The sequence below is a fragment of the Bidens hawaiensis genome, unplaced genomic scaffold, assembly GCF_021521415.1.
Source record: "Bidens hawaiensis isolate Kalapana, Puna unplaced genomic scaffold, B.hawaiensis_p1.1 tig00020911_1, whole genome shotgun sequence".
NCBI classification, from domain to species: Eukaryota; Viridiplantae; Streptophyta; class Magnoliopsida; order Asterales; family Asteraceae; genus Bidens; species Bidens hawaiensis.
In genome coordinates, this window is record NW_027493227.1 from 357,885 (window position 1) to 429,973 (window position 72,089).

Sequence of the window (72,089 nt, forward strand, 5' to 3'; positions counted from 1 at the left end):
TGGTAGAAGCCGCCAAGGTAGAGACCATCGGAGGTGAACTCACTGGAGGTGAACTCACAACCGTGGCCGCCGCTGCGGAGGAGCCCGCAGAAAAAATCACCGCCGGCTCATGAAGGATGCAGTGAAGATGGCACTGACAGCCGGCGGAGATGACGTCACAATTAGAACAGTTGACTCAACGGGATGAGCAACTGAACCAACACTGGAAACAGGCGCAGCCGCCTGGGTCATCGCCTCGGATAGGTTGATCAAACCTACCGTCGTGGGTCCAGAACTGCTTCTTCCCGCACCACTTTGGAATGAGGTTACATCCACTCCTGCATGAAAACAAAATATTAGAAACAACGGCGGAAAGAAATGCGGGAAAGGTAAATAAAATTACACTTACGGGTTTTCTTAATCTTGAAAGTTCTGACGGGCACCACTTTGGAATGCGGTTGCATCCACTCCTGCATGAAAACAAAATATTAGAAACAACGGCGGAAAGAAATGCGGGAAAGGTAAATAAAATTACACTTACGGGTTTTCTTAATCTTGAAAGTTCTGACGGGCGGGGATGAACCCGATGGAACTGGCCTCTTCACGCCAGTCACCGTCGTAGAACTTGGTTGCTCGGAGGTGACAGCTGTCTCAACCTCCGAGACAATTGTCTCACCACCACCAGGGTTCCCCGCCGCCTCCTCGCTTTCAGTCTCGGAGTCAGACTGATTTCCTAGGTCGACGGCGGATGTAACCTTCGCCTTGCCCTTCACGGCGGCAGCTTTCTTCTTCCTCACGAAGAAAGGCCCATCTGCGAATTCCTCATCAGAAGATGACAAAATTAGAGGAACTCCAGCAGAAGTCTGAGCATGCAGAGGGCGAGGATTAAAGAATTCCTTACCTGGCCGCGTGGCGCTCAAAATCTCGTGGCCCGGCGGGTAGACCTCCACGAATCCGTCCGCCGTCTGCTCCAAGATGGGCAACTCGTTCTCGTCAAGATCACGAGTACCCAGCCGGGCGGGACCACCAGCCTCCCGCGGATGCAGGAGCGATTGTAAGTCATTCCCCTCTGAAATAAAAAGAAAAACAGTTAGAAGAAAAACCCTAAATCCGCACATAAGACGGAGCATACCGTAAGGAGTAGAGTTCAAACCGTATTCGAGGATGATGGGTACTTGCGGAGTCTCAGAACCGGCATCCTTCCATACCCGGCTCATCCCAAGCATCACCATCCTAGACTCCGCAAAGCGGTAAACCGGAGTCTGGATCTGGGAGATCTTGGCGAACCATTCCGCCTCTTGGTAATTGGAGGCGTGAAGGTTAGGGAGCGCCCTCCCGTTCTTGAACATCATCGCAATGGGGACGACGCGAGCGGAGATGTAGAAAAACTCCCGCTTCCAAGACCGAAGACTGCGCTCGGTAGCGCAGATCTTCAAACCCTTGATCCGAGTGACCAAGGTATACCAGCCCTGGATGCACCTCCAGGAGTAGAAGGTCATCAGGCGGTCGACGCGGGGCTCAACGCCCAGAATGTGGCACACCCATTCAAAGTGGCGAACCTTAGCGATCGCCATCGGGTGCACCTCCGTCAAATGTACACCGTGTTTCTCCAGAACACGGTATACGAACTTCGTTAATGGGAATCTGAGATTCCCATATATGAAGAATGAGGCATAAACCCCTATTTTGCCCTTAGGGGCATCATACACCGTCTGGTGAGGCTCTGGAAACTCAGGCTCGTAGGGCTCGAGCATGAACTTCTTGACGATGTAGTGATACAAGTCAACAGAAAGAGTACACTGGCACTCGCCAGCAGTACTCTTATCGTCCTTATCAGACGTGGACGACGGATTCTCGAGGTATACATCGGACTCCTCGGCAGTAACCTCGGGATCATGAGTAGAAGACATTTTTGAGGTATGAAAGAGAACGATTTCAGAAGAATGCTCGACGGAAAAGTTAGAGTATTCGCCGGAAATCGTTTAGAAGAAGAAGAGTGAAGTGAAGGTGTGAATTAAGATGCACCCTCTCCCCCTTTATATACTCATCGCAATGAATGCGATGAATTTAATGCGGAGGAGAGAGAGAGCGCAGGTGCAATGAAACTATGACACGTGGAAAACAGCTATTGAAAGGACGCGTGCCGTAAAATTCGCGCCCACGCGCCCGAAAACTCGCGCCCACGCGCCTGGAAAAGCGTCTGGAATGACCATATACTGTCACGTCGCCATAACTTCCTGCACGTCCTGAAACCGTCAGGAGACGCCAACGTCACTTCACTCGTTTGGACTGTTCTTATCCTTTCACCAACTCTTCGAATTTCAAAAAGATTCAAAAAGATTCAAAGATTCAAAAATAAGAGGGAATATACCCCCTTACCTTGGAAAGCGAGAAACCATAAGACGAGTGCGGGTACAGTGTCAAGGCGAAACCCTTCACATACTTAGCACTTGCAGGGAATCGAAGCTAACAAGATACCTTGGGAAACAAGAAACCGTAAGACAAGTGCGGGTACAGTGTCAAGACGAAACCTTTCACATACTTAGCACTTGCAGGGAATTGAAGCCAAGAAGGATCTTATGGACCATGCTTGCGGAAAGAGAAATAACACCTCCGCGTGACGGGAACGTTGAGAATTAGATTGTTTGAAGCTTCAAGATGGAATTGGTAGTTTAACATAACTGATCAATATGTCCAAAACTACCAAAACCTTGTGAAGAATCTATGCAAGTGAAACTCAACGCTCCCGACGTGCGAAGGGATTAAACACCTACCCGCATCATAACCAATGATCAGGCAGAAAAGTCGGGAATTTCTGCAAGTGACATTAGGAAAACTGCGGGAAGAATCCCCACGGAAAACCTTAAAAAACAAAAACCCTCTTTAAAACCCCTTGCTTAAAGTCCAAAAGTTCACCTCACTTATTAACAACTCATGAGAAGAACAATGGACTGGGGGGACTTGAAGAGGTAGGTCCCAGCAAAGTCCAGTTGGACCGGCAAGACACACCTTGAAAAGGTACGTCTGCGCAAAGACCAACTGGTTCCGCAGGACCCACCATGCTCAGAGAGATGAAGACCTTACACGCAGTAAGCCAGCTGTTCCCGCAGGAAAGCCTCCCTTGGTACAGTACCCTACCTGTTCCCGCAGCTGTGGGTACATACCAAGAAGGAAGGCTACCCGCACTAACGGTAAGGCTACACGCATAAGGCACTAACTCTTACACTTCAGCAATGTCACCTGAGGAAGGAATGAGCAAAGCGGGAATACTCCCGCCCAAATGAGCCAGTCCGTACGCTTCTGGAAGATCTTTTGTACTATACCTGCCAAGGTATGGACAAAATAGACAAGATCTGACCAAAGCAGCCCATGAACCAATCACAGGGTGACAGCTCACCGACAACAGTACGAGGAGGAGCACGCTCTAGTACAAAATGTCACTATCAGCCGCTGCCTACCCACCAACTCCCATCGTGGCACGTACACAGCCCATGGTTGGTGAAAAAGGAATATTATACAGCTGGCCATGTCACTATCAGCCGCTGCCTACTCACCAACTCCCATCGTGGCACGTGCGTAGCCTGTAGTTGGTGGAAAAGGAATATTATACAGCTGGCCGTACCTGCTTGGAAACCTACCTTCGGCTATAAATACTCCAACACCTTGGAACGGTATCATCATCATATATCATCTCATATTATCTTATCTTCTCTAGCTATTTCTCTCAATATACACTTATATTCAGAGCAATCTAGTCTGATTCTCACGCCGGAGGGTGGTCACAAGGAGGAACCCCCCCCCCTTCTCAGTGACGAGCTCACGGTGTCTGTTTTGCAGGTCGAGAAGAATAACCATCTTTGCCGGACCTAACCCTCGTGGGTAACATCTACTTAACCCTAAGATTATCCATAATCTGCCGGGGTCACTTAGTGTTTCTTCAGAGTATGTCTTATTTTTAGTTATAATTTAAATTTTATTTTAGAGTTACATTACATTTTTATGATGTTTTTAGCGCGGTTGGTGTGGAAGAGAAAGGGTGTATTGCATAACGGTTTTATAGGGGTGGGCATGGTTGACATGACCGGTATGTTTTTAAATTTTCTATTGTCGATGCTCTTATAACGTCTTCATATGGGCATATGTGAGATTTATGTGCCTCGTGATAGTGATATCGACTATTTTGAAGATAAAATACGAATTTGTTTATGGTTACATTTGTGTATATACCAAAAAATAGAAACTTTATTCGATAAACAGTGAAAATTCATTAAGAAAACTTTGAAGTGATATGGATATATAGTTGATTTTAAATTTGATATATATATCTTTTTAAATAATAGAAAAAGAAATCAAACATAAATGTTAACCTTTTGAGATTAAATATTGTTAACTAGCTGTTTTAAAATATAAAATTATACTTATGAGAATTTAATTATCTTCTAATTAAGTATAATATTGTAACGTTTTTATAAATAATGTATTATTGGTTATAACGATGTGTACAAATCAGTTGTGTTCAAGTTGTCAAGATCTAACACGTTAATGATGTTTCTAAAATCACTCGTAATTTAATAAACATGTATGCTAGCACCGTAAAATAGACTTATCGCATTACGGGCTAATTTAGTAGGCTATGTAAAATCCATTTTTGGTATATAAACCACCCTCTAGCTTTCTATTTAAACAGATATGATGTTTAAATAGTTATGGTTTCAAAACGAGTCATTCATTATGTATGTGTAACAAATCCCTTAAATTAAGTGGTGTATGAGATAATTGGTAGTTTAAATATTTGTTGTTTTCAATATAACAAGTTTAAGATAAACTCATCAGTCGCATTTTTTTTATATTTTAAATGTTAAATTATAAAATATAAATATTAATATCATAAAAAATAACATATTTTTATGTATTTTTTTCCCATTAAAGTATGTAAACACAATCATGATCAAATACGATATATGAGATGTTCATGGAATGATTGTTCATAAATAAATGGTTTGATTATTAATAAATGGTATTAATGAGGTGGATTTGATTTTGATTAAAATGAAATATTAGAGACTGAAATAGCATGTTTTAAAATTTAAGCTATTTGATTGTTGACAAATCACGTTGACAAAAACCGTAATTTACTCTTTTAAATACTTAAACAAAGACTATATAAATAATAAATTGTTTAAGCTTGTTTAAGATCGAGTCCAAGCTCGTTTATTAAAGAACAAAACTCCATAATAACTCTATGTGACCTTCACTTATCCCGTATGATCTCAAAAGATTGCTAAACAGTGGTGGTGTAATAAGAGTTTTAAAATTTGGCTTGTTTGTTGGTTGGTTTTGGAGGGTGCCACTTGAAGATGACAAAGGCTTTGAGGACTCGCTAGAGCGTAATTAATCTTCGTTTACGTGACATGATGTCATGAAGTGCATAAAAATTGGAAGCTCCAGTCATCCCGTTACTAGAAAACATGTACGATGGATCAAGCAATCGTGTTCAAACATTTGGCAAGTTAATGCCGCAAACAGACAAAAACTTTAATGTCAACGTACACATGCTTCATGACACGTCGTCTTATGCACATTGCATCTAAAGAGAATAAAAACACTCGATTTTATTATATATTTTTTATAAAATAATCCATCCGTCCCTCTACAAGTGTCATAGTTTGAGAAACAAAAAATTTAAAAAAAGTTTAATGATTGCATTTTTTGTTTAACAAATAACTATAATGCCATTGACATATATAAAAGGACAAAATTTAAGAAAGTTTAAATAATTGCATTTGTGTGAAGGTAAACTTGGAAATTAGTTAATAAATGTTAAAAGTTGACATATTTAATGGTACAAAGTAAAAAAGGAAATGTGGACACTTTCAAATGAACGGAGGGAGTAAAAGATAGTTGCATACCGACATTTAAAAAATGATGATAATTCCCATTTTCCCATGCCAGCATAACTACATACCATACCATATTATTATGACTGTCGTGTTTAAGAGAGTAGAGAAAGTTTAATCTGAGATACTTGTGTAACATTAACATGACAATAAGCATAATTTTGTGTTTAAAATAGTATACAGCTGTTTTTAGTGTTGTGATTCAACTAAAACATCCTATAGATATCTATACTAACATATAGAGTTAAAAAAGCGAAAATAAAATAGTGAAAAAATTGCTAGAATTATCCACCAAAGTTTAAAAACAGGGGGCTATCTCGTACCAAAGGTGGAACCTTTTTCGACGAGTCCTGGTATGATAATTTTAACGAATCAAAACCAACTTCGTACCCGCAGGTCATGTAAGACCAGGTCCAAAACCGGGTTTTTCCCCACCTTTAGTAGTCGGTAGGAACCAATATACAAATTAGCGATTTGGGTCAGGTTTGAATATAGGCCCATTTCACTATCATCTTGACTCATCCTTTTATAGGTGCAAAAGCCCTGAATTCAAAATCGGGTTTTTTTACCCAGGTATTTACTACTCGAACCGTACCCGGAACGGATAGGGTGCGCATTCTAGTACCAAAATCCGTATCCGGAACTGAACTCGATTTGTACCCGGTAACCCGAAAATCGAAACCAACTCTATAACCGGGTTTTTCAAATAGTTCGATTTATACCTGAAAAGTACCAAAAAATACCCCAAAAACTAATTTAAAAAAAACCCAAACCCAGAAATAAGATATTCAAATACTGACCATTTTTCAGTACACAGTCATACCCGAACCCGATTTCATTCTCGATTTAAAAAGATCCGACCCATTTATCCGAACAATTCGACTCAGTCAAATGATGATAAAAGAACAGAACACAAGTGTAACACGTTGATGGAGTCACTTGTTGTAACCCACTTGATTTGTAATCATAATCATACCACTTATAATATGATCAAAACCCCACCAATTTCAACCCGTTTTCCTAAGATTCGGGTCAATCGCGACCCGAATTTTGCACTCAATTCCAAGAAATCGGATTTTCAAGGTTAGTAATTAGTAAAAGTAAAACTGTTAATTAATTTGTATAATTTTGTGGGTGAAATTGGAATTGATTGGGTATTTAAATTTGAGGTTGAATTCAATATTATGATTATGCTTATGGGTGCAAAGAGAAAGAGTTACTCGAGCTCGGATCGATAAAAAAGATTAAAAAGATCCGAGCTTTTTCTAATAAAGGTTGTTTTTTTATCAAGCCCGAGCTTGAGCTTTGTATGGGAAGCTCGTTTGGAGTTTATGTATTAGTTTTACACTGTAGAGTCGAGTTCGAGCTGAGCTTAGACCCGTTTAAGGTCTTTCTCAAAATATATAAAAAAATTATAAATTAACTGATAAATAATAAATGAGCCGAGCTCGAGCTTGAAAAAACAACTTATGAGCTGAGCTCGAGCTCTCGTAAAACAAAATGAGCATAGTTGAGCTCTCGTAAGACAAAACGGGTTGGCTTGTTTGCACCCCTAATTTCAAGTTTTTTATTGATTCGAGCTCGAGCAGCTCACAAGTTAAGTTGTCTGTTCAAGCTCGGATCAATAAAAGCTTGAGACGAGCCGAGTTTTTCGAATAAAGTTTGTTTATTTATTGAGCTAGAGCTCGAGCCTTGTATGGGAAGCTCGTTTGTAATTTTAAATTTTACCGCGTTTGGAGTTTTATGTATTAATTTTACACTTCATAGCCGAGTTCGAGCTGAGCTTAGGCTCGTTTGAGGTTTTTCTCAAAATATATAAAAATAAGTAACGACGTATACAAATTAATTGGTTAATATTTAACGAGTCGAGCCTGAGCTTGGAAAAACACTCAACACCTGAGCTTAAGTTTTCATAAGACAAACCGAACCTAATTGAGCTCGGGCACGGATTGGCTTGATTGCATCCCTAATTTCAAGTTTTTGTCGATCCGAGCTCAACCAGCTAACGAGCCAAGCCTTTTCGAATATAGTTTGTTTATTTATCAATCCAGAGCTCGAGCCTTGTATAGGAAGCTTGTTTGTAATTTTTAAGTTTTTCTTCGTTTGGAGTTCTATGTATTAATTTAACATTGCACGGCCAAGGTCGAGCCGAGCTTTGCCTTGTTTAAGGTACTACACGAGCTTGTGCGAAGCTTAGGCTCATTTAAGGTTTTCCGAAAGTTATATAAAAGTAATTTAAAAAGTATATAAATTTGTTAATAGATAATAAACAAGCTGAGCCCGAGCTTGAAAAACAACTTACGAGCCGAGCTCGAGCTCTCGTAAGTCAAAACAAGCCTAGGACTCGAGCGTGGCTCAGCTCCGCTCATTTACACCCCTAAATTTATGTTTATTAATTAATTCCATTTAAACTTCTGTTTGAACTTTGAACTCAATCTTATGATTATGTTTAGGGGTGCAAACAAGCCGAGCGCTTAGCAAGCTGCTCGATCTCGGATCGATAAAAAGCTTGAAACAAGAACTTTTTTTAATAAAGCTCGTTTATTTATCGAGGCCGAGCTCGGTCCTTGTATGGGAAGCTCATTTGTAATGTTTAAGGTTTACCTCGTTTGGACTTCTATGTATCAATTTTTCACTGCATACACGAGCTTTGGTTCATTTAAAATACTACACGAGCTCGAGCCAAGCTTAAGCTCGTTTATGTTTTTTCACAAAATAATTAAAAACGTATATAAAGTAATTAATAAATAATAAACAAGCAGAACCCGAGCTTGGAAAAGCACTCGCAAGCCGAGCTCGAGCTCTCATAAGTCAAAAAAAGCCTAGTCGAGCTCAGGCATGGTTCGGCTCAGCCAAACTCATCTGATAATTTGCCAATCAAATGTTATATGTTTATTATTTGAGATAATATATTAGCTTAGAGGTATGTTGTTATATAATCACTATAGTTAGAAGATATGATTTCTATAAACACTTAGATTAATAATATACAATACTTTAGATTTTCAGGGTTATGCAAAACCTTCTCGCCTTTTGCGAGCCGACGAAGTGAAACCGACGACCGAATCCTCATTAGAGAAACTCGTTACGTCTTTCCAACAAGACACGCTTAAATGTTTATATGAACTCACCATTCACACGAGTAACTATTATGGGTCGGAGCTAACGGACTTAAACTCTGGAATATTGGTTTGTTTGGTCGACGAAAATGGTGATTCGATCTTACAAAGGATTTCGGCAACTGCAAGTAATTTGGTTCAGTTTCGAAGAGGGTCCGTTGATCATTTCACGTTTGAAGGACCCGCGATTGGGAAGCTTCAAGCTCTTTGGATTGGCCTTGACTCGGGTTAGATAATGTGTTTAATATTATTATACAATAGCGCTAATCAGGGGTGTGCATGAAACCAAAATAATCTATCCGTAACTGAAATAACTGAACGCGCAAAACGGGCTGTTTGTTTTTTTATATATTTTCAAAAGACGAACCGAACCCGTAAAAACCAAAAAAAAAAACAAATATTATTATTGAATTTATGGATTTTAGTTTCTTTTTTGTGTTAAGTAAAGAAACTAATAAATGGTGTAGCCAAAATGTAGAATTTTAGACCAATATATGTACACAAACCCAAAAATCGAATTTTTGGTCTGTGGTTCGGTTTGAGCCAAAAATCGACAGGGTTCAAATGAGCCGAGCTCGACTAGTTTCGAGTTCGGCTTGTTTGACTTTCACAGAGCTTGAGCTCGGCTCATTTCTCTATATCCAAAGCTCGATCTTGGCTCGTGAATAGTTTTTCAAGCTCGGGCTCGGTCCGTGTACTATATTTATAATTATTTTTGTATAGTTTTTTTTAAACTATAATTTTATATATAACATAATATGTATTATTTGGTTGTTTTTCCATAACATTGTATAGATTAATTAATTATTATTAAAGATATATAAATATATATTGTAAAAAATTATACTAATGACAGGCTCGTATAGGCTCGCAAGCTGGCTCGAGCTCGATAAGTAAAGCTCGGGATCGGGCTCGTTTATTAAACGAGCTCACTTTTAAGCTCGGTTCAATGGAGATTTTTCACGAGCCGAACTCCAGTAGCTCGGCTCGTTTGCACCCCTAAATTAATTGTTTTCCATTGTTATTTTCAGGTCAATGGAGGCTAGCGGGTACAACCGTTACATGCTGGTCACGACACTCGTCTAACGAAACCGAAAGCCACAACTACGGTATAGTCCAGTACGTTTTCATGGCTGATAACATCTTACTAGGCGACCGAAACGACACTTCCATGGTAGAACTCAGACCGAACATAATAACCGACATTTCAAAAGACGATTTACCCTTAAACCAAAACATTTTAAAACCATCTTCGGTTACAACCAATGAAGAAAGCATGAAAGAGTATGCAGACTTAAAGTTCTCGTTACTACTCTACGACGCGCTTCTTATTATAACCGGTTCAACGATTGCATCGTTCACCGCAGGTGAAAACGCTGCGTTTGCATTCTTGACGGGTGGAATCGGTGGCTTTCTTTATTTATTATTGTTGCAGAGATCAGTTGACGAGCTGCCGTCAACGATTCTGGACCGGACCGGGGGTCTGGACCGGATGTTCGGGCGGTTTAAGGGTCAAGTGACGGTTTTGGTTTTGGCGCTTGCGTTTGCGGTTGTGGTGGTTAAAGTTGGTGCGGGTGATGAGTCGTTGGTGTTGACACCGAGGGATGTTGTGGTTGGTATGATTGGGTTTTTGTCGTCGAAGGTTGCGGTTTTGTTGGCCGCGTTTAAACCGTTGCCGGTTGGTTCAAGACAGAGTTGATAGGAGAGAGTTGTATATAGTTAGAACTTTGTATATACGTATATACAGAACAAATGATGTTACAAATACTTTGAATTCGGTTTCATAAATCAGTAAGATATTTACTCTCAATGGAAAATGACGGTTCGTTTAAAACTCGAAACGAGCCAAGGTTAAAGATAGTTTTAGCTTGAGCATGACTAGGCTTGCGAACCAAGGCTGACCCGGGTTAAGATAGTTCATTATGTTCTTATTTGATTCAAGTAATTTTTCATTTTTCAAACCTTTTTTATTTGCTTATTTTGTTCTTTTAAAACTCAATGTAAATTTTAGAAATTATGTCTCATGAGCAACTATTTGGTGGTAAAAAATACAAAAAAAAAAAAGAATAAAAAAAGGAATTAATAAAGTCTCAATCATTTAACTATGTAAATTGAATCATTTTGTATTGTAATTTTTGTTTCGTTTATTGATATAACAATTATCGTCGTATTAGTGAAATAAAAGTTATATATACGAGCCTAAAACTTTTAGGAACCGGGTAGGGTTGGAACCGGACCGGTTATTACGTAAAAACCGGTTCCACCGATTTTTTTTGAAATTCAAACAATATAGCCGTTAGAAACCGGTTCCAACGGCTATATAGCCGTTTTTGACCGTTGGAACCGGTTTTATTACTATATTTAGCCATTTTTCATTCTATAAATACCAATGTATGAGTGTGTACTTGTTATACCACTTCCAAAACTATAAAACACACTCCAAAACACAATTAAGCTTAAACCGACAACAAATGACAACTAATGACGACGTTGTTATGGTGATCGAAACAACAAGATGCCCCGATGTTTGGGTTCATTACGATTTGTGTCTCATGACCGACTCACAGGAGATGGCACGTTGCAAATATTGCTCGAAGTTTCTTAAAGCAGCGTCCAACTCGACATTACGAAAACATACGAATAAGTATTGTTAAGAGAAAAGAAGTTTGGATGCTAAAAAAGCGGAAGTGGGAGAATCGTCTGACTCTACAACCCAAAAATAAGTATTCCCGAATTAAAACGACGGACTTTGTTTTTTAAGTTTTAGTTGTTATGTTTAGTATCGTTTATGTTTTAATAATGTTTGGCTCTACAACCCAAAAATAAGTATTCCGGAACCGGTTACAATGGCTATACTCTCTCAAAAACCGGTTCCAACGGCTATATTACCGTTGGAACCGGTTACAACGGCTATTTTGTGTCTCAAAAACCGGTTCCAACGGCTAGTTTGACCTGTGTTTGACTTTTTAAAAAAAACCCGCCGGAACCGGTTTTTTCGGGTAGGAAACGAACCGGTTTTTTCGGATAGGAAACGAACCGGTTACAATTAAGAACCGGGTAGGAACCGGGTTGGAACTGATGGGAACATACAAATAGGAGAACCGGGTACGATTTTCGGGTACAAAAATACCCAAAACGGGTATTGGGCCAACCGGGTAGGAACTGGAACCGGTTCCGGTTCGGTTCCACCAGTTAGGTTCCGAAACCGGTTTTTTTGTGCATGTCTAGTTGCGAGCATACACAAAACTATTATTTATAAAAATATAACATTTATTATATATGCAACAACCATGCGTAGTAAAATTTAACCGGTAAGTGCCATTGATAAGTTCTAAAAATATTTATTTAATATAATAAAAATATAATTACGTAACGAATATCATTATATATAATATGCAGATAAAAAAATTAAGCAGTATATATATTTTTTTAACAAAAAGTTATATATATATAATTTTAAAGTAATTATATATGCATGTAAATAGAATAAATTATTGAAAAACTGAGTTCAAAGTAGAATAATATTACAAGTAAATTAGTAATTACATGCATGTTCTTTTAAGTTTTAAGGATCAAAAAATCATAACTTGATCTATAGTTTGTGTAGGAGAAAAAACGAACTCGTCAATGACCATAACCATAACGCGATCCACAAATTAATATGAGGTATTTTTAACTAAATAATGTCAAAAAAATAATCATTATAACAATAAAAAAAAACATGAAAGGAAACAAACATTTAAATGTCTGTCTTTCCTCTACAAAAAAATAAAATAAAATAAAAAATAAAAGAGAAAAAAGAACAATGGAAGATGACCAAATTGATGGTGGTTATGAAGGATCAATGCCTCATTTTCAAAATTCCATATATGCCCTTTTTGGTCTCCTTATTTCCCATGAGCAAAATGCTAGTCCCATGAACACTGCGATGTCAGCATCATAAGAAATAATCCGGTGTCCGACGTGTCACATCGGGCTCTCCCCTCCTTGGAGCTGGTTCAAACTGATATATTCATAAATTATAACCAGTTAAAAGTTAAAACCCTAAACCGTAAACCTGAAATCACCGTGTATCCAAAGAATATGAAGTAACTATCACAACTTCAACTCGCGATAATCATATGCTTCGAGTTTTTTTATTGTTACATAGGGTCCGAATATTAATAATAATTATAATAATTAGGGGTGGCAAATGTGACCCATTGGGTTGTATTAAAAAATATATATAATGGGTCAGAATGGGTCAAACTAAAAAAAAAGTTGATTGAAACGGGTTGACATTTCTCGAGTTTTTTTTATGGAACGAGAAAAACGGAGGAAAATTTTTAGTACTTTTACTTTTTTAGTTATTGATTTATATTTCGAGTTATGATTTTTTAATTATTTTTTTTTTATTTTTTAATGAGTTTTTGAAATGGGTGAAAATGTGTTGAGATTTCAGAAACCCCTCATTAAAATTTCAAAAAAAATAATTAAAAAATTATAACTCGAAATATAAATAAAAAAACTCAAAATGTAAAAATGATAAAATGTTTCCTCCGTTTTTCTCGTTCCATCTTAAAAAAAACAAAAAAACCTCGAGAAACGTCAACCCGTTTTGACCCATTTCAATCATTTTATTTGTTTATTTTGACCCATTCTGACCCATTATATACATTTTAATACAACCCACTCAACCCAATGAGGCAATGATAATAATAATAATGTAGGGGTATGGTATTAAACCCGGTTTACAATCCTAAATTTATTATATTTGGTTTGTTTTATTATATGGGCTAATACATTTGTTATTGGGCTGAGGAGGTTTGTGGAGGTAGCCCTAATTGGGCTAGGCCCATTAGGGTATCATGATGGTGGCCATGAGACTCTATATAAGGAGGTCTTCACCTCCTTATCATGGGGTCATGCTCAGTAGGTGCCACCACCAGTTTTTGTGTCTGTGAACAAGAGATCTTCAAGATCATCTTAGCGGTCACTTCCACACCCCCAAAACGCCACTGCAGATCGCGAGCAGCCGGAGGAGAGGATCAGCAGACCAGGATGCGGTTCATTCATCTCGAAATCCGTGGAAGCTCCGTCATGGGTCAGGTCAGATTCCATTTCGTGCTTCGACAAATAACAATAATAATAATAATAACAACACATGATCTACTAAATGTATCATGTATGTGTGCACATCTATACATACATATACACACATATGCATACAAATATTGTTAAAAGGAGAAAGAGAAACCTGAATGAAAGTGTGGCCCTTGCAGTCATCTACTTCAAGAATCGAAGCCATGTTGCCACAACGGTAACAATAATTAGGCGCGCTAAAGATTGTCACAACTTTTCGTTCCTGTTATAACCAACTCTATAATTAGTAAAAAAAATGTCTTTTAAACCACTAAAAATAAAAAAAGCTAATAAAACTATTACATGTCCCCAGTTGAATCCCTCCATAACGAGTTGATGTGCTCTCGCAGTTAGCTGTAAGCCGTTTGTATGATTATATTGCTCCGATATATCCTGAATTACAATATATAACAAACAAATGTTAGTTACACCATAAAATAAAATACTTATTGCATAAAAGTGACAAACTTTCTTCAAAATGTTACTTTTTTTTATCCAGGTAATAACTAGGCTTGTAAACAAACTGAACGAACACGGCTTTCTTGTTCGTGTTAATTCATTAAGAAAATGAAAGGTTCATGAACGTAAATGAATGAACATAACTGAGCTAAAAGCCTAAAATCATATAAAAGTAAATGTGAACAATAATGTGTTGGCCTAAAACGTTTTTAAAACCAGACTAAATTGTAATGGGCCTAAAAATTGTAAATTGATACATTAACGAACGTAAAAGAATGAACTTAATTAACTAGAGTAACGAATTTAAATGAACAAACATTCACGAACATAAATGAACGAGCAAGATTTGTTTTCATGTTCATTTACTAAATGAACAAAGACTTCTGTTCATGTTCGATCGTTTAGTAAGTAAATGAACTTCCCTCCGAACGATTCACGAACTCGTTCGCATGCCTAGTAATAACTTCCAAGATTTTCGATTTTGGGCAGAAAATATAAAAAAAAGTTTGTACCTTTTTATGAGCAAGAGAATATTAACCTACCCATAAAAGAAATATGAAGATTTTAATCTTTTATTACCTTTTTACGCAATTATTCCTTAAAAACAAAATCAAAAAATTGAATTAATATAGAGAAAGATAAATACTTGACCAAATGTATAACCCGCGCCACGAGGCGAAATACCCCAACCGCAACGGTCATCAGGATCAGACCATAAAAGATCACACATGGGCCCCTCATGTGGCACTTCTTGAACACGGTCAAAGTTTCTGATATTATCGAGTGTTTCAATCGAAGGAGATAACCCACCATGAAGACAAAAGATTTCAGATTCAACCTATAAAACGACCCGTAAAATCAGAAGGGGTAAAATGGTAAAATCACAAGTTTTAAGTGTTACTACTAACCAATGCAGTGAGCGGAAAATAATCAAATAGATCAGTAAATGTCTTCCACACGTTAGCACTACCGTATCTGCAAAAAGTCAACGGTTGACTTATTGACACTCTTTTTGACGGACGGTCAAAACGGTTCATTGACCTACGAATAAGTCAAATATGTAAAGGAAGTTGGAAACTCACTTTCTTAAGCATTCATCATAAAATCCATAGACTTGAGTGATCTGCAGAAATACCATTGCATCTATTATTACCTAAAAAATATCAATATTAATAATAATAGGTTAATTACAACGAACAAGTGTACCTGTCGACTTTCATGGTTTCCTCTTAGAATAGTAAGCCGCTGCGGATAGCGTACTTTAAGGGCGACTAAGAGCTAAATGACAACAAGAATCGCATAACATATAAGTGATTTAAATATTTTCTCTTTCTAAATTTATATATATAAATATATATATATATATATATAATGGTTTTGAAATGGTGATTTAACACTTACAGACACTGTTTCGACCGAGTAATAACCACGATCGACATAATCTCCCATGAATAAATAATTTGTATCCGGGCACTAAATAAAGAATATAAAAACAAGCAACATAATTAGCTCCCAACACGAAAAATGCATTTTTTTAGCTAAAATGATTGCCATTTTCTTTATCAACAACTTAATCATAAAATACATGTAACAGACTAAAACGGGGGCACAAACATGTTACACGCACCTTCCCTCCAATCCGGAAAAGCTCTGCAAGATCATGAAACTGGCCATGAATATCTCCACAGATTGTCACCGGGCTTTTAACAGGCTGAAACAAAATAAATGCAAAAGATTTATAAGACTTTGTTTAACAAAAATAATACATTTTTGTTATGGTATTATTATAAATGATAATGAGGAATATCTACCTGCACATTGCTTTCTTTCATCAGGATCTCTTTCGCCTTATCACATAAAGACTTAACCTACAAACATATTGAGAAACATTTATCAGAAGTCAAAGAAACATTCATCGGAAGTCAAAGAAACATTCATATAACATCAAAATTTGATATAATTTATGCAAGGGCAGCAGCATTAGAACATTCCTGTTTAGTTAATATTGCAGCTATAAGTACTAATATATTAATATCCTTGAATAACTGTTTAGGGGTAGAACAGTTAGTATGAAACCAGCTGCAAAAAAACCGGTTGCGAAAGGAAATTACTTCCCGTATTATCGGTTGTTTTTATTGATTATTTTTCTTAAATAACAAGAATTTATAAAACATTCACATCATCAAAAATGATTTTTTATTTCATCCGATCACAATCTCTGGCACATTTTATACATCTTATAATCAGAATCTTATTATTCAATATCAGAGAACAAGTAACAATCTTTCACCAATATCATATCAATCAAATTTGACCTGAAAACAATCTTTACCAAAAATTTAAAAAAAAACTATCAAAATTTAATCTTTAATAATTTCAAATGAATGTGAACATGGGATGGAGTCCCTAGAAGTAAACAGGTTTCACGGATATCAACTCATTCAAGAAAATTCGATCGCTTGTCCGATAAAAGCTTAACATACAAACATGTACAAAGCCTTCGGTTCGGTTCGTGAACAGAATCTAATTATCCAGTATCACATATTTACTTTTAAATGATTAAATTCATACCTATATTAATCAAATTTCACCAAATATCAATTCAATCAAATTTAACCCAAAAAACAATATTTTCCAAAATTACAAATAATAAAACTATAAAAACACAAGTTTAAATAAAGAGAACAAATAACTGTGAAGATTGGAGTCTCTAAAAGTAATCATATTTCACCAAAAAACAATCTTTCCCAAAATTAAAAAAAATAAAACTATAAAAATATAATCTTTAAATAATTTCAAATGAATGTGAACATGGGATGGAGTCCCTAGAAGTAATCAGGTTTCACCAATATCAATTCATTCAAGAAAATTCGTTAACTCGTCCGATAAAAGCTTAACATACAAACATATGAACAAAGCCTTGTTCGGTTCGGTTCGTTTACAGAATCTAACTATTCAGTATCACATGTTTACTTTTAAGAAAATTTGCTTGCTTGTCCGACAAAAGCTTAACATACAAACATGAACAAAGCCTTGTTCAGTTCGGTTACAGAATCTAATTATTCAGTATCACATATTTACTCTTAAATGATTCAATTCATACACTATTAGATACCTATATTAATCAAATTTCACCAAATATCAATTCAATCAAATTTGATTCAAAAAACAATCTTTTCCAAAATTAAAAACAATAAAACTATAAAAATACAATCCTTAACCAATTTCCAAACAAAAATACATAAAAAGCTAATACTTTTCCAAAATTAAAATAAATAAAACTATAAAAACACAGTCTTTAAACAATTTCCAGACAAAAATACATAAAAAGCTAATATTTTTTCAAAATTAAAATAAATAAAATATAAAAACACAGTATTTAAACAATTTCCAGACAAAAATACATAAAAAGCTAATATTTTTTCAAAATTAAAATAAATAAAATATAAAAACACAGTATTTAAACAATTTCCAGACAAAAATACATAAAAAGCTAATATTTTCCAAAATTAAAATAAATAAAACTATAAAAACACAATTTTTAACCAATTTCCAAACATAAAGACATAAAAAGCTTCGAAATTTATCACAACAGATCTGACCCAAATAGATTTACCAAATCTTTTCAAATTATCAAATCAATAACACAAAAAAAAATCAAGAAATGAAAATGATATGCAATTATTCATCAATTAATAAATGAATTAATTAATTACCTCTGGTTCAGACAAGGGTTTGCACTGCACAAGCTGTGTGATGTGTTCATCAACATTGTGATTCACACGCTGTGTAAGATCCAAGCTCATATTTTTTTGTATTTTTTTTGGGTAATTATTAATTGATTGAATGAATGAATGAATCTATTGATAGTGAAGAACAAGAAGAAGACAGTGGGGAGAAAATGAAAATGAAAATGAAAATGAATAATAATAATAAAAGAAAAAGAAAGATTGAAAATTGTTTAATTTGTTGCTTTGTTTTTGCCTTTTTTTATCTGATTGATTGCCACAATTAACCTTTTTTGGGTTTCTAAAAATTTTGAAATTTGAAAAATAAAAAGACTCACTTGTCTCCTTGTAATAGTTTTTTTTATTTCTATTTTATTATTATATTTATTATTCATCATTTAGGCTTTATGGTTGAAATATCATATTACGTTGTATGACGTTAACTGGACCTAACATTGCATCCATTGTTGTTCGCGTCATCGTTCATTTAAGCCTGTTGTGGTCCGCTAGCCATTCGCGTATCTATCCCTTCACTTTTTGCCTATCGCGACCACTAATCGGTTCGCGTATGTCGTTGAAGTCACTGTTCGCTTGACACCCGCTACGGTGTTCGCAATTGACGTGGATTAATTTATCTGTTGAAGTCATCGTTCACAACACATAGCCTTGGTTTCGGCAACACAGTGTGGTGATGGGAGACTATGCGAGTATGTGACGTTCACTAGTTGGATCCTTAAATCGAACAGGTTTTTACTCACCGCATCGGCATGTCTTCGGCCGAGTTTTCACATGTGTTGGTCTTAGATGAGGTTTTCCCTGATCGAAAGGTGAGTATATCCCGATATGATGAATATAGTTGATAGCCCGTTTAAATGATTCGTTGGCCATTCAAAAAAAATCACTATTAGCTTTCACTTTGATTAGAAGGTTAATCTCACTCCAATTGTCGTATTCAACTCGGTTTTGTTCATAACAAAGGCGTGTTTTCTTATTTTGCTCGTAATCATCTATACGAATGAAATCAAGTCGGAATCAAGTGTATATGTATCGATGATTATGTGAGTGGAAATTATTTTAGCAGTGAAAGCATAAGTTAGCATTATTGAAATTTGAGTTATTTTTTTATTTAAAAGTTTTAGCTTCAAGGAATGTGCTCCTAAATCCTAATAGACTCACATTAATTTCTTTGTGTCTTTGTTTGAATGATAACAACTTTAATACAAATAAATCTACAAAACCAGCACCGATTGCTCTCATCACAAAGAAAGAGACTTTATGTAAAAATCAAACAAAATATAGTTTAAAACGAAAGCAATGTATAAAATGCCGTATTTAGTCTTGGGGTTAGAGGTCCTAGTGAAACAAATAAAATATTTTAAACACCCAAAATTCCTGTTTTTAAGTTTTAAGTACAAAAAATATAAAACATTTGTCTTAAAACACCTAATACGATTTCAAACACCCTCTAACTAACTTACCATCCTTTCTTCACTTTTCAACTATAGTGAATGTCACTTGTACTTGTAGTTTTGTTCTTAGTGACATCCTATTTGTTGTCTTCTTGTTTTGTAGTTTTGAGTTTTCAAGAATATGAATCTTGTTTACTTTTGGTTTACACCATTTATTTTTATTTTTCAGATTTAACTCTTCTAACTTTCTCAAAATCCGTTATTAGAGCACTCTCATCCAAACCTTCGTATTATGTGAGGGTGTGTTATTATAATTTAGAGACTGATTTAGGGTGCTGTGAGTGAAGAGTTTTTATATTTTATAAAACGTAGTGATTTTTCTGTATATTTGAAAAATTATTGTTCACCTCCTATAATTTTTTAATATATTTTGAAAGTGGTTGTGAGTGAAGAAAAGTGAAATGGTAATGATAAAGGTATAAAAAAGTATTATTTAATTGAAAATGAAAAAGAAAATGTAATGTTTTTAAAATCTTAACAATATTAGTTGGTTTAGCAAGTATTAAGTGTCTGAACAGTCACTAAAATGTTTTTTAACAACAAACTAATTTACTCATAAATTATCCTATAAAACACTAAATACGATATTATTTGCTGAAAAAAATTTACTTTTTCTCTTACATTGTTTATTTTTTCAAGTGTTCCAATTTTGAGCAACCATAGGTTGTTATTGAATTTTAATACACTATGATTTAAATTTGTTAATGGTAATTACTTAAATAAAACTAAAATGATTACTAGGTATGTCATATTGTCATGCAGCCATGAGGTTAATCAAATCGGATCCCTTAATAATGGGACTTAATCCATGATCCAACTAAATGAATCTGGATCTTGATCTAGTGGACTTATTATTTGATAATTATGCTCATATATATTTTAATTTTTTCCATAATTAACTAATTACAAAATCAGATTAGCTGATAAGTCTACTTGTTGTGGATATCGGGAGGGTTCAGTAAGCTTAACATCATTTGGGAACACCGCCTCTAGAAGCGCGGCCTCAAAATTTAACTAAAAAATCCATGAGGACAATACATGAGGGGTGATCATAAACATCCAATCATTACGCTAAAAACAATTGCCATACTTGCCTAGCACGACTTAGCGATTTAACTAGCATGCATTTTGTGGAGTCGCCAGCTACATAAATGTCATCAACATACTCCACCAATCCCCTTTATTAAACGACGTTATACACATATTCACACCAAAATATCCATTTTAGGTAAACGGAGTTAAATATAAATGTGATTATTATCTTCCTTATGTGATACACCCTTGTGGTGCTACTATGGCTATATCGTTTTATTTTACCATTAATGATAAATGCATACAATAAAACACAACAACAAAAAAAGCGACATGAAATGATGCCAAACAAGATTTTTTTTTTTGGTTTTAAAAACTAGGTGACACTACTCACTCTTTTCGAATCATGTTTGTGTTAAACAAATGGGATAATACCATAGAAAACCAACCAATTGTTTGTATTTACTTACAAAAGTATTTCCACTTTTTTTTTACATATTAAAGTCCTTATACTTAGCATTTTTAAACAGAAATGTGAAATGACTTGTTATAGCCAGTTTTAGGGCCCACCACAACCTATACTTAATATTTTTTTAACCAACCCTAATTCACAAGCCCCCTCACGTGAGACGCTGTGGTGTATTTGAGGGAAAAAGGATAAAACTGTCCCTCATGTGAGTGGCACATTGAAGGTTTAACGACAGACTTAACGGTGTTAATGGAGTCGGTTTTAATTGCAAGTGAAATTTAACAACGGAGACGAATCACAAATTTGAAACTATGGGACTAAAACCGTATATTTGGACAAACCATAGGAACGAAAACTGCAGTTTACTCTCTCTATCTATATATTATTATTATTAAGAAAAGGATCACCAAAAAATATTAATTTTGTGTTAATTTTAATCATTGCAGGCTTGCAGCAAGCACTTACATTAGTGTTTATGGAGACTAAAAAAAGGTGCTGATTCATTAGAATATTGGTTATGCATGAATGGTTTTCCTGCTACCACTATTCATGGTGATAGATCACACCACGTATATATATTTTATATACTTTATAAAATTTTAATTAGTAATCAGGATTTTTTTAAAAATATTTATGATGATTTTTGGAACGCGAGCAAGCGTTAAAATCGTTTGAGCGGGAACACGCCGATTGGTTGCGACTGATGTAGCAGCGCGTGGTCTCGACATCCCAAACGTGGCCCACGTGGTCCACTTTGACTTACGGAACGACATTGGTGGCGTTTATGGTGGTTCGGGGGGGTATGGTGGTTCGGGTGTTGCTAGTGCTTGGGACTGAGTCTTGTGTTGTTTGAATATTAACTTAGGTTTAGTGAATATGTTTTGACTAGGTTGCACGGAAACGCGACCCACCTGCTGTACCCCCGTCAAGGAAACTCGTCGGGGATGGAAACGCCGACGGGGACGGCAGGAAACGTTTCTTGACCGTTTCCTAATATTTAGGGACGGTCGTTGACCGTTTCGAAAAGCCGGGGACGGTCAACAAACGATTCCGGGACGTATCCGATGAATTCCGGCGCCACATACGCTATTTCGGCGCCGGAAACCGATGGAAGAAGAAGAAGAATGAAGAAGAGGCGGCCAGATTATTTTAAAGTATTTTAGGTAAAGTAATAGGTTTAGGTTTTAACATTAAACCCCTTGATCTTTCAATTATTTGCATCTAGTCCCTAAACTTTCTTAGCATCTACATAAATAGTATTAAATTAGGTTGTATATTTTAACATTTAACCCTCACTATCTAGACTAGTTTATATTTGGTTATCAACTTGTAATTTTATACATAAAATATTTAAATGACATTATTTATAAATAAAAATAATATATTTATTTATTTGTTATTAATAATTAATTACCTATGTAATATATATTTTTATTTTTTTATAATTTTTTTGTCGTACCCGTGCCGTACCCGTTTCTTGATTTTTTGAGTTTTGCCGTTTCCCGTACCAGTTCCCGTGCAACATAGTGTTTTGAGGCTAATATGGGTAGTTTTTTTTCTAATACTAGTAATAGAATTAGGGTTAAGTTTGGTGGTTAACGGGTTGGGGAATCGGGTTGGATATGTATATGCCGATAAATTGCAACCCGAGTCGAGGGTAGATGAATATTTGTTTAAACTATGTATAGTGGTTTAACTAAAAGTGAAAATGTGACTTCCACGTAGCCCGGTAACTATGGGAGCTCTAATTTAATTTGTTTTGTTCATGGAAAAAACGTGTGATAATGTAACTAAAAACAAAACTATTTTTCAATCCTTTTTTTATACAAAATATATGAGGTGATTAAGTTGATTGGTTGGAAAAAAAATTTGGCTTACTATTGCGCCCGTTAACTGTTAACAGGGTAGCGCCTAAGGGGTTTTTTCTTTCTTTTGGCGCCATCTATAATGGTTTGGATGAATTATACGGACCATGAACATGGTGCCGTTAACATGGTGGTGCCTAAGGGGGCTTTCTTTTGAGACCTGTCCATAATGGTTTGGATGAATTTGACGGACCATTAACATGGTGAGATGGTTTGGGGCGTAACCACGCTACACAAAGTCTTATTTTTAATGTTTAGTTTTGACTGGTCAACATGATGTCATCAATGAATATTGACATCATTGATATCGAAGCACGAAATGGAATCTAACCTGACCCATGACGGAGCTTCCACGGATTTCGAGATGAATGAACCGCATCCTGGTCTGCTGATCCTCTCCTCCGGCTGCTCGCGATCTGCAGTGGCGTTTTGGGGGTGTGGAGGTGACCGCTAAGATGATCTTGAAGATCTCTTGTTCATAGACACAAAAACTGGTGGTGGCACCTACTGAGCATGACCCTATGATAAGGAGGTGAAGACCTCCTTATATAGAGTCTCATGGCCATCATCATGATACCCTAATGGGCCTAGCCCAATTAGGGCTACCTCCACAAACCTCCTCAGCCCAATAACAAATGTATTAGCCCATATAATAAAACAAACCAAATATAATAATTTTAGGATTGTAAACCGGGTTTAATACCATACCCCTACAAGCCCCCCCAAGTCCAGCGTTGCTCCTGGGCGCGCAAGCGCTTAGGTGGAGCGTTGGACTTTATAAGGTGTTAGGGCGGTTTTTTCCCTTTTATTCTGCCTTATCTTTATTGTCTTGAGTCTGGGAGATTTTCTCCATGATGGTGACGCGTTGTGATCCTTAAGATAATGGTGGTGTCGAGTTATAAGGATAATAAAGCTTGCGCGCGAGAGGCGTCTTACGAGCTGAGAAATAAAGCCTGCGCGCGAGAGGCGTCTTACAAGCTGGGTAATAAAGCATGCGCGCGAGAGGCGTCTTACAAGCTGAGCAATGAAGCCTGCGCGCGAGTGGAGTCTTACGAGATGAGAATAATAAAGCCTGCGCGCGAGAGGCGTCTTACGAGCTGAAAATAATAAAGCCTGCGCGCGAGAGGCGTCTTACGAGCTGAAAATAATAAAGCCTGCGCGCGAGAGGCGTCTTACGAGCTGAAAATAATAAAGCCTGCGCGCGAGAGGCGTCTTACGAGCTGAAAATAATAAAGCCTGCGCGCGAGATGCGTCTTACGAGCTAAGAGTAATAACTGAGCTGGCGCGTGAGGCGACTTACGAGCTGTAATAATAACTGAGCTGGCGCGTGAGGCGACTTACAAGCTGTAATAATAACAGTAGCCTGCGCGCGAAGCATCTTACGGCTGTAACAATAATGTAAACCTGCGCGCGGGGCGTCTTACGGGCTGTAATAATAATGAAAACCTGCGCGCGAAGCGTCTTACGGGCTGTAATAATAATGTAAACCTGCGCGCGGGGCGTCTTACGGGCTGTAATAATAATGGAAACCTGCGCGCGGGGCGTCTTACGGGCAATGAAAGTAATGATAATAAAAGCTGGCGCGTGGCCGACGGGTTTATGAGGATTCCCAACCTTCAAGTATGGCGGGGAGCCGTATGGGAAATTGAGGATTCCCAACCTTTAAGTATGGCGCGGAGCCGTATGGGAAATTGTGAGGATTCCCAGCCTATGGCGCGGAGCCGTATGGGAAATTGTGAGGATTCCCAGCCTATGGCGCGGAGCCGTATGGGAAATTGTGAGGATTCCCTGTCACACCCGGCCCTGAACGGCGGAAACAGCCGGGCGCGCGCGAGTGGGGGGATTGATAATTAAGCACGGGCCATTGCAAACATTTAAAGTAAGATTTTCATTGCGCATGAAATGTTTAATACAAATACATTACATTGTTTAGAAATTTCATAAAACATCCAAGTATAAAACTTTTGAAGATTTCCACGCCATATCCCCTTGCGCGGCGGGAACAACCACGCGCATCGAAGGGATAGAACTAAAATCTTCCAAAAAGCTAGTTTTAGATGTTCAGCGTGAGGTGCTCTAAGTGTGACTCCATGCGCTACCTAGTTATCTCCTGAAAGACACGTAAAAACATTTGAATCAGTATAAACTGAGTGAGTTCACAAGTTTTAGTAACTTGATAAATCGTATCGCGTCATAGTCTTGATAAAAATCATTCTATACATAATTCTGATAGCATCATTGAAACACATGCTTAGTAAAACATAGTTCTGATAACATAATCTGATAAAATCGTTCCGCGGGTTACGCGCGAACATTTCTGGAAAACGTGCTCGTCCATGCAAAGTGGCGCTGCCACTACGAGCTAAATAATGTAATGCCGTCCCGCGGGTTACGCGTGGACATTTCTGAAAAACCGTGCTCGTCCATGCAAAGAGGCGTTACCCCTACGAGCTAATTAATAATACCGTCCCGCGGGTTACGCGCGGACGTTGTGCCGGAAAACAAGGCGCTCGTCCATGCAAAGAGGCGCGACCCCTACGAGCGGGCTCAATCCCATAGTACTGCCCCATGACCATACTAGGCACTCGTCCATGCAAAGAGGTGCGACCCCTACGAGTGGGTGGATCAAACCAGCAGTCCCTACCCTTAGAGTTCCAATGGTAAAGTGATCACTTACTCGAATTCTAGCGCACATACATCGAAAACCATAGATAACCGTTCGCATTGCTCATCATGAAACATAATTTAAACACATAATCGCTTGCATAGCTTGTAAGTATACCATGATAAAACATTATTTAAGTACGTGTCCCTCGCCCCGAAAACAGTTTGAAAGTAGTGAAAACAGTGAAAATAGGGGCTGTGAGACTCACATGTGGTTCTTGTTAAGGGATTAATCGAGATTCGGGTTTTCTTGGTGTTGGCCTCGGAATTGAAGGTCTAGAATACGATTAAATAACAAGAAGTATATATATTAAGATCAAGAAATAGGAGAATATAAGGGTTGAAAAGTAGATCTCAAGGTTATATTCTCGGCTTACCTAGTAACAGGATCGGAAATGAAAACAACGGATGCTTGGGAGAGGATTAGTGCAAGTTTGCAGTTCTTTGAAGTGTGTTTTGGGTGATAATTTAGGTTACATATTTATAGGCAAACTCAAGGGAACACAATCCCTTGCTTTAGGGGATTGTAATCTTTTCATACCTAGGTGTAATGATGATAAAGTATGGAAATTATTATTATTTATTTAAAAGTGGAGTAGTGGGTAAAAGATTTTGATTTGATTTGGACAGGACATGCAGGTCTGTGGTTGGTGGGAGTAGGGTGGCTGACAGTTGACTTTTCATGTTACAGTGTGCTTTTTCAGGCACTTTTGTCAGTGTACAGTAAAAAGTAGAAGTCTCTGAAACACGCTACTGTTTATTTTTGGGCGGGAATAATCTCCTTACATCTGGAGAATAAACCAAGTGTTCTGCGCGTATTACTTTGTGCGCATAGCTTTCTGCGTGAAGGACATTTCTTTGCTGCGGGTAGGTGCGTAACCTTCTCGCAGTCGGGGACATTGAGTTTCATTTGTAGGTTCTCCAGGTGGTCTTGGTATTTCAACATAGTGATCAGTTATGTTGAAGTCAATTCCATCTTGGAGCTTCAGACAAACTAGCTCTCAATGTTCCCGCCATGCGGGGAGGTTAGTTCCCTTTCCGCACGCGCATAAACGATTTGGGATGCACCCGCCTTAGCATCATGCGAGACGGTCAACCCAATAGACAACATTAAGTTATGGATACATAAAACCAATACACTCGCGCATGGCGCATATAACATATGCCCACGCTGGCTAACATAGCGCGCTCGCGCAGGGCGCACATAACAAATGCACGCGCTGATTAACATAGCGCGCTCGCGCAGGGCGCACATAACAAATGCACGCGCTGATTAACATAGCGCGCTCGCGCAGGGCGCACATAACAAATGCACGCGCTGATTAACATAGCGCGCTCGAGCAGGGCGCACATAACAAATGCACGCGCTGATTAACATAGCGCGCTCGCGCAGGGCGCATATAACATAATTACCTAATATTTAGGTTGATTACTTGGTTTAAGGGATTGGGAATTTACCGGGTGTCACATTCCCAGCCTATGGCGCGGAGCCGTATGGGAAATTGTGAGGATTCCCAGCCTATGGCGCGGAGCCGTATGGGATATTATGAGGGTCCCCAACCCTTAAGTTTGGCGCGTAGCCATACGGGATATTATGAGGATTCCCAACCTTTAAGTTTGAGCTAAATCTCATATTTTTGGGCTAAAGCCCTGACGTTTTAGAGTTAAGACTCGTCAACGCGTTTGAGCTTGGAGCTCACGCATGTATGTTTTACTTCGCTTTCTTTTTAATTTGATGTCAACATAATGTTGTCATATTGCTCAAATTAGTAAAAGGAAGTGCGAAACATGTATGCGAAAACTTGTATGCGGTGGCGCGAATGCAAAACTGCTGTGGCGAAGTAATCGCCGTGAGCGCGCATGCGGAACCCGAAGTTGATACGCGGTGGGACGCGTAATCTAAAGATTTTGAATGCGTGAGCATCTGTGATGTGTGAGCATGCGTTACGCGTGAGCATGTGATATGCGTGAGCGTACTTGATGCTTGAGCATGCTTGATGCTTGAGCATGCTTGCTGCTTGAGCATGCTTGCTGCTTGAGCATGCTTGATGCTTGAGCATGCTTGCTGCTTGAGCATGCTTGATGCTTGGGCATGCTTATTGCTTGAGCATGCTTGATGCTTGAGCATGCTTGCTGTTTGAGCATGCTTATTGCTTGGGCATGTTTATTGCTTGAGCATGCTTGATGCTTGAGCATGCTTGCTGCTTGAGCATGCTTATTGCTTGAGCATGCTTGATGCTTGAGCATGCTTATTGCTTGGGCATGCTTATTGCTTGAGCATGCTTGATGCTTGAGCATGCTTGCTGTTTGAGCATGCTGCTGTTTGAGCATGCTGCGCGCGCGTGACCCGCTGAGGCGCAGAGTAATTGCCTGGGCGCTGCGCGCGACCCGCTGAGGCGCAGAGTGATCGCCTGGGCGCGCGCGCGTGACCCGCTGAGGCGCAGAGTGATCGCCTGGGCGCGCTGCGCGCGACCCGCTGAGGCGCAGAGTGATCGCCTGGGCGCGCGCGCGCGGACCCGCTGAGGCGCAGAGTGATCGCCTGGGCGGCGCTGCGCGCGACCCGCTGAGGCGCAGAGTGATCGCCTGGGCGCGCGCTGTGGCGCAGAGTGATTGCCTGGGCGCTGCGCGCGCGACCCGCTGAGGCGCAGAGTGATCGCCTGTGCGCGCTCGCGCGCGCTGTGGCGCAGAGTGATTGCCTGGGCGCGCGCGCGACCCGCTGAGGCGCAGAGTAATTTTCTGGGCGCGCGCGCGTGACCCGCTGAGGCGCAGAGTGATTTTCTGGGCGCGCGCGCGCGCGCTGTGGCGCAGAGTAATCGCCTGGGCGCGCGCGCGCGACCCGCTGAGGCGCAGAGTAATCGCCTGGGCGCGCGCGCGCGACCTGTGACATCTGCCCCGATCCGACCCGACCCAGGTACCCGTTTCTCTGACCCGATCTCTCTTTTATTATTTAATATTTATACTTGTATTTTATTTTTAATAATAATATATATTTCCTGCCCGCCTCTTTCTCCCTCTCTCTTTCCGCCTTCTCTTCCCTCTTGTCCTTTGGTTCTTTCCGCCTAAGGATGTCTGCAGCTCCACGCGCCAGACTCCTTACATGGAAGCCTGCGTGAAGACATCTTGTTCCTGCGATGCGTGAAGAGAACTCTTCTCGCAGCGCGCTAAGAATGCATGTTCTTCCCGCAATGCGCTAAGAATGTATGTTCTTCCCGCGATGCGCTTAGAATTCTTGTTCTTCACGCAGCACGCTAAGGATTTGTGATTCTTCCCGCAGTGCGCTAAGGATTGTTGTGCCAGCCTTCGCGCTCGCACACTCAGCCTTCCCGCGCTTAACCCTTGTATCTTCTGTTTAAATCTAGCCGTTTGCTTTTGTGTTGTCTTATCTTTTGAGCCGTTGACCTAACCCATCTAATGTCTGAATAGTTACTTTCGGCGCAGCATGCGCACCAACCCCATTGGTTGACAGAAAAAGTGACTGACATTATCTTTTGAGATCTGCTTTTGCCATGCTTGACCAGTACCTTTATCTGAACCGCCCATGCCTTTTTCTGAATCCTGTCAGCCTTTTCCTCTTTTTCCCTGCTACCATATCTTTTGATATCTTTTGCTTTTGGATTCTTATGCTTTTTGATATCTTTTGCTTTTTAAGATCTTTTTCCCTTTTCTAGGGATTATGTCTCCTAGGGTTTTTCTATAAATAATAATAATATTTCATAACACATCACACACAAAACACTTAATCTCTCCTGTTCTCTTGCTCCTTGCTCTCTCTGCCGTCTTCCTCTCTGCCTCCGTCTTCCTCCTTGTTCTTCCTGCTTTTCCGGTAATATATATTATATATAATAGTTTACTTATTAATTATGCTAACTTATAATCAAGACTTAAAACCAATCATTAAAACAATAATCTTGTTTATAGGTTAACTTGTGCTTGTTTAAAGTTGGTTCTTGCTTTATCTATCATCGCATCTTTATCAAGTGAGTAATCTCGTACCTAATCCCTTTTTGCTTTTAAATATTTTGGGATGTTCATGTGTTCATACAAAACTTGAGTCTTAAACTTGTTTATGAACTTTAGTCGCGCAGTATCCCATGTGTTGAGGACGTTTACTTGGCTGTTTATTTGTATGTGTGTATCATTAACCGCTTTGTTCGGCCTATTCCGCAGTTCCGTTGGTACCATTAGTTGAACACGGGAGACCTATCGTTTACGGTTTTCTTTGTTTACACTTGCACAGATGTTTTCTCGTTTTTATGCTCAATTGGGAGCATGGATTGAACTATGATCTATGAACTATCTTAGGCTTGATCACAATCTGATTACACCCTTGTTAAACTCTAGACATACACGTGTTGCGCGCAGATTTACTGTGATTATCTATGATTATCTATTAAACTTGATTTCTCACCAACACGCAAGTGTTTGACGTTTATTTTAACACATGTTCAGGTTTGCAGTAGCTGTTTTGGAGCTTGTGGACACGTAGGACGTTTTTACTTTTGGACCTAGAATTAAAATGTATCAAGACAAGTTAATGTTGTTTGAATGTTATAATTTAAAATATATTGATTTATGTTTGATTTATGTTCTTTATTTTCCCCGCCGCGCGTGCGCGATAAAATGTGTATTAATAAATATTGACACCAATAGTGTCGCGAGTAATGAAGCAATATGTGGCGCCCCGATGTATAATCCGCCTTTGGTCGGGGTGTTACAATCAGCACCTTCTCTTGGCACGCTTATCGAGACACCAATACTTTACGTCACACACTTCGAGTTGATCGTCGGGACGTCGGGATTATAACACCTGCTCCTTTTGAACGTCGTCGGGTGGTGGCACGATTTTCGAGGTACGTCGGTATTTGGGTGCGGATATTGAGGACTTATGGCACGGTTTTCGAGGTGGATCGAGGGTCGGGTTCTCGGGTTTTAGAGATATGTTTAGTGAGAGAGGGGGGGATGACTGATTTTGATGTGAAATTATGAAATCCAGAGGCTGCTATTTATAGACATTTTCTGGAAGCCCGTCGTGGTACGCGACGGCCTCCTTGGCACCCGTCGCGTATCGCGACGTAGCCCAAGCCAGTCACCATATAGGTCTGCCACGTGTCGCCACGTGGCAGACGATGTGCCACGTGTTGACACGTGGCGGACGGCGTGCCACGTGTTGCCACGTGTCAGGACATGTGGTGAGAGGTGTGCCACGTGTGGACACGTGGCAGATCTTGTGCCAGAGGTGTCAGACCACGTCATCGTGACACGCGATGACGTTGGTTCAACAGCGATCGCGTATCGCTGTTGACTTGATGTGGGCCCAAGTATTGAAACCCGGCAATTATGTTTCTAGAGGCCCAAGATCACGCAACAAAGGGTGGCCCACGAAAACGGGCATAACTTGGCCCCGAAGCTCCGTTTCAGGCCCATTACCAGTCAAATCGAAGCTTTAGACGAGGAGCACATTGTGGCAAACTGCCCACAGCGGTTTGGCCCCTGTCTGAAGCCCAGAAACGACTCCTAAATAAAGTTATGGGCCTTTTATTGTTTTTTCAGCACTTTTTATGTTTTTATTTTTGGGTTTGTGTTTGGCCCATGGCCCGTTTTAGGCCCATTTCGTATTAGAACTCTTATTTATAGTTTGGTTATGTAATTCAGAAAGACAGAATTGATTTTGATAATAATTGCTTTTCCTCTTCATTTTTCCTTAGACCTTTGGGTGGGATTTTGGGAGTTTTGTGAAGTTCTTCATGGGTATTCGTAGAATCAACGTGAATCGATCTTCGTTGTCATTTCACCGCTACATCATGACTCCTTCTAGAACCTTTTAACCAAGCCCGTCGCGATACGTGAAGGGCTTGTCCTTTGTCCCGTCGCGTATCCCGATAGGAGAAGAAAACAGAATTTTCATTTTTAACCTTGGAGTTTGGAAATTGGCAGAAATGGTCCCAAGACTTTGATATTTTGATATTTTTGGCTCGAAATTTTCGTGATGTTACATCCTCCCCACATTGAAATAAATCTCGTCCTCGAGATTTCTTCACGAGAATAAGTGGGGGTATTTCTTCTTCATTTCCGATTCGAGTTCCCATATATATTCAGGTCACCTTCGAGAGTCCCATTTTACTTTGACAATTTTCAAGGTTCGTCTTTCGAGTTTCTTTGTTTTCAAATCTTCTATTTGTATTGGTTTTTCGATAAATTTTAAATTTTCATTTATTTCCACATCTTTTAAAGGCATTTCTAAAGTTTCGTCGGCTAAACATTTACACAGATTCGAAACATGAAATACATCGTGTATTCCTTGCATTTCGTCGGGTAGTCGCAATCGGTATGCAACATTACCAATTCGTTCAAGTACTTCGAAGGGTCCAACGAATCGAGGACTTAACTTTCTTTTCTTTCCGAAGCGAACTACACCTTTCCATGGCGAGACTTTTAATAGGACTTTGTCACCAACATTGAACTCTAACGGCTTACGACGGACGTCAGCGTAACTCTTTTGGCGGTCACGTGCCGTCTTAAGTCGTTCACTGATCTGAAGAATTTTGTCGGTGGTTTCTTGAGCTATCTCGGGTCCAGATAATTGATTATCTTCAGTTTCAGACCAGCACAACGGGCGTTCTACATTTTCGACAATATAATGCCCCGAATGGTGCGGCTTGAATACTTGTGTGATAACTATTGTTATACGAGAATTCCATTAGGGGTAAGTGGTCATCCCAACTTCCGCCTAAGTCTATCACGCAAGTGCGGAGCATGTCTTCCAACGTTTGAATTGTCCTTTCGCTTTTCCCATCAGTTTGTAGATGATAGGCAGTTCTAAGGTTTAGCTTGGTTCCTAACGCTTGTTGGAAGCTATTCCAGAAATGAGACGTGAAACGGCTGTTCCGATAAGAGATTATAGATAGCGGTACTCCATGCAAAGCAACGATGTTGTTCACATAGATACGCGCTAATTTATCCGTTGAATATGACTCATTGATGGGTATGAAGTGTGCGGATTTGGTTAATCTATCGACGATAACCCAAATAGAATTATGTTGTCGAGTCGTCTTCGGGAGTTTGGTTATGAAATCCATGGTTACTAACTCCCACTTCTATACGGGAAGTTCGGGTTACTGGAGCAATCCTGAAGGCTTTTGATGTTCAGCCTTGACCTTCAAACAAGTTAAACATTTCGCCACATGCGAAGCGATGTCCTTTTTCATCCCATTCCACCAGTAGTTAGGTTTGAGATTTTGATATATTTTGTCACTACCGGGGTGCATCATGTATTTGGACTTATGGGCTTCATTCATAATCTTTTCACGCAAGTCCCCAATGATTGGTATCCAAATCCGGTTTCCCATTCTAAGGATACCATCGTCACCTTTGACTAGCGAGTCAATGGTGCCGTTACGTTTTTCGTCGGAGATTTGGTTTTCATTGATCGCTTGAGTTTGGGAAGATTTGATTTGTTTGAAAAGATCAACTTGAAGTTCTAGCCTTAACGCTCGGACTCTTTTTTGGCTTTTCATGCTCTTTACGACTCAAAGCGTCAGCCACAACGTTGGCCTTGCCTTCATGATAAATGATCTCATAGTCGTAGTCGTTGAGAGTTTCCATTCAGCGTCTTTGGCGCATGTTAAGCTCTTTTTGATCGAAGATGTGCTTCAAGCTTTTATGCTCAGTGTACACGGTATATCTTACTCCATAGAGATAGTGCCTCCATATCTTTAATGCAAAGATTATGGCGCCTAACTCTAGATCATGAGTTGTATAGTTCTTCTCGTGCACTTTGAGTTGACAAGAGGCATAAGAGATTACTTTCTTTCGTTGCATTAGTACACATCCTAAACCGAAATGAGACGCATCACTAAAGACAACGAAATCTTCAGTACCTTCTGGCAAGGCCAGTATAGGTGCTTGGGTAAACTTTTGTTTGAGTATATCGAATGCCTCTTGTTGTTTTGCTCCCCATTCATACTTGATATTTTTACGAGTCAAAGAAGTTAGGGGAACATCGATTCGGGAAAAGTTTTCAATGAACCTACGGTAATAGCCGGCCAATCCTAAGAAACTTCGTATCTCGGTTGGCGATTTTGGAATCTCCCACCTAGATATAGCTTCAATCTTAGCGGGATCGACTTGAATACCGTTGACGTTGATGATGTGACCAAGAAATTGCACTTCGGGTAACCAAAACTCACATTTTGAGAACTTGGCGTACAACTTCTCGGTTCTAAGAATTTCGAGCAGGGTTCGAAGATGACTTTCATGATCGTCCTTAGACTTAGAATAAATAAGTATGTCGTCGATGAAGACGATAACAAATTTATCCAAGTAAGGCTTACAGATTCAGTTCATCATGTCCATGAACGCAGCTGGCGCATTAGTAAGTCCAAACGGCATGACCGTGAACTCATAATGTTCATACCTTGTTCGGAATGCAGTTTTCGGGGTATCTTCATATTGAACTTTGAGTTGGTGATAACTGGAACGAAGATAGATTTTAGAAAAGAAACTTGCGCCTTGAAGTTGGTCAAAAAGATCATCAATTCGAGGGAGTGGATAACGATTCTTGATTGTGACTTTGTTTAGGGCACGATAGTAGATACACATGCGCATTGATCCATCTTTCTTCTTGACGAAAAGAATTTGCGCTCCCCATGGTGATGAACTCGGTCGTATGAAGCCTTTCTCGAGAAGTTCGTCTAGTTGTTTCTTTAGTTCCTTCATCTCGTTTGGTGCTAGACGATATGGTGCTTTGACGATCGGAGCGGTACCGGGAATGAGATCGATTGTAAATTCTACTACACGATCGGGAGGATTCCGGGAAGTTCGTCGGGAAAAACATCAGCAAAATTGGAAACAACATGAACGTCTTTGATTACTTTGGGTATAGATTCTCTAGTGACGTAGGCCATGAATTCTAAGCATCCTTGATTTAAACATTTGTTAGTCCTTATCATGGAGATTAGGCTAACTTGGCCAGCGTCTTTATCCCCTTCAATTCGAATAGTTCGTTTACCAGGGGCTCGAAGTTCTACGGTCTTGCTATTGCGAAGGATACGAGCATGGTTGTCGGATAACCAATCCATACCCAATACAATATCAAAACCCACAAGATTCATAGGCAATAGTTGGATAGGCAAAACGTAACCGGCTAATAAGATTTTTCTGTTTTCTAGGGCTTCGGAGATTTTAATAATTTCACCACTAGCGGTCTCGACGCTTAGAGTTTTGTTAAGTTTGATTAAAGGTTCATTTAATAGACTAAAAAAGTAATAATTTATAAAACTTAAGTTGGCATCCGAATCAAACAAGACTCTAGCATAAGTGTTGTTAACTAGGAACGTAGCAGTAATGGTTTCCGGCATGTCGGCCGCTTTCTTGGTATCAAGAACAAAGACTCTTGCGTTGCCCTTTTTAGCTTGTCCACTTCCACCCACACCACCCGTCGCGGGTTTGTTTTTAGGGCACTCGAAACTAAGATGGCCCATTTCCTTGCAATTGAAGCAAGTCATCTTCTTTTTCCAACAGTCGGCCGCTACATGGCCGGGTTTTAGACATGAATCACAGACTGCAGCAGTCGGAGCATAATGAAATCGCCCTCTATGATATTTCTTGCAAGTCTTGCATTGGGGAACATTGGATGTGAATCCAGTCTTGTGTTGATCGACACTTTTGACCTTGAAGCGGGCATTTCCTCCTTTCCTCGAGTCATGTGTTGTTATGACCTTTCTATCCTCCTCTTTGTTGCGGATCATTCCGCCCATCAAGTAACCAGCCACCTCCATCGCAGAGTCGGCGGTTTGTGGCAAGTGAAATCTCACCATGTCACGAATCTCCCGTGGTAATCCCCATATATAACGTGTCACTTTTCTGGATTCATGGGTAACCAGCTGGGGAACCAATCGACAGTATTCATGAAATTTTGTGTTGTACTCACGAAGGTTGTTCCAATGACCTTGTGATTTAGGAATTTGGTTTGGATTTGGTCGGTCTCGTGCATCGGATAAAACTTTTCCATCAACATCTCCTTAAACTCATTCCAAGTTAGATTATACATCACTTCCCTTCCTCTACTCAGAATCAGTGTGTTCCACCACTCCAAGGCTTCACCTTTGAACATGAGAGCAGAATATTGAATCTTCTCTTCATCAGAACACTTGCTTTTTATTACAATCGTCTCCATTTCTTCAAGCCACCTCACGGTTGTGATGGCTCCCTTGTCACCATGGAACTCCTTTGGTCCATAATACTTGAAATCCTTAAACGAACACCCACCGATCTTGAGTTTCTTAAATTCTTGTCTAACACCTCCATCGACATTCGACTCGTGAACACTTTCTTTGATATGAGATGGTTTTAGACGGAATTTAACAGATTTTTGAGAAGGGTTAACGGATTGGGAATGTTTGGATTGCCTAGATTGTGATCTAGCTTCGGATTCTACCCTAACCGCATCTTTTATCTTCTTTTGGATTTGATTTAAATATTTATCAGGGATTATTTCATCTTGTTTATTTTCAGGTTCCTTTTCTTTCTCTTTTCTTTTGTCGGCTTCTTTTCGAGAAGCCTCACGATTGTTACTTGATTGAAACATTATCTTTTCAACTTTTTGTCTTTTATCTATAATTTAACAAATTACTTTTCTTCAAATACAAGTTTATTTATTTCACAATATATATCATAACATAATATATATTTTATTTATACAACAACATTATACATATATATATATATATATATATAGCATTTACTTGATATATATATATAGACTTATCCTTATTACACATAGTACACAAAGATTACATAAAACACACACATAACTTCTTTGCAACTCCATTTCTTCATCACTCATTCTTCAATCCTTCATAAATTTCTTCACAACTTTGGTCAAGTTTTTGCATTTTCGAAGAAGCGTCTCTCCTATCTTCTTTTTTTTCTTCCCATCAACAGCTATCTTCTTTCTTAATTCATCCGTCTCATGCAAGGCTCGATCAAGATGCTCCTCCTGTGACTGGGGAATGTCATTGGGATATCCGTAGCGGGGTGGTGGATCACGGTATCCCATCATGACAACATCGAAATGGTTCTTCGGGTCCGGATATGGTGATGCAGTGACATCGGATTGGTAGTTGAAGAAAGCTTTGGCAGCCTCATTCTACTCCAATATTTCATTCGCTTGATCTTCAATTGATGAAATCTTGCCTTAGTATGGTGGGAAGCTTGATGATGCTTTTCCCTGAGTTCTTGTAGAAATTGCATGTAGGGATCAATAGAACCATAACTTAGGGTTTGATGAGAAAATGGTTCTTCTATCAGTGTCGTCACCTCATTCGGATTGTCAGGGTATTCTTCCTCTGAGTCTTGTTTCATTTCCTCTTCTTTCGGGTCCTCTTCCTCCGGGCTCTCTTCCTATGGGTCCTCTTCCTCCGGGTCCTCCTCTTTCATTATTTTGACAGTCTCTTTTGATATTGCAGGTAGGTGAACTTTCTCGTACGGCATCATCACCCTCATTCTGGGTTTGTGAGACGGCCCTTCTTTGTTGAGGCGGGAGTCGACATCATCCATAGAAGTTCCGGTATGCCACCTTCGCTGATCTGAGAGGCATTGCATCCAGTCGGATGAGGGAGATCTTGGTTCCTCCTTGATTGGTCGGTTGGAGAGGAAAGCGTATGAAGGGTGAGGATTCGGTGGTAAGTGTGTTGAACCTCCGGATGGGTAATATGGCGGGACCTCAGTTGGTTGATAGGTAGGGACCTCGGAAGGATGATACGCTGGGATTTCGGATGGTTGATACATGGGTAAGCTTGACGGGAGATAGCTTGAGTGTCTTGGTGCTTGGTATACATAATTTAGGTTACTAACAGGATGGTTGATTGGACTTTGCTCATCGCCGGGATAATGATATGGCTTAGTTTGGTTGTGATCCACGTCGGAATTGAAGAATGCTTCATAATAACCTTTGCTCATGTTGTCCTTTGGAAATTTGTAATATTTTCCGGCTCTCGTTACTTCATGTTCATAATAATCCATTAATTTCTCGAAAGACATCTTTGATGGGTGGTTTAGAAAGATGAGAGGGAAAAAAAGGGTTACCAACCAATCTTATCCCTATTCAAGTAAACAAATAATCTTTTTCCAATGCTTGGATCAAAGCTTGGGTATTATCTTTTAATACTCAATTCATTAAGATCGATGGCTCTGATACCAACCAGTCACACACCCATCTTAGGCCTAGGAGTGCGACCAACAGTTGGTACCATGTTTGTAAATAAATCAGAGTTACGACTATTAGCGGAAGTCTTATAAAAATGGCTGGACATACGGATGAAGAATGTAGAAGAAAGGAAAGTCGTGTCGCTACAACTGTGGAGAACCTGGCACATCCGTCCAGAATGTCCAAAGCTGATAAAGGTGCCTGACAACAAAGCAAAGAACACAGATGGACCTAAGAAGAATGCACGAGCTTTTCAACTCACTGCACAAGAAGCAGCAATGATTCCCGACTTCATTGCGTGTACATTCCTTATTAATAACGTTTACGCTAAAGTATTGTTTGATTCCGGAGAAAACCAAAGTTTTATTAACACGAAGTTTTTCCAAGCCTTAAATCATCCATTAACCAAACTTCATCAAGTCTGCACGGTAGAAATGGCCGATAGAAATTCCATTCATATTCAGGAAGTACTTCAAGAAGAAAACATAAACTTACTAGGACACCAGCTTAAAGCAAATTTACTCCCAATGAATCTGGCAAGATTCAATGTTATATTAGGAATGGATTGGTTAGCAGCCAATCATGCCCGAATCCTATGTAATACAAATTCCGTTGAAATTCGCTCGCCAACAGGAGACATTATTACAATTCAAGGAGATAAGATGCTCAAGCCTAGAAATTTCATATCAGTAATGAAAGAGGCAAGCTATCTAAGGAAACAAGGTGTAGTATATATGATCTCTGTAATCATTAGAGCCAAAGTGAAAGAGCTAAAAGAAATTCCGGTAGTATCGGAATATCCTGATGTTTTTCCAGAGGATTTACCTGGACAACCGCCTGATCGTGAAGTTGAATTTAAAATCCCTATAATACCAGAAATAGTGCCAGTTGCTAAAGCACCCTATAGATTAGCGCCAACAGAGATATTAGAATTAAAGAAGCAATTAGATGAATTGCTAGAAAAAGGTTTCATACGACCTAGCTCATCACCATGGGGAGCACAAGTATTGTTTGTCAAAAAGAAAGATGGGTCGATGCGTATGTGTATCGATTATAGAGAATTGAATAAAGTCACAATTAAGAATCAGTATCCTTTACCGAGAATTGATGATTTATTCGATCAACTTCAAGGAGCTCGATATATCTCTAAAATTGATTTACGCTCAGGATACCACCAATTAAAAGTGTAAGAAGAAGATATTCCTAAAACATCTTTTAGAACAAGATATGGTCATTATGAGTTTACAATCATGCCATTTGGTTCAACCAATGCACCAGATGCATTTATGGATATGATGAACCGAATATGTAAACCATATTTGGATAAATTTGTAATCGTTTTTATAGACGATATACTTATTTATTCCAAAACCAGTGAAGAACATGGCAAACATCTTCATACACTTTTGACACTATTAAGAAAAGAGAAGCTTTACGCTAAATTCTTAAAGTGTGAATTTTGGTTACAAGAAGTAAAGTTTCTAGGACACTTGATTAACCATGAAGGTATCCACCTGGACCCTTCCAAAATAGAAGCTATTACTAATTGGGAAATTCCTAAAACTCCTACAGAAATTCGAAGTTTCTTAGGATTAGCAGGATATTATAGACGCTTCATCCAAAATTTTTCCAGAATAGCAGTTCCGTTAACCAAGTTAACGTGTAAGAATGTCAAGTTTGAATGGGGACTTAAGCAAGAAGAAGATTTTGTAATTTTGAAGCAAAAGTTAACAAATGCCCCAATACTTTCATTACCAGAAGGAACTGAAGATTTCATAGTTTGTTGTGATGCTTCTAAATTAGGATTTAGATGTGTACTAATGCAACGTGAAAAAGTTATTGCTTAAGCATCTAGACAACTAAAGAATCATGAAGAGAATTATTCAACACATGACTTAGAATTGGGAGCAATAATTTTTGACCTAAAGATCTGGAGACACTATCTATATGGTAGTAAGTTTACTGTATTCACTAATCATAAAAGTTTAAAAAATATCTTTGGGCAAAAGGAGCTTAACATGAGGCAAAGACGCTGGATGGAAATTCTTAGCGACTATGATTGTGAAATCCTATACCGTGAAGGTAAGACAAAAATAGTAGCCGATGCATTAAGCAGAAAAGAGCATGAGAAACCTAAAAGAGTGTGAGCCTTAAGGTTAGAACTTCAAATCAATTTAATTGATGAAGTAAAGAATGCTCAGAAACAAGCAATAGAAGAAAATAATATTGCTGATGAGAAAAGAAATGGCACCATTGATCTACTTGTTAAAGGAAATGACGAAATTCTCCGAATAGGAAATAGCATATGGATACCAATCATTGGAGGATTACGAGAAAAGATTCTCGAAGAATCCTATAACTCCAAATACACAATGCATCCTTGAAGAGATAAAATGTATCAATATTTGAAGAAAATCTATTGGTGGATAGGAATGAAAAAGGACATAACTAGTTATGTTTCAAAATGCTTAACTTGTTCACAAGTTAAAGCAGAACATCAAAGCCATCAGGATTACTTCAACAATTGGAAATTCCAGAATGGAAATGGGAATTATTAATAATGGATTTTGTTATTAAATTACCTACCACAAGAAGAGGTAATGACACAATCTGGGTGATTGTGGATAGATTAACAAAATCATCTCATTTCATACCAATGAAGGAAACCTTAAAAATGGAACAATTAGCTAAGTTATATGTAGACAAAGTCGTATCATTACATGGAGTTCCATTATCCATTGTATCGTATCGGGATAGCCGTTTTACTTCTCATTTTTGGAAAATTTTCCAAGTAGCTATGGGAAAAAAATTAAACTTGAGCACAGCATACCATCCACAGACTGATGGTCAAAGTGAAAGGACCATACAAACATTGGAAGACATGTTAAGAGCATGTGTAATAGATTTTGGTGGAAATTGGGATGACCATTTACCACTAATTGAATTCTCCTATAATAATAGTTATCATACAAGTATTAATGCTGCCTCATTTGAAGCCCTTTATGGACAAAGGTGCAGAACTCCAGTGTGTTGGGCAAATAGTAGGAAAACAATTATCAGGTCCTGAAATCATACAAGAAAATACTGATAAGATAAATCAAGTTAAGGAGAGATTAAAAACTGCACGAGATCGTCATAAAAGTTATGCAGATCATCGACGCAAACCATTGGAATTTCAAGACAAAGTGCTACTAAAAGTATCTCCATGGAAAGGAGTAATCCGATTCGATAAGAGAGGAAAGTTAAGTCCAAGATTTGTTGGACCATTTCAAATTCTAAAACGAATTAGACCAGTAGCCTATCAGCTAGAATTTCCAGAGGAAATGTCAGGTATACAAGATGTATTTCATGTGTGTAACTTAAGGAAATGTTTAGCTGATAAAACACTAGAAGTACCCCTTCAAGATATAAAGGTAAATGAAAAGTTGAAATACGTTGAGAAACCTTTGCAAATTGAAGATATAAGCATAAAAGAATAGTTCTGGTCAAAGTGAAGTGGGATTCAAAATGTGGACCAGAATATACTTCGGAATTGGAATCCGAAATGAAACGGAAGTACCCACACTTATTCCAACCAAATCTCGAGGACGAGATTCAAAATAAGGAGGGGAGAATATAACAAACCATAAAATAAAAATAAAGGAACAAAAGAAGGAAAATTCCATCCTACATTGGTGGAGGAAAGAAAAGGAGAGGCTTACACCATAGTATAAATAGGAGTGTAAGTTTCTTGTCCCACATCGCTAGATTATAAAACTAATGAGCTCTTTATAAGAAAGAAAATTCATATGTTAATGTTCTTATAAGACATATCACACCCAGTTGTCCTAGCGGAGGGTGCAAAGCACCCGAAGGCGCACGGGCACCGGCTCGGGCGAAGTGCGATGGGCGCAATGTGGCGCTTTGATTGCGCACTTTGCAATTCGCACGCTCGCATCGACGCGAGACGCTTAAGGGCCGCCTTAGTATTTTTGTGGAAAATTAAGATTTTTAATAATCCTTCCATCGAGATACACGACGAGCTTAGATTAGCCTCATCGCGTAGCGCGATGACGAGTAATGTTATCCAGAAATATTGCGGCATAGCGATACGCAATGACCTTTCAAGGTAACCCATCGCGTATCGCGATGTGGAGGTTACACAGACGGGGCACGTAGCCTGCCACGTGGCGTGCCACGTAGCAGGTCTAGGGCTGACAAGGAAAAGCTATGAGATTATTCGCGATACACGACGCTCTTTGCCTATGGCCATCGCGTACGCGACGGGCTCCAGAAATTGCTATAAATAGGTTGGCAACGGGACTCTCATTTCTTGTCCCAAAATTCTGAATCTTTCTCTCTGAATTCTCATACATAATATTAATATTAAGAATATATTATAATAGCCGAGTTATCATAGCGATATCCTATCCGATCGAAAGAAACTATTATACATGAATCCAAAGGCTCTGCCTATTAAGGTAAGACATTGTGCCATCGTGTAAAGTTTCTACTCTCGTGATTATCGTTATGATTATTGGTTTTATACTAATCTAGGTATACTACATTGTGTTTATCCTAGGTGCTTAATACCAAGAGGCGTTTTCATTAATTGTAAACTTGCAAGGTGAGGCATTCGAGTTTTTATATAACTCACATTTGCATGAGACAACTATTTTTCCTACACTGTCATGGTGATTTCAAAACCTACAAAACCCATGATAGATTGTCTAAATATTTTCAAATGTATTTACAAAGTATATAAATTACATTACAGTGAATAAGTCTCTATAGACTTACGGGATGATTACTACTGGTATTGTAGGGTTTTGTATACAAGGCTTGCCTACTGGGCTATTACACGTTACTTATTGGACAAGTATTAGCCAATAAGTAATATGACCACAGTCATAGATACGGTCGAGTGACAAGTACCTTTCGGTAATTTGTAAGCAGACAGATGTAAAAACATCTTAATGCTGTAACTGTAAAATGAGTCATTTACAAATGAATGTACTCACCAGTATTTCTTGCTGATCAAATATTTTAAACATGTTTCAGGTGACTTGTTAGAGACAAAGAAATGATGCATGCGAGCTTCCAGTTTAAATAAGTGGCTTGTCACCAGAATAAAGAAATGTGTTTTGTAAATTAGGGTTTATCCTTATAAAAATTATGTTTGTATCAAAATGGGTTAAATTCCTAGTTTATTAAAATAATAATCGTGGTGTTTTTATAACTCTGATCATTTTTCTTAACTACGGTTCTGATGAAACTTTCCACTGTAAAATAATTTAATAAGCACTGATAACACCACTCAATGTTCACGGCTTCCCTCCCGGGGTTAAGGGGTCGGGGGCTGTGACACTACAACTTTAATTTTGTGTATATATATGATGATGCTAGCCAATGAGATGGTGGTAAAATAGTAAGAAAAAGATTTGATTTTTCATGTTAATCAGACTGATCATTGCCCTTATTATTTTGTTTTGGTAGCATACGGTGATAGTAAGAGATTAGACGAGTAAGTGACATTCACTAGTTAAATCCTTGAACTGAACATGTTTTTCTCACCTCACTGTTGTGTCTTCGGCGAGTTTTCGCGGGCGTGCCTTAGATGAGGGCTTTCCCATGATTGAAAGGCAAATGTACCCTGATGTAACGAATTTACCTAGTAACTCATTAAAACGATTCGTAGTATATATGATGTTAGATAGTTGTTTTAAGTTTAAATCTTTTTTGCTAAATGAAACATTGTTTTTTTAATAAAGTTAGAAAGAATGACAGATGGGCGATGAGAAAGAAAAAAGAAAGAAAATTCTAAAATAGTCATTTTTTTTTTCATGATTTCATAAAAATCCGTCGGCTTAGACGGCTTTTGAACAAAAACCGTCAGCTCAGATGACTTTTACGAAACTCGTCGTTTTTGAAATTCGAGTTTTTGGAACCCGTCGCTTTTGACCTATGTTTACAAAACCCGTGTTTTTTGACCAACTTTTACTAAACCCGTCGTTTTGACCAACTTTTATGAACTCCGTCGTCTTGAAATTCAAGTTTTTGAAACCCGTCGTTTTTTTGTCAAGTTTTGAAAATTTTTTTAATATTTAATTATCATATTTAATTTCATTTATATTTTGTTTTTCTTTAATAATTTTTAAAATATAAAGTTTTATATAAGAAATTCGTTTCAACGATATATTTGAAATTTTATACTATTTTATATTTCAAAAGTTATAAAGAAAAACAAAATATATACTAAATTAATTACAATAACTAAATATTAAAAAATAAAATAAGACAAAATTTCAAAACTAGGTAAAAAACGACAGGTTTCAAAAACTCGAATTTCAAAAACGATGGGTAGGGACACGGATAACTTTGTATATAAAACGTAAAAAAATAAAATATTATACTTCGCCGTTAAAGTTGCTACCCATCCTTTCAAGCTATATCCGCCCTTGGTTTAATTGTAGCTGATTTGTTATATATTTTTTTTGGATAAATTGTATTTGCTTATTTTTTCCTCTAAAAGGAATCAATTTTAGGAGTTATTTAATTTCAAAATATCCTGTAAGTTATGTCACCACCATATCAGACTCTCGTCAAAGAATTCAAGCAATGAGCAATGCCAACAAGTATTAACAAAATTGACGTTTTGACTAATAAATCAGTTACATAGTAATTTTGATACTTGACTCAATAAATACATATCACACTTTAAAAAATGACTAATTAGTTAAATTGTCATTTGATTAAACTTTTTTTTAATAGAAAAATATTTTTCAAATGCCAATTGGTTCTATGATAGTCTAATGACTTTTGTTATGAAAGATCGTATGTTCGAGTCTCACCTCATGGAATTTGCTCGAAGTTGGTTCGAATGTTTTATTAGTTGTGAATTTTCTTCTAGATGGGTGGACCAGGCCATCATGCTATGTTATTTGGACGATAACGTAATCTATTTGTTAGGGTAATCCCATAAATTCGGATCTTTGTTGTTAGGGGTATGTCCTATACAAACCCATAAAAGTTGTTCAGGTCGTATAAGAAAAAAAAGATACTTAAATTAAATTTTATAAAATTAAAAAATAAAGTATGTGAAATGTCATTTTAAATATAAAATAAAATACAACAATACAAAGTCTTTGTTCTTCTTTTTTTTTCTAGTATTAAGATTAGAGAAAATCCCAATTTGCCTCCCTGGGTTATATCGTCGGGAGATGGAATAGCCACTGACAACGAATTTGCGCATGTTGCACGTCTGTGAAATTTTGGCGGATCATTTTGTGCCCTTCCCGCCAGTTGACTAATCAAAAAATGTTGAAATGAACATTTTACCCCTAAGTCTATAATTAATTCTAAAACTTATCTTTCAAAATCGTGTAGAGGATGGGGTTCGAAACCCCGACCTTTGGTTTAACCACAAACAAAACCTACAACTTAAACTGAAATGATGTTTGTTATACCTATACAATATGAAATATATATTCATCACTTCATTAAAAACTACCTCATCATCATCATCATCTCCCTATCTTAAGATGATGTTTTCAGTTGCATTGTAACACCCCGATCCGGTTAGGGCCGACGTGTCACTCGATACGATATATATAAATCCAAATTCAAGAGTTTAAAAACATTCAATACCAAAAAATTCAATATCATTGACAATGAAAATAATTAAAGTTGTTTCACTCAAAAGAAATTCGTTTATGTTCCTCATTTCCCAACTTCTAGACTTTTACTTTAAAACTCTCTTCACACATTTCCCCGATTCCCGCTAGTACCTGGTATAAAATAAGAAGAAACAACAACAGAAAATACGGTTGAGCCAAAAATTGCCCAGTAACGAAGGAAACAATAGCAATGAAATGTAACGATGAGAACAATGCAATACGATAAACAATCAATGGTGAATCAATAACTATCTATTTAGGAAATACCCATTTGAGCCAATAACAATAAATCAATAACAATGTGTACGTTAGTTGCAATTCTAATGCACCAAATATGTAGAGGGGATGTGGGCACTCACCTATCCCTCTACCAATAACAATGCTATAACAATGATTTCCTATGATCCATCCATACGCCTCTATAACAATAATCAATAAGTGTTATCACTCAGCACACAATAAACAATAAGTGCAATAACTTAGCACACGGTAACAATGTAGAGACGCTGTGGACTAATCGCTCAGCCACAGATAAAGTACACCAATGGTGCCTCAATTGACGCCCTATGTCCCCATAGGTGGATGTGCTCGGGTATTGAGGCCAAAGAAACAATATACTTAAATATATAAGTGGCAATACGCTAACAATAAAAATAAACTATACTTGATCAATGACAATATCAATAAACAATAGTCATAGGAACATGCGATAATGAGCATAAGGAATTGGCCTTTCGCATGCGTAACAGTGACTCGTAAAGATATTTCACCGGATATTGATGACCAATAAATCAAGTACAAATAGGACGACCACGATGTCATAATTAACCAATAAACAAATAAAAATTTCGCTACGAGTGACGGATCCAAAAATCCGTACACTATGAGATCAATGAAAACAATATTACGCTAAAAGAAAAGGACCGCGGAATCCGTACATTATAAGCGAAATAGCGGTAACGTATGGTTGAATTAGACGTCGCCGGGACCTATAATATTATTGTAACGTAAATTATATTATGGTATTTACATGTAGTCTCTCGTTTTCAAGATTTGAAAATAAGTTCACTCTTTGTGTATTTATAATCTTCATTACTAATCACATATTAATTGTTGTGAATTTATGATATAACTTTAATATACCTTAACATAATATAATTAGTTAAATGTTAAAACTACTTTTGAGAGTACTGTGAAATCATATTCACATATTCATATGTATACACATTACTTAAATCATACTAATGTGAGCTGTCCAACACCACTAGTCCACCCATGTCAATTATTATTTATTAATTTATTTTTAAAAGAATGGATTGCAAAGCAAGATTCCAACGTTGAACTTGTTTCTTTTGAAAGCCAGTTTTGTTTTCTTTTCAAACTCTGGTATGGAGTTTCAAAATTTTTGATTAACGATAGAATTTAAAACCGCATGTAGTGTTACCTTGAGCCGAGATGAGCGGTTTGTTTTGGGTTTCCAACAAGCAGAACTGGAGCACTTCGGAGTAGACAACACGTACGGAAGTGGCGTGACGATGGCGAGTGGTACGTCCAGCAGGCGGTTGCGGCGTGTTTCCGGCAATTTACAGGGTGGCAGTGGCGGTGTTGATGATGTCCCGGTAGCAAGCGACGATGGTTCGGTCGGAAAAGGATAACGCGATTATGGTTTTTCCTCTTAGTAGAATCATTCATATGATATTTAAACGAGTTGGAAACCTTAAATTTAGTGATAGCATTTGATAGTTTGTTGAGATAAGCCCAAACGAATTGATCGCCGGAAAGTTACGTACAAGTTGTAAACTTGGTTCAAAATTCAAATTTCACTAAATACTCATCCGTTGTTTTTTTTTGTTATTATTATTATTATTTTTATTATTATACCATTTATAGTTAAATAACATTTATATTTAAATCATGGTTATTCGTTTATTAACGTTTCATCGGTTTATTAATCTTCTAAGAATCGATATTTATTATTTTATTGTTTCGAATTTCGGTATATTAAAATTCTACATCCCTTAAAAGAAATTCCGTCCTCGAAATTAACGTTATACCTCACTATACGTTTGGATATTTCAACACTCTACCCCCTAAAAAGAAAATTTCGGCCTCGAAATTATGGGAGATATAACAATCAATACTTTTCTTTTACTAGATAGACGATTCGAGTAACAAATTGAAAACACGGATATTCAAGAAGTCGGCAACAACGTCTAGGTTTTCGTTATTCGGAAATAAAATAAAAAAAATAAAACACTATTACGAAACTTAGTTTTCGAATAAACCCGGATATTGTGAACTGATCACATCTTCCGATTCCCAAGTTGCCTCATGCTCTGGATGATTTTTCCATAAAACTTTAACGAATGGAATAGCTCTCTTACGTATAACACGTTCTTGACGATCCAATATAGCCTCTGGTTCCTCTTCATACGATAAATCTTCATGAAACTCATGTAGGGGATAGTTCTCAACATGAAGAGGGTGGTAATTATACCCGCGTAACAAAGACACATGAAAACCTTTATGCACATGCGCTAGTTGCGGTGGTAGAGCTAGTCGATATGAAACTTCACCAATTCGCTCTAAGATTTCGAAAGGCCTGATAAATCGAGGACTAAGTTTTCCCTTCATTCCAAAACGTCAAACACCTCTACATGGCGAAACTTTCAAGAATACCTTGTCACCAACATTAAACTCTAGAGCACGTCGATGACGATCTGCATAACTCTTTTGTCTACTCTGAGCCTCCTTGAGTTTCTCACGAGCAATAGTAACCTTTTCATTTGTGACTTGAACAAGCTCGGGACCCTCAATAATATTTTCTCCGACCTCCTCCCAACATATTGGAGCCCGACATTTACGCCCATACAATAATTCAAACGTAGCCATATCAATGCTAGCTTGCCAACTATTGTTGTACGCAAATTCTACCAAGTACAAATATTCATCCCAGTGTCCCGTCCACTCGAGTGCGCACGCTCTAAGCATATCCTCTAAAGTCTGTATAGTACGCTCGGACTGTCCATCAGTTTGGGGATGAAAAGCAGTGCTAAAACGTATCTTCGTACCCCAAGCATTTTGTAAACTCTTCCAGAAACGGGATGTGAAACGTGGATCTCTATCGCATACAATGGAAGACGGTGTTCCATGAAGTCGAACAATTTCCCTTAGAAATATCCTTGAGAGTTTGCTCACTGGGTATCCCTTGCGAATAGGCAAGAAATGAGCAGATTTTGTTAGTCTATCAACCACAACCCAGATAGCATCATTTTTCAAAAGAGTTTTTGGTAGACCTGTAACAAAGTCCATCGAGATATCATCCCATTTCCAAACAGGAATATCCATAGGTTGTAGAAATCCACTAGCCCGTTGATGTTCAATTTTCACCTGCTGACAAATCAAACACTGGCTAACATATCTAGCTACGTCTTCCTTCATACCACTCCACCAGAAATGTTGCCTCAGATCCCTATACATCTTTGTGGATCCGGGGTGTATGGAAAAAGGAGAATTATGTGCCTCAGCTAACAAAGCTTCGCGAAGAGTGGAATCATCTGGCACACACAAACGCTTCCCACACCATATTGTCCCATTTTCATCAACCTGGAATTCAGACTGCTTCCCCACCTCAAGATTTTGCAAAATCGCCCAAAGCTATCCATCTTGATCTTGAGCTTCCTTTATTTGTGTAATAAGGTCAGGTTGAATTTTCAAGTTTGCCAAATAACCGTCAGATATGCCAAAGTGTAGGCTGATCTCCATGCGGTTCAAATCTGCAAGGATACGTGGTTGTAACATTAAGCATGCTAAGTTCCCGCAGTTCTTTCAACTCAAGGCATCTGCCACAACATTCGCTTTACCAGGATGGTACTGGATGTTGGCATCGTAATCCTTAATTAGTTCTAACCATCTCCTCTGTCTCATGTTAAGCTCCTTCTAAGTGAAAATATGCTTGAGGCTCTTATGGTCGGTAAAGATGTCACATGTCTCTCCATAAAGATAATGTCTCCAAATCTTGAGTGCAAACACTACTGTTGCTAATTCTATGTCATGTGTCGGGTAGTTCACCTCATATGGTTTGAGTTGTCGTGAAGCATAAGCAATGACCTTTCCATGTTGCATGAGAACACAACCGAGACCCTTCTTTGAGGCGTCACTGTATATCTGATATCCACCTGAACCTGATGGAAGTGTAAGAATGGGTGCGGACACAAGTTTCTTTTTCAATGCTTCAAAACTCTTTTCTCGATCATCGTTCCAAGAAAATTTCACCCCTTTCCTCATAAGTTGGGTGAGAGGTAGCGCCAAAATGGAAAAAACCCTCTACAAAACGTCGATAATAACAGGCTAAACCCAGAAAGCTTCAAACTTCGGTAACTGAGGTAGGTCTAGGCCACTTAGTAATGGCTTCGACTTTGGCTGGATTCATGGTAATACCTTCGGATGATACAATGTGGCCTAGGAATGCCACTTGTTCCAGCCAAAAGTCGCACTTCGAAAATTTGGCATACAACCTCTTTTGGCGTAAGGTTTCTAGAACAGTTCGAAGATGGTCTTCATGTTCTTCAAGACTCTTAGAAAATACCAGAATATCATCGATAAAAACAATTACGAATAGATCTAAGTACTCATGAAACACTCGATTCATAAGATCCATAAAAACAGCAGGAGCATTCGTCAAACCGAAAGGCATGACCAAAAATTCATAATGTCCATACCGGGTACGAAACGCTGTCTTAGGAACATCTTGGTCTCGAACCCTCAGCTGATGATAACCTGACCTAAGATCGATCTTAGAGAAAAACTTTTCTCCTTGCAGCTGATCGAAAAGATCATCAATACGAGGTAATGGATAGCGATTACGAATGGTAATTTTATTGAGTTCTCGGTAGTCAATGCATAAGCGCATGCTACCGTCCTTTTTCTTTACGAATAATACCGGTGCTCCCTATGGTGAAACACTTGGTCTTATAAATCCAAGTTCCAACAATTCTTGTAGCCGTTCTTTCAATTCTTTCAACTCTAGCGGGGCCATATGATAGGGTGCCTTCGAAATAGGTTCAACACCAGGAATAAGATCGATAGTGAACTCTACTTCACGCTCAGGTGGTATCCCTGGCAATTCTTCCGGAAAGACATCATGGAATTCACGAACGATAGGAAATCCACGGATGTGTCTTTTATAGCGGCTAAGAACCCCTCACAACCGTGTGATATAAGCTTTTGAGCTTTAAGAGCAGATATTATTTTAAGATATTTTCGGGGCTGAGCCCCCTGAAAAATGAATTCCGGATGTAAGGCATCTCCAAACAAGACTCGTTTTCGATGACAGTCAGTAGTTTCTCGATGCATGGTCAACCAATCCATGCCCAAAATAACATCAAAATCTCCAATTTTCATGGGAAGTAGATCTGCCTTGCGAACGACATTTCCAACTACTAACGGACAATTTTGGTAGACATGAGTAATAATAGAAGTTTCTCCCGTCGGTGTGGAAATAGCTAAGGCGGTATCCAAAGGAGAAGGCACAACTCTAAGATGTTTGGCAAATAATTGAGAGACAATGGAGTGGGTTGCCCCGGTATCAAATAACACATACAAGTCATGCTCAGCAAGAAAAATCATACCAGAAACAGTACCTAGCATATCGATAACTAATAAGACACGAATAACTGAATAAAACAATAATCAAGAAAGCATGCCAATCACGATTATTAAGAATAAGAAAAAGAATAAGCGAAATTGTACCGGGAGTATTTGAAGCTTCTCCAGCAGTAAGGGTGAATACTCGTCCTCCCGTAGTAGGTGGCACAGGAGCTCCCCTAGCGGTATCCCCTGGACGGTTCCTGACCTTTAGGCAATCTTTAACCATATGCCCCATTTCTCCACAATTCAGACAAGCCCCAGTAAGTCGGCGACAAACACCTGGGTGATGTTTGTTGCAATGAGTACACAGAGGGTGTTGAGTCGTATTTGGGTTTCCTCTCTGGTTTATTGGCTGAGCACGGATAGGTTGCTGGTACGGTTTGACCTGGCCATTATTTTGATTTTTACTCTGCCAGGGTTTAGTTTGCTTTCCCGATGACCTATTTCCCGAATTGTGTTGATCACTAGCATGTTGGTCCCGGCGACGTCTAATTCAACCTTACGTTACCGCTATTTCGCTTATAATGTACGGATTCCACGGTCCTTTTCTTTTAGCGTAATATTGTTTTCATTGATCTCATAGTGTACAGATTTTTGGATCCGTCACTCGTAGAGAAATTTTATTTGTTTATTGGTTAATTATGACATCGTGGTCATCCTATTTGTACTTGATTTATTGGTCATCAATATCCCGTGAAATATCTTTACGAGTCACTATTACGCATGCGATAGGCCAATTCCTTATTCTCATTATCGCATGTTCCTATGATTATTGTTTATTGATATTGTCATTGATCAAGTATAGTTTATTTTTATTGTTAGCGTATTGCCGCTTATATATTTAAGTATATTGTTTCTTTGGCCTCAATACCCGAGCACATCCACCTATGGGGACATAGGGCGTCAATTGAGGCACCATTGGCGTGCTCTATCTGTGGCGGAGCGATTAGTCCACAGCGTCTCTACATTGTTACAGTGTGCTAAGTTATTGCACTTATTGTTTATTGTGTGCTGAGTGATAGCACTCATTGATTATTGTTATAGAGGCGTATGGATGGATCCTAGGAAATCATTGTTATTGCATTGTTATTGGTAGAGGGATAGGTGAGTGCCCACATCCCCTCTACATATTTGGTGCATTAGAATTGTAACTAACGTACACATTGTTATTGAATTATTGTTATTGGCTCAAATGGGTATTTCCTAAATTGATAGTTATTGATTCACCATTGATTGTTTATCGTATTGCATTGCTCTCATCGTTACATTTCATTGCTATTGTTTCCTCTGTTACTGGGCAATTTTTGGCTCAACCGTATTTTCTGTTGTTGTTTCTTCTTATTTTATACCAGGTACTAGCGGGAATTGGGGAAATGTGTGAAGAGAGTTTTAAAGTAAATGTCTAGAAGTTGGGAAATGAGGAACATAAACGAATTTCTTTTGAGTGAAACAACTTTAATTATTTTCAATGTCAATGATATTGAATTTTTTTGGTATTGAATGTTTTTAAACTCTTGAATTTGGAGTTTCAAAATTTTTGATTAACGATGGAATTTAAAACCGCATGTAGTGTTACCTTGAGCCGAGATGAGCGGTTTGTTTCGGGTTTCCAACAAGCAGAACTGGAGCACGTCGGAGTAGACAACACGTACGGCAGTGGCGTGACGATGGCGAGTGGTACGTCCAGCAGGCGGTTGCGGCGTGTTTCCGGCGATTTACAGGGTGGCGGTGGCGGTGTTGATGATTTCCCGGTAGCAAGCGACGATGGTTCGGTCGAAAAAGGATAACGCGATTATGGTTTTTCCTCTTAGTAGAATCATTCATATGATATTTAAACGAGTTGGAAACCTTAAATTTAGTGATAGCATTTGATAGTTTGTTGAGATAAGCCCAAACGAATTGATCGCCGGAAAGTTACATACAAGTTGTAAACTTTGTTCAAAATTCAAATTTCACTAAATACACATCCGTTGTTTTTATTATTATTATTATTATTATTATTATTATTATTATTATTATTATTATTATTATTATTATTATTATTATACCATATATAGTTAAATAACATTTATATTTAAATCATAGTTATTCGTTTATTAACGTTTCATCGGTTTATTATTCTTCTAAGAATCGACATTTATTATTTTATTATTTATTGTTTCGAATTACGGTATATTACATGCATACCAAGGGGTTCCTTGAATGAAGAATGTTCATAATATCCCCGATTTCTCATGAATCCATCGTCATCCATCTGAAACCACAAATAACATGATAATAATAACATTTGGTATCCAAACAATAGTCCAGAATTTGGATTCCAAATTTTCAACAAAAAAGTAGGTTTCTTTACAATTCAATGTCTGCATATCGATTCTTTCATTATTATTAGATCTATCTCTCAGATCTATCTCTCATTATTATTATTATTATTATTATTATTATTATTATTATTATTATATACAATCTCCACTTGTACCACAAAATCCATGTTCGAGCTAGACGAATCCGACATCTGGAACGTCACCACGCCGTCGCCGGAGCTCCGAAAACCCGTCCTGGCTCACCGGATCTCTAAAAAACCATCACCGAAGGCAATTAATTGAACGACGATTGGCGGAATGGAGTCGTCGTTGCTGGTCAATGTATCGGACTAGTCAAAGATACCGGCGAGGAGGTTGTGGATATGGATGATGTTGTAAGTGGGTGGGTGGTTTGACGGCGTAGGACGGTGCCGGTGGGTCATGTGGGTGGATGGATCTGAGTGTAATTACAATACAAGTGCCAAAAATAGCTATATATATTTTTGGCTTAACAGTCCCCCGCAGTTTAAGCCGTAGACGAGCAGAGGCATATACTTGAACGAAATCGTTTGAATAGATGTTTAGTAGTCCCTTGGTGAAAATATCCGCATATTGGTAATCAGCCGAAATGTGTATAACTTTAACAGTGCCAAGACGAACCTTTTCTCTTACAAAGTGTATGTCGAGTTTTACATGTTTGGCTCTTTGATGGTTCACAGGGTTGGCAGATATATACACGGCAGAAATGTTATCACAGTAGACAATCGTGGCGTGTCTAACTTGGACCTGCAGTTCAAGCAAGAGATTACGAATCCAACTTATCTCGGCTACGGTGTTGGCGACTCCTCGATACTCAGCTTCGGAACCAGAGCGAGAGATTGTAGGTTGACATTTCGAGGACCAAGAAATTAAGTTTCCACCCATATACACACAGTAGCCGGAGGTTGACCTGAGGGAGTCTTGACACCCACCCCAATCCGCATCGGAATAGGCTGTCAATGTAGTGGAGTGGGAAGGTGTGATGAGGAGGCCCTGAGAGAGAGTACTTTTGAGGTAACGAAGGATCCGCTTCAGTAATTGAAAGTGTGGTTCACCGGGGGGGGGGGGGGGGCGTGCATGAAGAGACATACTTGCTGAACTGCATAGGAGATGTCGGCCAGGTAATAGTAAGATATTGCAGTGCACCGGCCAGACTTCGATATAAAGAGCCATCGGCAAATACCGCACCATGAGTAGCACTAAGTTTAGACCCAACTTCTATTGGAGTGCTAGCGGGCTTGCATGTTGACATGTTGGCACGAGACAAAATGTCGGCCGCATATGTTGATTGAGATAAGAACAGACCCGTGTGTTGTTTTTCAACTGCGATACCGAGAAAATGATGTAACTTACCGAGGTCGGTCATCTTGAATTCTGCAGATAGTGATTTTATGATGTTGTGGAGTAGTGTATCGCTAGAGGAAGTGAGGACAATATCATCCACGTATAGAAGTAGATAAGCCATTTGATCTCCTTTTCGATAAATAAATAGCGAAGTGTCGCAAACACTACTTGTGAATCCATATTTTGAGATAAAACCTGCAAATCGTTGATACCAAGCCCGCGGGGCTTGTTTCAAGCCATATAGAGACTTGTGAAGTTTCCAAACAAATTTAGGGTGCGTGTTGGAGGTGAACCCAGGCGGTTGAAACATATATACCATTTCTTTCAAATGCCCATGCAAGAAAGCATTTTTAAAATCTAATTGATGGATAGGCCACGCCTTTGACACAGCTAAGCTTAGTACTGTACGTATCGTAGTGGGTTTAACAACGAGGCTAAACGTGTCATCACAATCAAGTCCCACGTGACTTTTTTCCATTAACGACAAGCCTAGCTTTATGTCGTTCCAACGTTCCATCGGCGTTAAATTTATGTTTAAATAACCACATGCAACGTATAACTGGTGCATCGGTAGGTCTCGGTACAAGTTCCCACGTATTATTTTCCATTAGAGCTTCATATTAGTTAGTCATGGCAACCTTCCAATTAGGGTCGGTGAGGGCGGTAATATATGACTTGGGTAGAGGGGATATAGGAGTGGGTGGAGAAGTTTCTGTGTTAAGAGACATGGGCGGACTAGGTTTAAAAATGTCGGATCGGGATCGAGTTTGCATGGAGTGAGAGGATGTGGTGGGAGGGGGTTGTGGCGGGTATATGGGGTCCATCTAGCTGTGTGGTTGGGAAGTGGGAGACGAAAGTGGTGGTTGCATGTTGGGAGAAGGTTGGTTAGTTGTTGGGTTATTATGAGGTGGGCTATGAGTTTGTTGTTGGTGACGTAAAGGACTGGGAGAATTTATTTGTAAAGTGTTGTGTGATGTTGGAGTTTGATGGTGAGAGGTTGTGTCAGCAGTAGGGAAAAATATGGGTGGGCTGAAAAATATAGGTGAGGGGTCAAGGAAGGAGTGAGATGGGGGAGGTTGAGAGTGGGTGACAAACGGGAATTTTGTTTCGTCAAAGGTGACGTGGCGGGCAAAATGGTTTTGCTGGTGGAAATATCTAAGCACCGGTAGCCACGATAACTGGCCGGGTAGCCAAGGAAGACACAAGGTGTGGAACGTGGCGCAAGTTTGTGTAGACGAGTAGAAGAGAGGTTTGGGTAGAATAAACAATTGAATACGCGAAGGTGGTCGTATGACGGTTGACGTAAGTATAGTAGTGAGGTGGGAGTTTGGTTGTTGTGTAATTTTGTTGGAAGGATATTATGAAGATATGAAGCCATTTGAAGGGCTTCGGCCCAAAAGGAAGAGGGAAGTGAGGCATGAGTAAGTAGAGTGAACATAATTTCATTTAAGCGTCGAATCATGCGTTCAAATTTCCCGTTTTGATGGGAAGTACGAGGACACGAAAAACGAAATCGCATGCCATGTTGGGTGGCAAATTTCTTAAATTTGGTGTTGTCAAATTCACCCCACATATCGCATTGAAATGATTTAATCGGTAGGTGGAATTGGGTTGCAACGAATTGATGAAACTGGTAAAATTTAGTGAATGTTTCATATTTGAATTTTAAAGGATAAACCCATGAATATTGAGTGAAATCATCTGTCAAAACCATGTAATATTTATAACCTCCAATACTCAAGATTGGGAAGGTCCACAAGTCACAATGTAAAATAGAAAAAGGTAAAAAGGTACGACTAGTGGAATCTAAAAATGGCAAACATTTATGTTTCGACAATTGACAAGAATGACAAACAAATGTTGAGTTTATTTTATTGCATGAAATAAAATTCTTTGAACGAAGAAACTCCATAACGGGTTGGCCTGGGTGCCAAGTCTGTTGTGCCAAAATGGAGATTCTTGAGCGGAAGCAAAACAAGCGGTGGCAGACTCATTTGAGGTGAGTGGGTAGAGGTCACTCGTACTGTTGTGACGACTCAGGATCGTGCCATCCTTGAAATCCTTCACAGAAAAGCCAAAAGGATCAAATTCAATGGAGGTCCAATTATCAGTATTGAATTTATGAACAGAAATAAAATTTTTAATAAAGGTAGGGTTATAAAGAACCGAATTTAGGTGTAGTGATTTAGAGGATGTGGGAATAATGGAGGATCCCAATCCTAAAACTGGAATACGATTGCCATTGCCTACAAATATTGACGATATTGGAGAATGCCAGGAAAATGTATTGAGTTTACCTTGGTCGTATGTGACCTGAGTCGATGCACCTGTGTCCATGTGCCACTGATCACCACCTGAAGCCATAGATAGACCATGAATAGCATTCGCCAATTGAGTCGGTTCAAGCGGGTCAGTTTCGGTTAAGTGGGCCTGTGCCGAGGATTGTTGTGTTTGGGCTGTGGGGTTGTTGCTGGGCCTTGGGGTTTGGTAATTCCAAGGTTGAGTCCAAGGCTGAGTGGGAAAGGGGCAGGGAGGGGGAGCCCAATAAGACCCATAAGAAGGTGGAGGGGAAGCCCAAAACTGTGATGTTTGTTGGCCTGTGTATCCCCTAAATTGTGACTGACTTTAACCACGAGGATTGTTGAAGCGAGTGTTATCACGGCGACTGTTTTCACGGCGTGGGTTGGTCTCACGAGGTTGATTGGTTCGGCGATTTGAATTGTCACGCCGACTGTTGTTATCCGGTGGTGCTGTGACGGTGGCGGCTACCATAGGGGTAGGGGAAAGGGTGTCACGTGCCGCAATCCGACGTGACTCGGATTGTAATCATTCAACGGCTTCTTCCCACGGTGGAAGGGATTGATTGAGGATGGAGGCAGTGGCATCGTATTCACGCGGCAATCCGCGAACCAGGTAAATAATCTGCTGGGTGTTGTTGATCGGGCAACCGATTGCCGATAGTTGGTCTGCGAGCTCGCGGATACGTTGGCAGTAGGCTTCAAGATCTGTCATGGCGGATAGAGTTAGGTTGGTGAGTTCGTTTTGTAACGCGGCTGCTCACAGACCTTTGTTGTTCAGGAACAGAGTCTTGACTCGTTCCCAGGCTTCATGTGCCGTAGATTCTTCTTCAAGAATACGAACTAGCAGATCGTGTTTGAGCGTTCCGTAGAGAACAAGAACAGAGTTGAAGAAACACTAACCGGACCCCGGGCAGATTACGGGTAACCTGGGGGTTAGATAGATGTTTCCCACGAGGGGTTAGACCCAGAAAAGATGGTTCTTCTGATAACCTGCAAAACAGACACTGTGAGCTTGTCACTGAGAAGGGGGGGTTCCTCCTTGTGACCACCCTCCGGCGTGAGAATCAGACTAGATTGCTCTTTAAATATAAGTGTATATTAAGAGATTGCTAGAGCAGATATCAGGTATAATATGATGAGATATGTTAAGATGAGATGATCATACCATTTGTGGTATTTATAGCCGAAGGTAGGTTTCCAAGGAGGTGTGGCCTGCTGAATAGTATTCCTGTTCTACCAACAGTGGCCTACGCACGTGCCCTGCTGGTAGTTGGTGGGTAGGCAGCGGCTGATAGTGACCAGGCCTGCTGTGTACTATTCCTTTTCCACCAACTGCCGGCTATGCACGTGGTATGACAGGAGTTGGTGAGTAGGCAGCGGCTAATAGTGACACAGTACAGGAGCATGCTGCTCGCCATACTGTTGTCAATAAGCTGTCGTATCTTTAGTCAGATCTTTTGCCCATACCTCGTCAGGTACAGTACATAAGATCTTCCCGTATCGTACGGACTGGCTTATTCGGGCGGGAGTATTCCCCCTCCCGCCCTTGTGCGGGATTGTTCCCGGCTTTGCTCATTCCTTCAGGTGACACTGAGTGATTGAGAGCTAAGTGCCTTGTGCGTGTAGCCTTGCTGCGCGGGTGGCCTTCCCTGATGGCTTGTATCCGCAGCTGCGGGAACAGGCAGAGTCCTTCACCATTGGGAGGCATTTCCTGCGGGAACAGCTTGCGTACTGCGCGTAAGGACGTCACGTCTCTGAGCATGGTTGGTCCTGCTGATCCAGTTGGTTTCTGCGCAGACGTCCCTCTTCAAGGTGAGTCTTGCGGGTCCAACTGGGCTCTGCTGGGACCTACCTCTTCAAGTCCCCCCAGTCCAATGTTCTTCTCATGAGTGTTTAATAAAGTGAGGTGAACTTTTGGACTTAAGCAAAGGGTTTTGAAAAGGGTTTTTTAAGGTTTTCCATGGGGATTCTTCCCGCGGAAGTCCTTGTCACTTGCAGAAATTCCCGACTTTCCTGCTTGATCTTTGGGTATGATGCGGGTAGGTCTGTAACCTCGTCGCAAGTCAGGAGCGTTGAGTCCCACTTGTGTGGATTCTCCATGAGGTTTTGGTAGTTTTGAACATAGTGATCAATTATGTTAAAACCACCAATTCCATCCTGGAGCTTCAAACAACGTAGTTCTCGACGTTCCCGCTATGCGGGGATATTATTTCCGTTTCCGCAAGCATTGCCCAGAAGATCCTTCTTGGTTTCAATTCTCTGCGGAGCGCTAGGTATGTGATGGGTTTTGCCTTAACACAGTACCCGCGCTCGTCTTACGGTTACTTTACTTCCAAGGTATTCCTGGCGTCCATTCCCTGCGGGTGCTAGGTATGTGAAGGGTTTTGCCTTAACACTGTACCCGCACCCGTCTTATAGTTACTTGGTTGCCGAGGTATTCTTGGCTTCAATTCCCTGCGGGTGCTAGGTATGTGAAGGGTTTTGCCTTTAACACTGTACCCGCATCCGTCTTACGGTTACTTGGTTGCCAAGGTATTCTTGGCTTCAATTCCCTGCGGGTGCTAGGTATGTGAAGGGTTTTGCCTTAACACTGTACCCGCATCCGTCTTACGGTTACTTGGTTGCCAAGGTATTCTTGGCTTCAATTCCCTGCGGGTGCTAGGTATGTGAAGGGTTTTGCCTTAACACTGTACCCGCATCCGTCTTACGGTTACTTGGTTGCCAAGGTAAGGGGTATTTTCCCGCTTACTTTTGAATCTTTTTGAATTTTTTTGAAATTCGAAAGGTTGGTGAAAGGATAAGAACAGTCCAAACCTCTGAAACGTCGTGCGACGGTTTCTCCTGACTGTGTCAGGACGTGCAGGAAGTTATGGTGACGTGACAGTACATGGTCATTCCAGACGCCTTTTCAGTCGCGTGGGCGCGATTTTTCGGGCGCGTGGCCGCGAAATTAATGGTACGCGTCCTGTCAACAGCTGTTGCCAGCTTGCTTTTTGCCACGTGTCATAGTTTCATTGCACCTTCAATTTCTCTCTCTTCCGCATTAAATTCATCGCATTAATTGCGATTAGTATATAAAGGGGGAGAGGGTTCTTTGTAATCCACACTTATCACTTTTCTCTTCATCTTCTAAACGATTTCCGGCGAATACTCACCTTTTCAGGCAAGCATTCTCTTGAAATCGTTTTCTTCTTTCTGCAAGATGTCTTCACGTGATCTTGAATCTACAGCCGATGACAAGAGTACTGCTGGCGAGTGCCAGTGTGCTCTGCCTGTCGATCTGTATCAGTACGTCGTCAGGAAGTTCATGCTCGAGTCTCTCGAGCCTGAGTTTCCTGAACCCCATCAGACGGTGTACGATGCCCCCGAGGCAAGATCGGGGTATATGCTGCATTCTTTGTCTATGGGAATCTTAGGTTCCCATTGACAAAGTTTGTTTACCGTGTCCTTGAGAGGCACGGTGTGCACCTGACCGAGGTGCATCCGATGGCGATTGCCAAGGTTCGCCACTTCGAGTGGGTGTGCCGGATTCTGGGCATTGAGCCCTATGTTGACCGCCTGATGACCTTCTACTCTTGGAGGTGCATCCAGGGGTGGTATACGTTGATAACCCGGATTAAGGGTTTGAAGATTTGCGCAACCGAGTGCAGTCTTCGCTCGTGGAAGCGGGAGTTCTTCTACATCTCCGCTCGCGCCATCCCCCTTGCCATGAAATTCAAGAATGGGCAAGCACTTCCCAGCCTTCACGCCTCCAACTACCAGGAGGCGGAATGGTTTGCGAAGATATCCCGAGTCCAATCTCCGGTTTACCGGTTTGCGGAGTCCGGGATGGTGATGCTGGGGATGAGCCGGGTGTGAAGGCTGCGGATGCGCAAAAGATCCCAATCGTCCTCGAATACGGTTCGAACTCTGTTCCTTATGGTATGCTCTGTTTTCCTTTGTTAATTTAGAATTTCTTCTAATCTTCTTTCCTGTTTATTTCAGAGGGGAACGACTTGCAGTCGCTCATGTATCCGCGGGAGGCTGATGGTTCCGCTCGGATGGGTACTCGCGCTCTAGACGAGAACGAGTTGCCCATCCTAGAACAAACGGCGGATCGGTTCGTGGAGGTCTATCCGCTAGGCCACGAGATCCTTAGCGCCAGGCGGCCAGGTAAGGCGCTATTCGACCCTCGACCCCTCAATGTTGAAACCTCTACTGGAATTCCTCTAATCGTATGTTCTGATGAGGAATCCGCAGATGGTCCTCCGTTGGTGCGGAAGAAGAAGGCTGCCGGCGGGAAGGGGAAGGAGAAGGTGGCCTCCACTGCCGATCCGGCGCCTCGGTCTGATTCGGAGACCGAGAGCGAAGAGGTGGCGGGGAATCCCGGTGGTGATAGGACCACCATTCCGGAGGCTGTGACAACTGTCACCGGAGAGCCCAGGATGACAACGGTGACCGGCGTGAAGAGGCCGGCTCCATCGGGTTCATCCCCGCCTGTCCGTACATTTAGGCTCAAGAAAACCCGTAAGTACAAACTTCCTTTATCTTTAACTTCATAGTTTTCCATCATTAATGCTTATCCTCTTTGTGCAGGCGTGGATGTTGACGCATTCCAGGGTGGAGCGCAGAGTATCCCTCCGCCTATGACGGTAGGCTTGGTCAGCCTACCTGAGGCGACGACCCAGGCGCCTGCGCCTGCTTCCGCTGGTTCAGTTGCTCACTCCTTTGAGCCGACTGTTCCAGCTGTGATGACGTCACCGCCGGCTGTGAGTGCTATTTTTACCGCATCTTTCACCGAGCCGGCGGTTACTTTTGCTGCGGATTCCGCGGCGGCTTCTACCATGCCTCCGTCATCGGCAACGACGGCCGAACCTTCAGGTATGCATGGGGCTTATCGCCAACCTCTGCCTCCTTCCCATCTGCCTGACCTTTTGGATGGATTTCCCTTGGGTTCGGGTGATGGGTTTGGCGGCTATCGGCCTGTTATTGACCCTACAGGTGCGTAGGGTTCTTTTTGCCCATTTTATATATTTTTTTATCATCTTTTCCTAACTGCTTTATGTTTTTTGCAGTGTCGGATTCCAATGAAGTGTATGTTCCACGATGGAACATTCGCCGAGGAACAACCCTTCGCACCCCTGTGGAGTGCGTGGAGTGGGCTCGTCACGCTGCTCCCAGTGGTGCGTTGGGGGAAGCCATGGCTAGCTACCAAGAGGGTAGGCTAACCAATGAGCTTCGGGTTCTCCTGGCCCGGATGCAGCCGCGCGTCGAGCTGCTTTGTCGTGAAAACGACAAGTTAAAAGCAGCTCGCATTAAAGAAGTGGCTCAGGCGCGGGCTGTCCGGGAGGAGAACCAAAGGCTTACCGCAGCTGCTGCGGAAAAGGAGAAGGCCTTCAAGGCCCTCGAGGTTGAAGTTCAGGCCCGGCTCGAGGCCCGTTCCAAGGCTGCCCAAGCTGTTAATGAACAGCTTCGGCTGGCTAAGGAAACTGCAAGGAACGCAACCGAGAGGGCCACCAAGGCTGAAGCTGTTGCTGAGCCTCTACGCGTGGAGAATGAAGAGCTTAAAGCCAAATTAGAGGCTCTCCAGCAGGCTCATGATGCCTTGGCGATGGAAGACGCCAAAAAGCTCCAGGAGATCTTGGACCAGAGGGGGGTGCTTGACCATACTGAGCGGAAGTTAAAGGGCGTCGAAGAGGCTGCGGCTAAAGAAGTGTTGCTTGCCAACCTCAACAAGAGTGAAGCCGAACGCGCCCGTAACGAAGCTCAAGCTGCCCTCCAAGAAGCTCTGGTTGCCAAGGAATGGCTTCTTCGAGAAGCGTTGTCTCAGGTATGCTTTTCATGTCTTTACGCTTTTCTTTGTAAATAGAAAAGGTTCTGATACTGCATTTTTTCTTGTAGGTTGTGCATCGGGTCTTTGCTGAGACGTCTTATGACGATGCTATGAGCGCAGCCCTCAACGCTTCTCACGAGGATGGGGAAAAGGCCGGCTTCCTGCTTGGTCTAGGGTTCGTTGAGAAAGGCATCCCGCCTTCCAACTTCCCTTTGTACAATGTTGATACTGAAGCTGTTTACGACCAAGCAGTGAATCAGTACGCCGCCTTCCCGCATCCGGTGGTGGAGAAGGTGAACCAAGTTGCTGCTGCTGATGATGGGCTAGCTATCCTTAAAGCTTTCCTTGAACTGCCACGCTCTACTGATGGTGCTGGTCCAAGTGGAAGTGGCCCTGAAACCTGATCCTGAAGATCCCTTCCCACCGCTAGGATAGATTTAGCTTGTATAGATTTATTTTCTTGTAGGCGGGTAGTTACCCGGCCATTCTTGTAATGAATCATTGTGAAATATAAATCTTTGTGCGGGTAAGACCGCTTCTTTTATTGGATTCCTTGCTTTATAAACGTTATATGACTTGCATACTTTAGTTTAAATTAGCAATTTTCCAAGTGTAGAATAAGTTAACCTTTGAACGTGGTAGATAATAGGTTGAAGTTTTGCTTCCTCTTTCGTGATTGTGCGGGTAGGACCGTCACTTGCACTTAGTAGGATGGCTAAACTTTACCTACGTCTGACCTGCGTGGAGGTTTTCCTCATCTTTTTGAAATTTCTAAGTATTTAGGATAAGTTAAACCTTTGAACGTGGTAGATAATAGGTTGAAGTTTTGCTTCCTCTTTCGTGATTGTGCGGGTAGTACCGTCACTTGCACTTAGTAGGATGGCTAAACTTTACGTACATCTGACCTGCGTGTAGGTTTTCCTCATCCTTTTGTTAGAAATTTTGTTTTGAATAAGTTAACCGTTCGACGCGCGGTTGTCAATAGGTTAGTGTTCAGTTTCCTCTCATGATTCATGCGGATAGACCGGCACTTTCATTTAGTAGGATGACTGAACTTTTCCCCTTCAACTGACCTGCGTGAAGGTTTGCCGTTTTTTGGGTTTATGCGGGTTTTGCCGCCTTCCCCACGCAATGACTTTCCACGTAATTATGCGGTGAAGACCGGCATATCCGTGTTGAATAAATTAACCGTTCGACGCGCGGTTGTTAATAGGTTAGTGTTCAGTTTCCTCTATCATGATTCATGCGGATAGACCGGCACTTTCATTTAGTAGGATGACTGAACTTTTCCCCTTCAACTGACCTGCGTGAAGGTTTGCCGTTTTTTGGGTTTATGCGGGTTTTGCCGCCTTCCCCGTGCATCGACTTTCACACTTATGTATGCGGTGAAAACCGGCATCAGTGTTGATAGTTCATAAAGTATAAATGTAAAATCATCAGCGTCGATGTTCTAAGGAGAATCATTTCCATTAGAAGTGGCTCTGGGCCTTTACAAATTTGGAATTGATCTACATGCAAACTGTGTAATTGAGCTCCCTTCCATGCTGTTGGGATGGGAGTGCCATCGAGCCGATATGCACCTGGTTCGGGATCTCGTTCTTTACGCAGCATGTAGTCTCCACATTGAAGCTGGAAATTTTATTCGTGTTTTCCCCAGCTGGGGTTCTACACGGATCAGCCTGCTCAGCGTTCATTGCGCCACGAGGTGCGCGAGCGTCCCATCTCTGAAAAATGCTTCGACCATGTCCTTTACGTCTATGCATTCTTCAGTGTTGTGGCCTTTTGTCCTGTGAAAGTCACAGTATTTGCTCCGATCAGCATTGTGACGATGTCGGATTATTGGAGGCTTTGGCCATGGGAGCTCCTCAGTGGCGAATATCTCGGTGACGCTTTTGGTGAGTGGTGTCCATCTGGAGTTATGGTTTGACTGTACATTATCCCTTCCGCCTAACCGATGTTGCAAGCCGGATGAGGTGTCAAAGTTTACCCTTGACTGCCAAATGCCTAGCTTCCGCTTTTTGTTTAATCGGGCGGTAAGGACGTTGTCTTCTCTTGTTTTCTGGGTGTAGAGGTTTGTGCTCTGTGGGAGATCTCTACCCAGTTGCTTCTCCATTTCCGCAAAGCGTTTAGCTGCTGTCATGATGGCATCCCATGTGGATGGCATGCCATCTTTACCCGTTAAGGTGCGGATGAGCTCTGGGTCGTTCGCGCCCTGAATAAAAGCAGCGCGAACAAGATCTTCGCTAATGTTACCCAGACTTAGCTTCTTCGAGTTGAAGCGAGTGATGAAGTCTAGCAAAGATTCATCTTCCTCTCGAATGCATTTGAGGATTGTCCATTGCTCCTCGGTATACTTTCTTTGCTGGCTGAAGTGTTGGCTAAACTTCTGTTGGAAGTCTGCCCAGTCGTAGATGTGGTTGACCGGTAGACGATCGAACCACGCTCTAGCAGCCCCGACAAGCGTCATTTGGAACATGTAACACCACGTAGGTTCCGTCCAACTACTGACGGTTGCCCCCGCTATGAATCTGTTCAAATGATCATCTGGGTCAGATATACCATCATATGTGCCTATGCTAGACATTTGTTTGGCACTTTTTGGGGCAATTGCTTCCGCAATGTCCCTTGCAAATTTGGACGTTCCCGCATTTGCAACGTTTGGTCTGAATGTTTTGGAGAAGTCACGTGGACTTCCACCTGTGTTTTTTGGTTTGAAGGCTTCTCCAAAATGCCTTCTCGGTTGGGAGTCCGTTTCCTTACGCTTCCCTTTTGCCCTATGGCGAGGGTTCGCGTCGGAGTCGGACTCCTCCGAGTCATCGTCCAAGTATTCTTCGAATTCGTCAGCCTGTTGGACGGAACGCAAGCGTTCGTCCAACTCAGCTTGGAATTCCTTTTGACGTGCCTCCGCCCATGCCTTAACTTCATCGAGTGTTTGGCCGGGGAGTCTTGTTCGTTTCTCTAACTGGGTATCGGTGAATCCCAGTGAGCGATTATTTACTGCACTTGCCCCAGCTTGGGTAACTGGGGTAGTGTTCGTAAGATTTACTTCACTTGCCCCGGCTTGGGTAACCGGGGTAGTGTTTGTAAAAACTATGTAGCCGGTATTCCTCCCAGTAGCTGGGGTTGTGGTTACCGGAGTTTCTTTAACCATCTTTCCAGAAGTTTGAAAAAACTGAAAAGAAATGTTCTAGCTTTATGCACGGATGGCGCCAATGAAGAAACACTAACCGGACCCCGGGCAGATTACGGGTAACCTGGGGGTTAGATAGATGTTTCCCACGAGGGGTTAGACCCAGAAAAGATGGTTCTTCTGATAACCTGCAAAACAGACACCGTGAGCTTGTCACTGAGAAGGGGGGGGGGTTCCTCCTTGTGACCACCCTCCGGCGTGAGAATCAGACTAGATTGCTCTTTAAATATAAATGTATATTAAGAGATTGCTAGAGCAGATATCAGGTATAATATGATGAGATATGTTAAGATGAGATGATCATACCATTTGTGGTATTTATAGCCGAAGGTAGGTTTCCAAGGAGGTGTGGCCTGCTGAATAGTATTCCTGTTCTACCAACAGTGGCCTACGCACGTGCCCTGCTGGTAGTTGGTGGGTAGGCAGCGGCTGATAGTGACCAGGCCTGCTGTGTACTATTCCTTTTCCACCAACTGCCGGCTATGCACGTGGTATGACAGGAGTTGGTGAGTAGGCAACGGCTAATAGTGACACAGTACAGGAGCATGCTGCTCGCCATACTGTTGTCAATAAGCTGTCGTATCTTTAGTCAGATCTTTTGCCCATACCTCGTCAGGTACAGTACAGAAGATCTTCCCGTATCGTACGGACTGGCTTATTCGGGCGGGAGTATTCCCCCTCCCGCCCTTGTGCGGGATTGTTCCCGGCTTTGCTCATTCCTTCAGGTGACACTGAGTGATTGAGAGCTAAGTGCCTTGTGCGTGTAGCCTTGCTGCGCGGGTGGCCTTCCCTGATGGCTTGTATCCGCAGCTGCGGGAACAGGCAGAGTCCTTCACCATTGGGAGGCATTTCCTGCGGGAACAGCTTGCGTACTGCGCGTAAGGACGTCACGTCTCTGAGCATGGTTGGTCCTGCTGATCCAGTTGGTTTATGCGCAGACGTCCCTCTTCAAGGTGAGTCTTGCAGGTCCAACTGGGCTCTGCTGGGACCTACCTCTTCAAGAGTCTTGACTCGTTCCCAGGCTTCATTGCAACACGATCCCATCGATTTTCTTCCACGCTGAATATTCAACAGACATTTTATCCGGTGCCGGCGAACCATCGATGTGGTGAAGCACATCATACCCAATAGCATGAAGCTTAAAAGCTTGACCCATGTAGGGTATGTGACCTCAGTACTGTCAAGCGGACATACTTTGTGTTGTATGTTCATGACCGTGTAGACGGGATGAAGAGGTTGTGGTATGGGGTCAGATTTGTCACCCATGATAGGGAAACTGGCTGGAAATAGTGAAGGAAGGATGAAGGCCTGATCGAGATCAGACTGCTAGGTATGATACCATGTAAGAAAATATAATTCCTTGATTTTATTGAATAATGTAAAAGCTATAAATAATACAAAGATGGAGGGAAATCAGGAGCATTCTATGTAAATACAATCAACCATAACTATCTAATATTCACCAAATAATTACAATACAAGTGCCAAAAATAGCTATATATATTATTGGCTTAACAAGGATCAGTCGATACAAAAAGGGTTAAATTAGCATGGTTCGTGTTAATACGCTTTTATGTCGAAAGGGGTCAGGTCAGAATATGTTTCAGATTAGAACAATGCATGTTCAAAAAGGGATTCATATCAAAATAGGTTGGTTTAAAAATTATCTATTTGAAATTATTGTATATTTCAGCTTTGTTTCTTGATTTTTGACATCAGTTACACACTTACTGCATTTTCATGAATTACACGTCTACATTCGGGTTATGTATACATTGTTATTAGATGAATAATGTACCGACACTGCTTATGCGGTTGATGTTAGGTTGTGCGCTCATTCTGCCGCACCACGCGGGCACCCAGCTAGTTTTATATAAAGCTTCTGCTACTCTTTCAAACACCTAAATATATTAAAAAAGCTACAGCAACCAGCTTCCATCCTTCAGCTAATAGTCACCAGCTAGTTTTGCCAAACATACCCAAAACGACGGGCTTAAATAATATTCTATATAATTATATTAGTGTTTATTTGGTTATTTATGTTAAAGGATTTTAATGGGTTATAAATTGTGAAGAGCACGGGATCCCTTTTTCTAGTAGCAGGTCTGCTCTTGCTTATCTATAAAACCCCATACCTTGATTATTCCAATAAAAAGGGTCGTTTAAATTGTTCGCCGCTTGCCATTAATTCTCCGCTCGCTTAACAATTGCTCGAAGTTCGATTTCGGCTCGGTTTGAAAATGCACGACTAGGTCCGGTTTGAAAACAAATCAAGCACGAGCAAAGCCTCACTCGGTTCGGTTCGATTCGTTTTTACTTGAATTATTTATTATTTTATATATATATATATATACACACATATATTAAGTATATACATATGACAACAAAAATAGATTTTAGTTGAGTTTTCATATGAATTGTATTATAGATTTTGATTATTATAGTTTTCAATTGGTACCCATATTAAAACAAATATTACGTCATTGTGTCATTTTGTTCGTCATTAATTTTTTAGTCATTGTGTAATACGTTCATTGTCTTTTATTCGGATTGATATATGACAAATTCATTTAATTTGAGAAAAATAGCATTGCGTTCATTGTATATTACGTTCAAGCCATTGTGTAATATGTTGTTTCCATTATGTTTTACGTTTCAAGTCATTTTGTTATATATATTCACCATTGTGTCTTACGTTTTAGGTCATCGTGTTATACGTATTCACCATTGTGTCTTACGGTTTATGTCATTGTATTATACGTATTCACCATTGTGTTTTACGTTTCAAGTTGTTGTGTAACATGTATTAATCATTGTGTTTTATGTATTAGATAATTTGTTGTTATTTTATAATTATTTTTACATATTATTATTACACAACGGTGTTATTAGTATTTAAAAAAACATAATGATGAGTTGAAAGACACAATGACGAAAAAAAACAATGATGAAAAAAGACACAATGATAAGCAAAAAGACACAATGATGAAAAAAGACACAATGATAAGCGAAAAGACACAATGGTGTGCGAAAAGACACAATGACGAAAAAAGACACAATGATAAGCGAAAAGACACAATGGTGTGCGAAAAGACACAATGACGAAAAAAGACACAATGATAAGCGAAAAGACACAATGGTGTGCGAAAAGACACAATGATAAGCGAAAAGTGTGACACCCGGTAAATTCCCAATCCCTTAAACCAAGTAATCAACCTAAATATTAGGTAATTATGTTATATGCGCCTTGCGCGAGCGCGCCATATTAGAATCAGCGCGTGCATTTGTTATGTGCGCCCTGCGCGAGCGCGCTATGTTAGTCAGCGCGTGCATTTGTTATGTGCGCCCTGCGCGAGCGCGCTATGTTAGTCAGCGCGTGCATTTGTTATGTGCGCCCTGCGCGAGCGCGCCATGTTAGTCAGCGCGGGCATATTATGTGCGCCCTGCGCGAGCGCACCATGTTAAGAACCAGCGTGGGCATATGTTATATGCGCCATGCGCGAATGTTTTGGCTTTATGTTTTCATGTACCTTAACGTTATGTTGTCTAATGGGTTTACCATCCCGCATGATGCTAAGGCGGGTGCATCCTAAATCGTTTATGCGCGTGCGGAAGGGAACTAACCTCCCCGCATGGCGGGAACATTGAGAGCTAGTTTGTCTGAAGCTCCAAGATGGAATTGACTTCAACATGACTGATCACTATGTTGAAATACCAAGACCACCTGGAGAATTTACAAATGAAACTCAATGTCCCTAACTGCGAGAAGATTACGCACCTACCCGCAGCAAAGAAATGTCCTTCACGCAGAAAGCTATGCGCACAAAGTGATACGCGCAGAACACTTAGTCTATTCTCCAGATGTAAGGAGATTACTCCCGCCCAAAAGGAAACAGTAGCGTGTTTCAGAGATTTTCCACTTTTTACTGTACACTGACAAAAGTACCTGAAAAAGCATAACTGTAACATGAAAAGTCAACTGTCAGCCACCCTACTCCCACCAACCACAGACCTGCATGTCCTGACCAAATCAAATCAAAATCTTTTATCCACTACTCCACTTTTAAATAAACAATAATAATTTCCATACTTTATCATCATTACACCTAGATATGAAGAGATTACAATCCCCTAAAGCAAGGGATTGTGTTCCCTTGAGTTTGCCTATAAATATGTAACCTAAATTATCACTCAAACACACTTCAAACTTCTCTCTTAAGAACTGCAAACTTGCACTAATCATCTCCCAAGCATCCATTGTTTCCATTTCCGATCCTGTTACTAGGTAAGCCGAGATTATAACCTTGAGATCTACTTTCCAACCCTTATATTCTCCTATTTCTTGATCTTAATATATATACTTCTTGTTATTTAATCGTATTCTAGACCTTCAATTCAAAGGCCAACACCAAGAAAACCCGAATCTCGATTAATCCCTTAACAAGAACCACAGGTGAGTCTCACAGCCCCTATTTTCACTGTTTTCACTACTTTTAAACTGTTTTCGGGGCGAGGGACACGTACTTAAATAAAGTTTTATCATGGTATACTTACAAGCTATGCAAGCGATTATGTGTTTAAATTATGTTTCATGATGAGCAATGCGAACGGTTATCTATGGTTTTCGATGTATGTGCGCTAGAATTCGAGTAAGTGATCACTTTACCATTGGAACTCTAAGGGTAGGGACTGCTGGTTTGATCCACCCACTCGTAGGGGTCGCTCCTCTTTGCATGGACGAGTGCCTAGTATGGTCATGGGGCAGTACTATGGGATTGAGCCCGCTCGTAGAGGTCGCTCCTCTTACGCAGACGAGCGCCTTGTTTTCCGGCACAACGTCCGCGCGTAACCCGCGGGACGGTATACAGTATTATTCGCTCATAGTGGCAGCGCCACTTTGCATGGACGAGCACGACTTTTCAGAAATGTCCACGCGCAACCCGCGGGACGGTATTACACTATTTTAGCTCGTAGTGGCAGCGCCACTTTGCATAGACGAGTACGTTTTCCAGAAACGTTCGCGCGTAACCCGCGGAACGGTCCTAACAGAAATATGTTGTCAGATCTATGTTTTCATACGGTTTATCAAGCACATGTTTAGACATGAAATCAGAAATGTGTTTTAATATGATTTTCGCCAAGACTATGACGCGATACGATTTATCAAGTTACTAAAACTTGTGAACTCACTCAGTTTATACTGATTCAAATGTTTTACGTGTCTTTCAGGAGATAACTAGGTAGCGCATGGAGTCACACTTAGAGCACCTCACGCTGAACATCTAAAACTAGCTTTTTGGAAGATTTTAGTTCTATCCCTTCGATGCGCGTGGTTGTTCTCGCCGCGCAAGGGGATATGGCGTGGAAATCTTCAACAGTTTTTATACTTGGATGTTTTTATGTAATCTTTAATCAATGTAATGTATTTGTATTAAACATTTCATGCGCAATGAAAATCTTATCTTGAATGTTTGCAATGGCCCGTGCTTAAGTATCAATCCCCACTCGCGCGCGCCCGGCTGTTTCCGCCGTTCAGGGCCGGGTGTGACAGATTGGTATCAGAGCACTGGTTATAGCGAACTAGGAAAAGAAGTTTTAACCTAGACTATAACCCTTGGGGAATCGCATGAAATATTTTTCAAAGAAAATATTTTCGAAAGAAACTATACACACACACTTAGGAACACGGGTCACACAGTGTCTAATGAATAAAGATAAAGAACATTATGTGCTCAGAGTACATGCGCTAAGTTTAATGTATTTTCATTCTCTTTTAAAGCGAGAATGCCT

General features: G+C 40.2%; 3 protein-coding genes across 3 annotated transcripts; 1 reads left to right on the plus strand and 2 right to left on the minus strand.

Annotated features, from left to right (window-relative positions):
- The first annotated feature begins 6,788 nt into the window (after positions 1-6,788).
- On the plus strand, positions 6,789-10,785 carry LOC143562115 (uncharacterized). Its single transcript, XM_077050020.1, has 3 exons — positions 6,789-6,959; positions 8,878-9,222; positions 10,027-10,785. The coding sequence occupies exons 1-3, from the start codon at positions 6,806-6,808 to the stop codon at positions 10,692-10,694; spliced, it is 1,167 nt and encodes a 388-aa protein (XP_076906135.1). The 5' UTR covers positions 6,789-6,805; the 3' UTR covers positions 10,695-10,785.
- A 1,842-nt stretch (positions 10,786-12,627) lies between these two features.
- LOC143562127 (serine/threonine-protein phosphatase PP2A-2 catalytic subunit-like) lies at positions 12,628-18,491 on the minus strand. Its single transcript, XM_077050027.1, has 11 exons — positions 18,292-18,491; positions 16,387-16,443; positions 16,203-16,286; positions 15,977-16,048; positions 15,782-15,853; positions 15,658-15,698; positions 15,484-15,550; positions 15,222-15,413; positions 14,420-14,509; positions 14,232-14,339; positions 12,628-12,998 (listed from the first exon to the last, which is right to left on the minus strand). The coding sequence occupies exons 1-11, from the start codon at positions 18,379-18,381 to the stop codon at positions 12,933-12,935; spliced, it is 939 nt and encodes a 312-aa protein (XP_076906142.1). The 5' UTR covers positions 18,382-18,491; the 3' UTR covers positions 12,628-12,932.
- Positions 18,492-50,756: 32,265 nt separating this feature from the next.
- LOC143562134 (uncharacterized) lies at positions 50,757-51,546 on the minus strand. Its single transcript, XM_077050030.1, has 2 exons — positions 51,414-51,546; positions 50,757-51,319 (listed from the first exon to the last, which is right to left on the minus strand). The coding sequence occupies exons 1-2, from the start codon at positions 51,544-51,546 to the stop codon at positions 50,757-50,759; spliced, it is 696 nt and encodes a 231-aa protein (XP_076906145.1).
- Between the last annotated feature and the right edge of the window lie 20,543 nt (positions 51,547-72,089).

What these genes read in the sequence shown, in the direction of transcription:
- LOC143562115 (XM_077050020.1), top strand. Translation starts at nt 6,806, where the DNA reads ATGGAGTCACTTGTTGTAACCCACTTGATTTGTAATCATAATCATACC. An exon ending in CAAGAAATCGGATTTTCAAG is followed by an intron (nt 6,960 to 8,877) that starts GTTAGTAATTAG and finishes ACAATACTTTAG; the next exon opens with ATTTTCAGGGTTATGCAAAA. An exon ending in TTGGATTGGCCTTGACTCGG is followed by an intron (nt 9,223 to 10,026) that starts GTTAGATAATGT and finishes TGTTATTTTCAG; the next exon opens with GTCAATGGAGGCTAGCGGGT.
- LOC143562127 (XM_077050027.1), bottom strand. Translation starts at nt 18,381, where the DNA reads ATGAGCTTGGATCTTACACAGCGTGTGAATCACAATGTTGATGAACAC. An exon ending in ACTCGGTCGAAACAGTGTCT is followed by an intron (nt 15,854 to 15,976) that starts GTAAGTGTTAAA and finishes GTTGTCATTTAG; the next exon opens with CTCTTAGTCGCCCTTAAAGT. An exon ending in CGGGTTATACATTTGGTCAA is followed by an intron (nt 14,510 to 15,221) that starts GTATTTATCTTT and finishes ATTGTAATTCAG; the next exon opens with GATATATCGGAGCAATATAA.
- LOC143562134 (XM_077050030.1), bottom strand. Translation starts at nt 51,546, where the DNA reads ATGGGGCATATGGTTAAAGATTGCCTAAAGGTCAGGAACCGTCCAGGG. An exon ending in AGAAGCTTCAAATACTCCCG is followed by an intron (nt 51,320 to 51,413) that starts GTACAATTTCGC and finishes GTGTCTTATTAG; the next exon opens with TTATCGATATGCTAGGTACT.